The sequence below is a fragment of the Zootoca vivipara genome, chromosome 11 (assembly GCF_965207765.1).
Source record: "Zootoca vivipara chromosome 11, rZooViv2.hap1.1, whole genome shotgun sequence".
NCBI classification, from domain to species: domain Eukaryota; kingdom Metazoa; phylum Chordata; class Lepidosauria; order Squamata; family Lacertidae; genus Zootoca; species Zootoca vivipara.
Window position 1 is genome coordinate 36,909,424 of NC_142594.1, and position 72,089 is coordinate 36,981,512.

A 72,089-nucleotide genomic window follows, 5' to 3' on the forward strand; every position below is an offset into this window, starting at 1 on the left:
TAAGTAAGCCCTGTTGAATCCAATAGGACTGGCTTCGGAGTAGACATAGTTAGGATTGCGCTGTAAAGCGGCTTGGCGGTTGCCACTGACTAGGGAAAATCGCTATCTTTCATTTCAAGCCCGTCTAGAAGAATAATTTACCTTCCAGGGCTGCCCCGAGTACAAGCCATTTTTAAGGCACTGCTTTGTTTTTAAATGAAGACTAAGACACTTCCGAGGAGGAAGCCAAGAGGGGCTGAGGATCTCGTTGCAAGGAGTTGGGGGCAGAAACCCGCGCGCGAACCACTGAGCAGAGTGCGCAGCAAGGTCTCCAAACGCAGACGAGCCGGATTAGCGCAGTAAAGGCTTAAGGCACATCACTACAGTCTTTCATAATAAGATCACAAGTAACCCATTTTATGACCAGATTCTACCCAGTGCCTCCTTGCAAGCGGCACCCGCACACCCAGAGCGATGCCTGGGCAACTGCTTTCTATGCAGGAAGGTCCCTGGTTCAATTCCCAGCATCTCTGGGAGAGAGAGAGCTCCGTCTGGAGAGGCGCTGCCAGCCAAGGTAGGCAAGTGCTGAGCTAGATGGACCAAATGGTCTGACTCGGTATAAGGCGGATTCCCCCAGTTCCTATGTCCAAGCTCCTCCCATTGGCCTTAATGGCAAGCGCTGACTCGCACTTGCTTCAGACGCAACGATCAGGTGTACTTAGTGCAGAGTAAAGGATCGCAGCCAACCGCACCTCAGCAGGGAGAGACTTTCCTTTTGTAGATCCAAGCGGCAAGGACATCGCCTGGCGGCCTTTCCCAACGAGCTGGAGAAGCGCAGAGGGAGGGGGAGGAAAAGGGCTCAAGGAACGCTGCGTTAGGATCCCGTTGCGTCGGCTCTTCCGCGCGAGAGCCTAGCGCAAGGCGCCGCCGGCTGGCTTGCCCTCTAGTTCCGCGCCCGCCTGATGTCACAATGAGGCGCAGGCCGCGGCCTCCCTCCCGCCCCTTGATGGCGCCGGCTTCCGTTCGGTTGCCAAGGAGAAGGATACACACCGCGGCCCAAACTGAAAAGGCCCCGGGGGAAGACGGTGAAGCGCGGAGCCTAGGCTGCGGAGCCCGAGGGGCAGGTGGAGCTGCAGGAGCTGCTCGGGTTTCTGAGTGGAGAGGCGAAGCGGAGGAGCAAGACCCTCCTCAAGGCCGCAGGGGGATCCAGGGGGCGAGACACCACCTCACGGGGACGCTGCCGAGGCTCTGGGAAGTGGGTGACCAGCAAGAGCCATGAGTCAGAGGCAGGTCTTGCAAGGTATTTCTAAGGCTGGGTTTTGTGTACTGGGAGTTTCTGAGCTCTACAGTTTCAAGAAAAGAAAAAGAAAAGGGGGGGGGGGAGAAGCGCGCTCACGCAACAGAATCTGCTGTTTACCTGCGAGTAAACCTCATTGAATTAAATAAGACTATGAGTAGTCCCGGTGATGTGTACACAGGACAAAATTTAGAAAGCCTCCTAGGAGTATTTGCTACTGAACTCACTGGAGTTTACTTCTGAGTAGACCTATGCCAAGGATTGTTAAGTTTTTATATTTTATTCTACTGTAGTATGTACTGTTGTAATTTGGTTTCCAGCCCCCTCCCCCCATTCTGTAATCTGTAAGCCTCATTGAGTCATAAAGTCAACCTATAAAAGTTTATGGAAATAAACTTTATGCATAAGAATAAGTTTTGTTGAATTCAGTGGGGCAAACTCACAGGTGGCGCTGTGGGTTAAACCACAGAGCCTAGGGCTTGCTGATCAGAAGGTCGGTGGTTCGAATCCCTGCGACGGGGTGAGCTCCCGTTGCTCGGTCCCAGCTCCTGCCAACCTAGCAGTTCAAAAGCATGTCAAAGTGCAAGTAGATAAAAAGGGACCGCTACAGTGGGAAGGTAAACAGTGTTTCCGTGTGCTGCTCTGGTTCGCCAGAAGTGGCTTTGTCATGCTGGCCACATGACCTGGAAGCTGTACGCTGGCTCCCTCGGCCAATAAAGCGAGATGAGCGCGCAACCCCAGAGTTGGTCACGACTGGACCTAATGGTCAGGGGTCCCTTTACCTTTACCTTTAATTCACAGGTAAGTAGGGTTCGGAATACAGCCTTTGCTTTTTTTTCAGGACAGCTGGTGTCATTATTTTTTTCTTTGGTCTATAGACTCTATAAGGTGTCACAATACAGTACATTTCCTGCTTATCTGGGCCTGTATCTACCATAATGTGTGAAGGCTTGTGATAGGAAGCCCTCATTGAAATGCACTTATTCTGCCTTCTTCCTTCTTTGCAGTCTTTGAGCAGTATCAAAGAGCCCGAACGCAGTTTGTTCAGACTGTTGCAGAACTTGCTACTAGGCCACAAAATATCGAGACTCTCCAGAATGCAGGTAAACAAACAACAAAAAGTGCTTTAGAATAAAAAATTGCATAAACCCTTTTGTTTATCTTACCGTAGAACTGAGAGCAGTCTGATACTTTGAAGTCCCCTTCCTTTTTAGATAGCTTAAAGATGGTCCAATAAAATGAGCAGGTAAGACATATGTTTTGTCTATCCATTAAAGTCAGCTGAAATATTTGCTTCATATAGCCACACATTGCACCAAGGGAACTCCCCACATGTGTGACTATTTACAAGCTGTTTGCAAGGTATTTCAAGTAATGATAGACAGAGGAGGGGTGGGAACTGCAATTCACCACTCAGTGCTAAGTCTTCCTATTCTTGGCATTGCAGTTAGAAGAGGAGGGTATAAAACAGGTATTAATTGTACAATATTTAACAATTGCCAACTCAGGGTGCTGCTTGAAACAGCAGAGTAAACAAACTCTTTTCAGAATTCACAATGTTGCTTTTCTAAAATACAATTTTTCCCAGACAAGCAAATGTTATATCTGGAGAAGACATCACTGTGCACAAATAGAAGATTTTAATGTTGTTTTTTAATTAAATTAAATTTTATAATAACTTTAAAGCATATATATAGCCCAAAACTTGATTGCCAAAGTTTACATACATACACACATACATAACGTAATTTGTATGCTGTCTTTCCATAGTTCAAATCATGCTCTAGGTGAAACATGAAGAAGCATGCAGAATTACAGTAAAACAAAAGTAGCCATAAACAATAAGTAAAACAAAAAAATTTCACAATCAAATCGCACAATTTCAACATAAATAATAAAAAATCTAAAATAAGAATGCATTTTTAAAAATATCAATAGCAGCAACGGTTCCTGACCCTCATACCTCCTAAACAATACCCCAGCCCAAGAGTGTGTTCATCAGCCTCAGCTTTCGTAGCAGGAGTCACTTACTGCCCTCCCTCCCAGGCCAGATTACAGAAATGTTACTTACTTAGAGAGTGATCTATTTAAATTTTAATATTTTTAGTTTTAGACTGCAAGTCTAATCACAGTTACAAGAGACAAAGCACCATTGAAGGTAATAGGACTTGTTGTTTAGTCGTTTAGTCGTTTAGTCGTGTCCGACTCTTCGTGACCCCATGGACCAGAGCATGCCAGGCACTCCTGTCTTCCACTGCCTCCTGCAGTTTGGTGAAACTCATGTTCGTAGCTTCGAGAACACTTCCAAGTAAATATGCATAGGATTGTTCTGCTAGGCTACAGTTCCATGTCCCTGAACATAGTGGGGACAGGCTACTTCTGGGAAAAAACAACCCACATTCATACAATGGTGATGCTAAAACAATCCTAAGAACTTCACCAAATATAAAAATGCATGTTCTTCTAATTTAGGCGATCTGTAGTTTATAAATAGTGACATGATTTGTACTTGCGGCCGTGTGTGTGTGTGTGTGTGTGTGTGTGTGAGAGAGAGAGAAATCTCACGTGCTTGGTTTCTTCCATATTGACTATTCATGGCATACCGTAGTGCTCACAAACAGCAGCTGATGTTTATACCTGTAACTAGACTGTCAGACTGCAGATGGAGGAGGTACTGACATGATTGAATACTCCTCAATACAAAATAATAATAAAAATCCCTGCATATAGAAGATGTCTTACAAGAGCAATGCAAGAGCTCTTGGACCCATTCATGTTCATTATATGTTTGTCAATATTCAACTTAGAATCATAGAATAGAATCATAGAATCATAGAGTTGGAAGAGACCACAAGGGCCATCCAGTCCAACCCCCTGCCAAGCAGGAAACACCATCAAAGCATTCTTGACATATGGCTGTCAAGCCTCTGCTTAAAGACCTCCAAAGAAGGAGACTCCACCACACTCCTTGGTAGCAAATTCCACTGTCGAACAGCTCTTACTGTCAGGAAGTTCTTCCTAATGTTTAGGTGGAATCTTCTTTCTTGAAATTTGAATCCATTGCTCCGTGTCCGCTTCTCTGGAGCAGCAGAAAACAATCTTTCTCCCTCCTCCATATGACATCCTTTCATATATTTGAACATGGCTATCATATCACCCCTTAACCTTCTCTTCTCCAGGCTAAACATACCCAGCTCCCTAAGCCGTTCCTCATAAGGCGTCGTTTCCAGGCCTTTGACCATTTTGGTTGCCCTCTTCTGGACACGTTCCAGCTTGTCAGTATCAGTACTTATATCTGATTTTCAGCTTGTCAGCTTTTCAGTACTTATATCTGATTTTCATAAATTTAACCAGTTGAAGCCACTGATTCCTGAAATCCTTTCATCTTTTGTCTGCCATAAGTCAACCATACAAATTTTGTTAGTTGATGCATTTTTGCAACCTTTCAGGGATTTCTCCAACCAATCCTTCTCCTGTTCTCCTACTATCAACATTTACCCTTTTGTTAGCAAATTCCTACCCTAGTTCTTTCCCCCCCAATATCAGTAAGCTTACAAAAATTCTTAAGCTGGTAATATGTCTCTTCAATTTTGTAAGATGTATCTTTTCAAATTGAGCTTTTATCACAAAGTGCCCTGGGAAAAGGAAGAAGAAAGAAACACATTTTCATATCAATGGGCTTTGTGTTAAAATTATAGCATGTTAAGGTATGTTCTTAAGATGGGCTTTGAAGGTGACACACACCAAAAAAAATAGCTGTCACCTTTATAACCTAGTGTAAGAACCTATCTTAAAATGCTATAATTTTGTGCATTACACTCTTGTGGATCAGAGGTATCAGAAGAAGGCTGTAATGTGTGTAACCTTCATGGAGGATTTTTTAAAATAACATAATGAAGGTGTTTGCTTCAGTAACAGCAAATCATGATTTAAGGGTGCAATATCCTGTGTAGAAATACAATGAAAAAATGTTAAACTTGAAAAAACTGTTTCCCTAAAAAGAACGCTTGTGCCATCCCTGAAAATAGTGCTCACCATCACTGAAATTCTTCTAATTTCAGATCATAGCTTTCAATTGTTAATGAGAAATGATTCCAGTAATATTTATATTTAAGCCCCATACTTTTACATCTCAGGATCTCTCACTTGTGTGAGATTTTTCAAAAAAAATTTTTAAAAAATTAATCTGTAAGTCTGATTTAAATAACGATTGCAAGAGAGGAAACTCTTTTAAGAATTGCAGCCTGTGAAGTATGAAAATACAAGCTGGTTCTTAAATGCTGAAGGAAAAAGAGGGATATAAATAAACATTGTGTTAAACAATATGGTTGCTATGGCTGATGAAAAACATATAGTTCAAAAACTGGTGATGTATTTTAAGTTCACCTATAAAAAGTATCCTTTTCACTTTTTCAGTTATATTTCTCATACTTCTTGCAGCACCTCTGAGTATGTTGGCATCTCCTCATGTTGGAAGGGACCTGTATGTTGAAACAATGCAAAGAATTTTGATGACGCAGCCTGCACATTTACCACCCACCATGCTGAATGTAGCTCACACACTCTGTATACAGTGGTCTAGCTAGAGCTCAGTAAATCTTTTTGTTACTGTAGTCTGGATCTTCAAAAGCAGAGGGGGTTATCACTACACTACATGGCTAGTGAACTGAGCTTTCCATATGTCACAAGTTGTGCAGGTCTGATTTACAAACTGCAACTAAACAAACTGGGAATTCAGTTTTTACTCAGTACAGTTGCACTTTGGAAGTCGAATGCCTTGCGAATCGAACCTTTTGTCTCCTGAATGCCGCAAACCTGGAAGTGAGTGTTCCGGTTTGCGAACGTTCTTTGGAACCCAAACGTCCGTTGCGGCTTCTGCTGCTTCTAATTGTCTGCAGGAGCTTCCTGCAGCCAATCGGAAGCAGCGCCTTGGTTTCCAAACATTTTGGAAGTCGAACGGACTTCCAGAATGGATTCCATTTGACTTCTGAGGTACAAATGCAGTAATCAGGCGAAGCAGCACATTTTAGTGTCATATTTTTCAGTATTTCTTGGAATATAAGGCCCATGCATGGAATGGTGAACCATGCCAGTATTTCTACCAGTGTGTCAAGGAAAACAGATTCTGCCCTTCTGGTTTTGGGTGCTTAACACTCCTCATCACACCCCCATGCATAGCTCTTTCGAGTGCTGTTAATCTCTCTCTTCATCACTAAATTAACCTACAAAGAAATGACAAGCATCACAGCATACTTTTCCACTGTGATTATTCTTGACTAAATATTTGTTTTTGTTAAAAGTAGGATTTTCTTGTCCAAATCTTCTGGCTGTAATGAATTGGAACAGTGGTCATATTTTGACTAGAAACTCTTACAGCAGAAAATGAGCGTAGTTAATTATTTCCATAAAGGAATATGAAATTCAGTTTGAGAAACACTTGTCTAGCCTACAACAGAGAAATCTGTTTTGCTGCCTTTAAATAAAAACTAAGGCTATTTATATGGCACTGAAAAGGAAAAGAATTGTGATTATCTCCTTCTGCTATCAGCTTATCTATCACTAAGAGCTTTCCCTGCATACATACAACCAACGTAAGAGAATTAAGCTTGGGAGCCCAGGGTTTGCCCAATATATTTTGGTGCCTGAGGCAGGGGAGCTGCACCTTCACCCACATTTCCACCCACAACTCCATATACAGAAGGACTGGCAAATTGGCAATTGAATACTAATGAAATGCTAGTGATGGGAGGGTGTCTTCAGATGCACCTGAGGGCAGCAGCGGGTGCAGGGTTGGCCACGTGGCATGTAAAGCAACTGCCAATGCCTCGCTGCTACTACCTAAGGTTGCCTCCTTGCCTAGCCTAGTGGAAGGCATGCCCTGATTCTGCTGGTTGTGCAGATTGGCTTGCCTTCTGACAGTCATGAAGCCATTTCCTGTTCTGTCACCTGGAGCAGTATATAAGCTAAAACACACACCCTATATCAAAGTGGCTATATCAAAATGCCAGGTAAGCATTAAATCAGATAAGCATACCAGGCATTGGGAGAGGGAGGGGAGCCTGAGCACAGCATGGGGGTCATCCATGATTAATTTGGAACCAGAGCTTACCCCACAACAGAAGAAATCTGTGCTGTCTTACCAATACACACCTGAAGTGCATGGTTGTATAAGACCCAATTCTAATCTAATGTACAGTACTGGTTTTTCAGTAGAATTCGCTTTAGCATTAACAAGACGGAGTGCCATGCTCCTCTTCAGCATTTCAGCCTGCTAGCCATGCTCTCCTCAACGGCATTCCATTCCCCTCTTCACCCAGTTTTCTGTTCCCCACTGGGCCACTGAACATGTTCAGTCCTGATTGAACCAATTTTTGGGGCTTCTTAATTCTACAAACCCTAGATCAGGGGTCCCCAAACTACGGCCCGGGGGCCGGATGCCAATCCGGCCCGCGACGACCCCCGCTGCCCGCCGCCCACTCTTACGGCGCGCAGCGCGGCAGTGCTCTTCCAGGTTGGGAAAAAAGCGCTGAAAATCCTTTGTGCGCATGCGTATGGGCCTCTCCCGACCCGGAAGAGGTCATTTCTGGTGCACTTCCGGGTCGGGGGAGGCCCAAACGCATGCGCACAACGGATTTTCGGCGCTTTTTCCACCCTGGAAGCGCGCCGCCGCGCCAGTAAGCGCCCGCCCGCCAGCCCGCACAGGCACGCGCTCCCCCGTCCTCCGGCCCGCCACACGATCAGCGCAGTGGGAACCGGCCCAAACGCCGGTAAGTCTGGGGACCCCTGCCCTAGATGTTCCCCCAAGTCTGCTGATACATCCCTCTTGTGTGTGGATTTTGTTGCTTTGGCTACAGGAGGAATAAAACGTCATCATCATGTTCATCATTTTATTTGTATGCTGCCTTTCCATAGTTAAAACCATGCTCAAGATGGCTTACAGGATGACAAGATTTACATAATTACAAACACAACAAAAGCCATTAACATAAAATAAACCACATCAAAAAGTACACAATCAAATTGAAATCATTTCCGCATAAATCCTAATAATATCTAAAAATGAATATTATAAGTTAACAACAACAACAACAACAACAACCCCCAACAAAACAGCCTAAACAATACCACAAGAATTGTCTAGCAGCTTTTGTAGCTGGAGTCAGTCAGTCAGGTCAGAAAGGCAGGGAGCAGATCTTCCAGGGCTCACAGCCAAGATGGTCTCTGGCCTCTTCAACAGCCTCAGCTTTGACGAAGCCCCTTGGAACTTCATTATCAGAGGGAACAAGTAGGTCCACACAACAAAATGTTGTATTGTGTCCCTGGTGTGTGTGTGTGTGACCTGCCCCTTTGGCTGAGGGGATTGAAAACAAGCAAAAATTAATATCAAGAAAGAGTGTGCTCTAACTTGGGTCTTAAACCATCTGCAAAAAAAAGTTTTTGAACATTTTAAAAGTGTAACTAGTCTGCATCCATTCAGTACAGCTTAAGGTTGCGGCATGCAGTTGAGTGCTCGATTTGGCCTGGAGGGAGGGCAATGTAAGTAGAATGACCTTTGCTGAAACCTGAGAGATATGTGAGACTCTTGATGGGAAGTGCAAGTCAGCCTTAGCCTCATTTCTGCCCTGCAGTGTTCACAGTGGGCTACATTGCTGGGCTGCTGTAAGCTACTTTCAATGCAGCCCTTCTACCAGTGATAAGAGTAAAGCAGTGAGTTATACTGGAGAGTTGTTGTTTACTGCAATATGGGGAACAAAAGCAAGGGTTGTTACAATCTCTCAGCTTCAGTTCAACTCCCCATGAGCAGTAGCGGATCTAATATCACTGGGCAACACTGCAGGGTTGTTGTGAACCAGTCAGAGCCTAGTATGCAGTGTGAACTACTCATTGCTTGTCTGTCATAAGCCATTTTGGAAAATGGACTATGAATTGCATTTGCTTGGAATTTGTAGGGTTCTTTTAATATTCTGTACTAAATAAGAACTGTTAGAAAGAGTGGGAAGTCTTCTCTTTGCTGCTGCTGTGTGTGGCGTGGACACACTGGTGCCCAATCGTAGCTATATTAAAATATTGAATTTCTCCATCAATTACCATAGGCAGCTCTCATTTCCATCCCTGAGGACATGTAAAAATAGCTTCTCAGTGTGAGCCAGAAAATGACATATCCAGACAATGAGATTGGTCTGTCTAAGCTTTTTTATATCTGTTTTCTCCCTTTTTAGCTCTTCTTTCTTAGCATTTGGTTTCTGTTTGCCCCCAGCAAGCAGTACACATTTTGTCCCCACTGAGTGTGTATAGTCCCTCACTGGGTTGTTTCGGGATTCCCCTCCCTTAGGTTTCCCCCCATACTTTTTTTGTGCTTCTGAAAACCTTGGGGTTTTCCTGAGTCTGCTGGTTTTTCCCTTTCTTGGGCTTGTCACTGTTGTTTTGGTTTCAAAAGTGCAGACGCTCCCTGAAGACTGGAAGTAGGATATAAAATGGTGTGCTGATGTGTTCATTATCAAATAAAGGAATCCCAGCACAAGAGTACAACCAATCATTTGGTGTAGGGGCTGGAACATGACTATCCCCAGTGAGGAAGAGACCAGCATATTTATTCAGAGTGCAGCTGTTTTTAGAAAAGGTATAGGCACATCTTTTAAATCTGACCTTTTAATTTTTCTGTGATGTTGTTGTTCACTGTAATGCTTTTATTGACCTTGATCTGCCTACGCCACCTTGGTAATTTTCAAAAAGGCGGTGTAACAGTACTGAGAGCCAAGTGTGGTGTAGAGGTCAGAGTGTAGGACCTGGGAAACCAGGGTTCAAATCCCCCCCTTAGCCACCAAGCTCACTGGATGTCCTTGGGCCAGTCAGTGTTGCAGCCTAACCAGCCTCATAGTCTTCTTGTGGGGATCAATTGAGGAGGGGGAAAACCATGTAGGCTACTTTTAGCTCCTTGGAGAAGTAAAACAAAAAAAGTAAATGCAATAAATAAATAAATAAATAAATAAATAAATAAATAGGCGGTATTCAACTAAGTTTTACTCCAAGTAGTCCTGCTGAAATTAATGAATGTGACTATGTTAGGTCCATTAATCTCAGTGGGTCTACTCTGAGTAAAATTTACTGCCCATCGGTTTCGAAGCTGCACTGCACAGGCAATTAGATTCTCCGCTATGTTTCTTGGGATACTAATCTTGGATCCTGCTTTGGATTTGTTCTGCTCCTTCAGTAACAGTTGGCAGTTGTGATAACAGATATATGGTACTAACCGAGTTTAAAAATAGAATAGCCCAAGTTGCCTCCGGTTGCCTTGCACAGACAGGTCTCTGCACTTATACAGTAAATGCAAACATATGCAGAGATCCTCTCTATGTGGTTTGGGTTCCATGCTACAGAAGGAAGAGGTAGAGGAAGAGGAAGAGGAAGAGGAAGGGGGAAGACTGATTATCTGTATATTCCTCTATCAAACTACTGATCTAGACTACTTGCCCACCTATCCCTAGAGGTTTGGGCAGGCAGCTATACTAAAATGAAGATTCAAATCTGTAAATAAAATATGAATCATGCCACAATACAATATGGGAATTTTAATAACCCCAATGTTGATTTATGTCTCACCCCCCCCCCGCCCAGTGTTCAGGTTTGGTCTTTGCTAAGTTACCAGGGAAAGATCCTCAGCTGTGGCTTAATCCCTAGCACACTGTCATTTGTGGCAGAGCCACAGTGTATAAAAACCAATGCTTGAAAGGTGGGGGCGCTTTAGTGAAATCCATATTCCATCCAAGGGCGTACCCACCATTCGGCAAGTTAGGGCAGCTGCCCTACTCTAGAAGCAGGGCTGGTGGGCAGAGGCGGAGCACAGCCCGGCGGAGCGCGAGTTCGCCATTCCCGCCGCACCGCGCCGCACCCTCCCTCCAGCTCCCCGGCGCGCCCTCAGGCAAGGCCAAGCGCGGCGGGGAACCAGGGAGCGCGGCGCGGCGGGCGGGAACGCTGAACTCGCGCTCCGCTGGGCTGGGCTCCGCCTCCGCCCACCAGCCCTGCTTCTAGGGAGGGGCACAGCCCGGCGGAGCGCGAGTTCGCTGTTCCCGCCCACTTTGTGGCCCCTCCCCTTCCGTGCCTTGGCCCCTCCCCTTGCCCCCCCCTAGTTTTGATCCTGGGTACGCCCATGATTCCATCCCCTGTCCCTCCTCTCAATATTAGCTAAATCATACCCCACCTTCTAAAATGGTAGCTGGGGATCAATTTGGACCATTCCATTTGCATAGAGTTGTCAACACCTGAAGGAAAGGTAGTCTAGTTCCTTTGCTTTGTAGCGGTGAAAAGTCAGCAAGTCATTTCCCATCCTATTGTGGCAGTAAAAACAGGCATCCTTGCTGAATGTCTCTGTGTTGCACAGCTGGCAATGGCATACATGCAGCCTTCAAGGGAAGAGCTCCTCTTGGGGGGAGCATTATGTCGTATGTGGGAGAATGTGATGCCTTTAGTTTAGAAGCACTTTTGCCACCATATCCTCCTATGTAGATTTTTCCTTGTGTTCTCTTGGGAGTGCTACTCTTCAGTCCAATGAAAGGCTGCAGATGTTGGATGCTCAGGTCCCGACATATGGAGGTGGCGTGGGGGTGGGGAGAAGCACTTCTTCTGATGAAAATGCTGCTAAACTATTGGCAAGCAATTTGCCCATCAACTTTTTATTTCTGCCCTGCTGTGATTTATGTTCCGGGTCTGTTTCTGCGTTTAATATTTTCTTTCAGGCATTGCCTTTTAAGAATATCTATATCTATACCCTTGCTTTTTCATGCAAAACCATTTGCAGTCGTTTGCGGTCATCAACAGCTATCAGTCAGTCAATCACCCATTTCCACCACCCTTCTGAGTGATCCCCCCTCCCCATCCCCACCCCTCCCCACCCCTTCTCTACATAAGTGCCTGGAAACTTCCATTTCACTGTATCTGAAGAAGTGTGCATGCACACGAAAGCTCATACCAAAATAAAAACTTAGTTGGTCTTTAAGGTGCTACTGAAGGAATTTTTTTTATTTTACTTCGATCCAGACCAACACGGCTACCTACCTATATCCTTTTGGCAGTTTCAGATCTGGAGGTTTGGTCTCAATATGCATCATTATAGGCAGCTGGTGGCCAGGCCTTTTAAAATGGGGGTGGTGAAGTATCTCTTCTGAGCCAGTCAGCACTGATTGCAGGCACATTTCCAGCAGTGTATCCTTGCTTGCATTTAATCTCTCTGAAACTATCTCTATACTCTCTTCCCCCAATCAACCGTAGGGGAGATTTAGAGCCCCCTGTTTCTTAGAGTCCCGAAGTGCTACTAGGATTTTATCCTCCTCCTGAGAATACTGTATAAGATTACTCTCAGAATATAGAATACCCTTCCGCTTTGCATGCAGAAGGTGACAGTCAGTGTACATAATACTGAGCTAGATGGACCAGTGGTCTGATTCAGTACAGTGGTAACTTGGTTCTCGAACAGAACCCATTCCGGAAGTCTGTTTGACTTCCGAAACATTTGAAAACCAAGGCACGGCTTCCGATTGGTGCAGGCGCTCTGGAAACAATAGACGACAGCCGCATCGGACCTTCGGCGTCCAAAAAACATTCAAAAACTGGAACACTTACTTCCGGGTTTTCAGTGTTCGGGAGCCGAAATGTTCGAGTACCAAGGTGTTCGAGAACCAAGATTCCACTGTATAAGGCAGCTTCCTATGGATGGAGAGTTTTGTCTCCCCAGGACCATCCTAAGACATTTTGCAGCCTGAGGGAAAGGACTGCACAGGGATTTTGACAGGTGGGAGGGACAACTCAACTACCAGTACCCCTCAAAGTTGGCTCACAGGAGTGGGGCTCACAGTTAACAGGCTGTCCCACTGAGCCAAAAAGGTTCCTCACCCCTGCTGTGCTGCACCTGAAGGCAACAGATTACCTTAAGGCACACAAGTCAGGTTGTGTCTTGTGACAACAGCTCTGACCTGTTATCCTACAAAGGGGTTTAGACACTCCCACACTTTGCAGTTGCTCTCTTCTCCTCTGTCATGGAAACACTTCTCCCTGCCTTGTGGTTGGTTGGTCTGAATCCCTCCCACCCCCTGCTCAAAACCTCATCGTTCTATTTCTCCTCTTTGCCTTTCCCTCCATTAGTTAAGGTCTCACCTAAGACACAGCATTGGACAGGGCTGAGATTGCTTTTCCAAAATTTTCTCCTCTTGCCCCAATCTCCACCTGTACATCAGTGATGGCCTGCAGACCCCGAGGAGGGGGTGAAAAATTGCAAGAAGGAGGCAATGCCACCTTCTCTCTCTTACATGCCACCAAGCGCAACTCTTAGTTTGGGGTCCATCAGCTTTGAGGGGTACTGGGCAGGTTTTGGTTTTGCTATTGCATTCTCTGAGTGCATCTTCTTTTTTGGCATTGATACAAATGGCAGATATTTTCTGATGTGGGAAAAGGTAAAGGTGTGCTCATTCGACAACATTGTTCCTGTGTGTGCTAAATGGCGAGAACACATGAGAGTGAGGCTTGGCTCGGGAGGATTGCTAAGGATGCATTTTGGAAGTGGTTGCTGTGTTGCAGGGGAGAGGGGTGTGAGGATGTAGCTTCTTTCTCCATTCTTTTGTTTAGGTACTAATGATGTTATTTTATGGAGCTTATTGCATTTTGAATTTGTTTTCTATCTGTAAAGATTTTCTTTTGTAAGATAGCATTTTGTTTTCCTTTTAACTAGGCTGCTTTAAATGTATGTTGCTTACCTTCCTCTATCATGCCTTATTTTGATATTTTGGAAGTGATTTTAATAATAGCAATAGCAGTGGCAAAATAATAATAATAATAATAATAATAATAATAATAATAATAATAATAATAATAATAAATTTGTGATTATTTTTGAAATGCCTTTCTGGATCAGACTAAGGTCTGCTGAAGATGCTCAGTATTCTGCTTTCAGTGGTGGCCTGCCAAATGCTTACAAATTGGACATGAAGGTGGTTGTCATTTCCTGTTAGTGGTGGTATTCAGAAATATTCTGCTTTTGTAGATGGAGATTTTATTTAGCTAGTTGTTGATAGGCCCAGCCGCCAGGAGTTTTGTTTAATCCAGGGGTCAGCAAATTTTTTCAGCAGGGGGCCGGTCCACTGTCCCTAAGACCTTGTGGGGGGCTGGACTATATTTTGAAAAAAAAAGTATGAACAAATTCCTATGCCCCACAAATAACCCAGAGATGCATTTTAAAGAAAAGGATACATTCTACTCATGTAAAAACATGCTGATTCCCGGACCGTTCGCGGTCCGGATATAGAAGGCGATTGGGCCGCATCCGGCCCCCGGCCTTAGTTTGGGTCCCCTGGTTTAATCCTTTAAAAAGTCATTTAAGCCAACGGCCATCATCATATCTTTGGTGTATGTGTGTGTGTGAATTCCCTAAGTTTATTATGTGTAGTGTGAAGAAGCATTTTCTTTTTCCTGCTCTGAATCTACAGTAAATTGACTTCATTGGGTGACCTGAGTTCCTGTGTTATGACAGAGGGAGAAAGATTTCTCTCTCCATATTGTTCATAACTTCATAAACTGCTATCATGGCACTTGATTATGCACATAAACTCAAGCCTTAGTTCTTATTTGTTCTTTTCATTCAAGTGACTTATTTTTTCCTGCTCAGTAGGGTTTTTTTTTAATAAAAAGAAAATCAGAAGTACATGTCAGAAACTGTGGCTGAACACTACCACTGAGTAATTTTGGTATTCTCTCTGGATAGTTTCACTTATCTACAGAACATACTGCTTCAAAAAGCCTTGCATCACATAGGAGGCATATGCTAAATCTTTTACACAGGGACTGTGCCATTGTCTAGCTTTGACTCAGCACAAGTGCTATGAAGGCTACTGTAATTAAGTATATAAATAAACAAGACTCACTGAGGGTTGCTTATAATTGCTACCCGAAGGGAATAGAATATAGAGGTTGTTCCCCAGTTAAGTTGTTTCTCTTATATGTAGCACAATGTGGTGTTATTCCTTCAGGACATTCTGATGGGCTGATATGACACATACTTAAGTTTTGGACCGCACAATGGAATTTTTTTAATGGGTATTTGAATTTCTTCTTTGATGTACAGAATTAGACAACCTTTTAAAAATCATTTAGATATTTGGAACACTGTTATCACCACAGTGAGATGAGGTGAGTACTATTCTATTTTTAGGTTTCCTAAATTAACTAGGTCTGCACAACCAATTAAATTATTTTTATTGATCATATGCCCTTTAACTAATTAATTCATTTATCAGTTTGAATTAAACTTATTTGCACACCACACACCAACTTTTTGAGATAATGAAGGGAGTTGCATTTTTAAAAAATGCTCATTAAATTTTAAGATATTAGTTATTTTAAATTTTAAATTTTGTTTTTTTGAGACATGCACTGCTTCTGTTTAAAAAATATTCAGTGTAATGCTGAGATCTAGAAGCTTAACATTAAAAAAAACAAACCCAAAATCATGATGTTACAATAGGTCTCACATATCCTTGGAACATCTCCAGATAGTTCACAGTGACATCCTTTGTTTAGGGCTTAGTGCTCCCTATCTTAGTCCATTGACATGTTTTCTGTAAACAAGTCATTTTACATTGGTTTCCTGTAATTTATCATAAACTGCCAAGTAGCTCATGGCCCATAGTGGTTGGGTAAACTAGGTTATTTTAGGGTAGTGGCTGCAAGATAGCTAAGGTAAATTGGTGGGCTCATATTTAAGACAGATGAACTGCCCTTTGGAATCGGTAAAGGACAAATTTTCTCACCCTATTGTTTGTGGGTGGGTAAGATGGGAATTTAGACTTGCATGTGAGTACAACTGGAATGTCATACTTATTCCAGATTAATTACCACAATGCACAATGGTGCAGTCTTATGCATATCAGGTACATGTGTCCTTAGAACACATGCGATTTATTATTTTCTTAATATTTTACTGAATTTTTTACATTATTTTTTACATTATTTTGTATATTTTATTATGAACTGCCCTGAAAATGTTTTTTTTTTGATGGGTGGGATGGGAATGCTTTAAACAGATAATTTATTTGAGTAAGTACAGGCTTACTTTGCAAAAGACTAGAGCAAAAAAAGAAGGTGGAGGTCAATAAGACCAAAATTGCTGATTAAATGACATTGTTTTGAAAGGGCAGTACTTTCATTCTGGGAGCAATGTGGTTACTGCTTCCTTTTGACTCCATCCCATAATGCAGGCATCCCCAAACTGCGGCCCTCCAGATGTTTTGGCCTACAACTCCCATGATCCCTAGCTAACATGTCCAGTGGTCAGGGATGATGGGAATTGTAGTCCAAAACATCTGGAGGGCCGAAGTTTGGGGATGCCTGCCATAATGCTCTGCTGACGTTAGGACGTGAAATTCACATGGGGCATTGCTCCTTATTCCTAGACAAAAATGTAGTATTGGCATGGAAAGTCACCATGGTGCCAACTCTTCCCACATGCAAACATTTCTGCTCCAGTGTTCCTGGTACAGCATGGGAAGTGACCACAGAGAAAAAGCAGATAGCCTCCTCTTCTCATACAAGAACCAGTTGTAATCCTCTTGAGATAATGCAGATCTCCATTTTGAGATATCCATTTTTCTAATCCTCTTCTTTCCCCGCCCCCAATGATTTAAAACTAATTCTCTCTCCTTCCGAACGTTTTAAATCTTACACCTGTCATTCAAATGTTTGGGGGAGGGGAGGGTGAGCATCTTGCTGATTGACAATAGAGGTTGTCATTCAACAACAGATTCAGACAAGGGCTCTCTCAGAGGATAGAAGTCTACCCACTCAAGCTGATATTGCACAAAGCTGTTTGAAATTCCTACGTGGCAGCTCCCTATGCAGAGCCAGCTGGTTGTGTTCAGCAGGAGCCATGGGAAGTGGTGACCTTTATTAGGTGCCCCAAGAAATTTGCAGCTGTGTGCCAAAGAGTTGAGTTTTGCATGTGTCAGCAGCTGCACACCACCAGGTGCCCATGGGCAGGAAGTAGGCACAGGCAAATTTCAGACCGCTGTGGTGTACCCAGTGGAAACTGATTTTCGTGAGGTGATGTGTGGATTTCTTCAACTCTTTTTCCTAAGGCAAATAGTGTCAATGAAGGGAGGAGACGGCCCCATTATTGGGATTGCAGTAGTTCCAACACTGAAGGTGGTATTTGCTTTGGAGGAAACTTCCCCATGGGTGCCCTCCTTTCACTATGAGTAGTCGAAACCATATCTGAGATTAGGTTACGGGTCTCTGTGTCCCATAATGTGACTTTACAGGAAGAGATTAGATCTGGCGCATCTCTTTTTCTAGAAATGAATCACTGGCCAGTGAAAAACTACAAACAGACTGTTGTGTGTTTGTGCTGCAAAAGTGTTCTTCATATTGACTAAAAAGCTGACTTAAGCGGTTGGAAGTTTTGCTGGATTTGAAGAAAGTGGTATAGGTTGAGTTTGTTTGATTATTATTCAATTTACACTCCACACTTCATCCAGGGAGCTCAGGGTGGCACATGTTATTTCCCTTCCCTGGTTTTTCCTCATAACAGTTGTGTGACTAACTCAAGGTCCATCTGGTGAGCTTCATGACTGAGTGGGGATGTGAATCCTGGTCTCTGGTCTTAGTACAACACTCTAACCACTACACTACACAGTGGTCATAAGGATGCCTATGGGAAGTCTGCAAGAACATCATCAGATGGTCTCTTTTGCTTCACCAGCTGCATTTGTGGAATATCAACAAGCCACATTAGTAGAGTATTAATATTTCAGAAAATTAGTTTAATAATTTAGCAGTATAAAACTGTATAATAGTTTGTGATTACTGTGTCTTTGCATTTTTGTTTGCTTTTTTCACCATTCTATTCATGCTAACACACACTTTCCTCTAATATATGCATCATTGTAAATATTGTTTGGGGACATGCATCACAAATTCTGAGGAAATGTGGATTTCAAAGGATGGTTCTCATATTGTTTTGGTTCTCATGTTGCTTCAAGAAGGGCAAATTAGGTAGGTTGGCCTTTAAATGTGAACTGAATTGAATTTCTCCCCGATTCCTAATGGTGTTGCCCACTTTGGATGGGTAAAATGTGTACTCCAGGAATGGTTCTTAACACAGAGCTTAGGTTTACTTGCAGCATTCAGTGTGTTTTATTTTATTTTTCTCTTTTAAAAGTAGCATTTGATTCGTTTCTCTAATTACTGTGTGGACTTTCCCTCCTTTCTCATAACTCAGGTGTAATGGCTCTGCTGAGGCCGCTCCTATTGGATGTGGTTCCAAATATTCAACAGACAGCTGCTTTGGCTCTTGGGAGACTTGCCAATTATAATGATGACCTGGCAGAAGCTGTAGTTAAGGGAGATATTCTTCCGCAGCTCGTGTATTCATTGGCTGAGCAGAATGTAAGGAACTATTATTTTCTTAAAGAAGCCTTTTCTCACTGCCATATGGGGTTAAAATCTTCTGCCTTATATTTATGTATAATATATGTGCCTGTTTTATCTATATTTTATAGATTGTATGCATTATGTTTTTTAATGAAAAACTATTCTGTCTTAATTAGATATTTAATAAGACTCTGTAGATTCATGTTTTGTCATTGCCACAACATACATGCTTAGTGCATTGATCCCTCTTGATAGAAGGTGTCCATAATTGTAATTTAATGACCATTTTTAAAAAAAGGAAAAGGAAAAGATTTTATTCTTACTTCATTAGCTGAAGTATATTACTGGTAATTTTATTTCCTGAACTGTTTAATGAAGTGATGGCATGGAGAAGGCTGTTTTATAAATGAAATAATACACACCCAGTAATTAGCTATTTGTTAACAGTGGCTGAGTAAAATGCACGTAAGACTAAATTTTGTAGCATAAATGATACAACACATGAGAGTCTAGAAACCCTTAGCGGTGTAATATCAAATGTATTTGTGTTTGAATAGCAAAATACTTTTTAAAACTATTATATTTGCTGATGAATAGATTGTATTATATAGTCAAGTAGTTCAATCATTCTGATCTTCTTGAAATAGTGTACAACATGCATGGCATTTGTGACTTGCTGTAGGTCTTGCACCAGATTGCTGGGGTACATGCATCCTCCAGCTATTTCTTTTTTAAAAGACCAACTCAATGAAATTGACAGAAAAGGGACTTTAAGGACCTGTTACAATCTTTCCCAACCTTGCACCCTCCAGATCTTGTTGCACTTCAACTCACATTAGCCCCAGTTGGTATGGCCAATAATCAGGGATGATAGGAGTTGTAGTCTTAGGGTTTCCAGGTTGCAACCTGGTGTTGGATGCCAAGTCTTTTAAAATCACCAGCAAAGCATCAGGCAGGGCAGCTACGTCTAACCTGTACAGTCCTTGATTTTCTCATCATCTCCCTTTTGCTGCTTGCACAGCAATACACATAGAATCTTGCTTGTTCCTGCTCTCTTCTCCTTTAAACAAGGACCCTCCTTTGTTGGACAGGAGGGATGCCGGCTTGGAATCCAGAATTCCATATATAAACTGTGCTTTTTGGCTATACTTATTTTCCTATCAATGAACTAATAACTTCCTTTTGGAATCAAGAATACTCTAGAATGAATGAAGTACCGAACATGGTGTTTCTCACATTGCTGCAGTGTTTCAGCTAAATTTGTGTGCTGCTTTGGTGTTTATTGTCTGATCTTATGTTGTCTTCTGTTTTTCTGTAAAATCTTTTCCCTGCCAAAACTGCTCGGTTTTGCCCTGAGCTTTTCAAAATTTCTCACTAGTGAATCTTTTCTTCTGCTTGCTACTCAGATAAATGGTTCCTTAGGAAGATAGCTGGTGAGATTGAAAATCTCTATGGTAAACAGACACTGAAAAAAGGGGTGCACAGACTTTACATCAGTTCCAGCTACTTGGGCATTTCTTCATGGTTTGGCATAAAATGTGGCAGCGGAGAGGCAGCTATTAAAGTCTCAGCACTGATGTGAAATTTGGTTAGTTTTATTTTTTCTCCAATGCTAAAAGTTATCCCTGAGCTGGCTCCGAGTGTGTGAAGCATGTTGGTGCAGTGACATTAGTCCCTGGGTCTGTGACTCATTGTAATGTGTATTATTTCAGAAGTAGTTCATTTTGAATAATAATAATGGATGCAGTCCTTTGGGAGTTTAGCTGTGCAGGCACCAGTGAAATGAATGGGAAGTGCATAGATGGGCCTCCCTGCAGATTTTACCAACCAATATTAAAAAGCCTTTGAAACACAGCCTCCTGCTTAAAACACAATTATTTGAAAGTCATAATATGCATGCTCTGATGCACATACAAGTACTTGCTAATAATAATGCTGGCACTCTTAAATGTTGTCCTCTGAGCAGCCATCAACATTTTGCAATATTTTATAGCCAGTCTTTGTAGTATTGGTGTTTGGCCCGTAGCAGCTGCTGACAGGGTTTATTTTTTCCCTGTTTCAAGATCAAGGTCTATTCACACTGACCATTCTGACGGTATTTTCTCATTATTTTTAAAAATAGGAGTCTTGTTTAGATAGTATCTCTCTCATATGCAAGCCTTGCACAATTCTTTGCGACGTGTGCATGGACAGCAGCTAGGCAAATCATTTCAGGGCAGCGGCGGAGCTTCATGCTCCGCCACTGGGGGCAGAGAGCAGGCGTGCTGCCCCCAGTGACGTGGCACTAGTTGCACCACAACCTCAAAATCACACCCTCTCACTTTCCTGGTTCAGCCCTCACAATCTGTAAAGTGGGTTCCATCCTTTTAGTCATTCTCACCTCTTGTGTATGCATCTGTTGAAACAGGCCTGTGCAGAGAGGGGGATGTAGCTGGGTACACTTGCTCCAGGCTTTGGAGGGCTAAGCTGGACAGCTTCCCCCGCCAGGGATGAGCTGCCTTTTTGTTTGAGTTTATAACTTTATTCTAACAAGACTCCCACCTCGGGCCTCAGGCAAGCTCTGCATGGGCTTGAAATGGTGGAGCTTGTCCACCTTTTACCACACAGATTTCTAATACAGTCGTACCTCGGAAGTTGAACGAATCCGTTCCAGAAGTCCATTCGACTTCTGAAACAGAAGCTCCTGCAGCCAATCAGAGGCCACGGAAGCCCCGTTGGACATTTGGCTTCCAAAATAACGTTTGAAAACCGGAACACTCACTTCTGGTTTTGATCGTTCAGGAGCTGGAACGTTTGACCCCAAGGTGTTCGGGAGCCGAGGTACGACTCTATAGCAGGATGACAGGGGAAGTCAGCTGTGACTTTGCCCTGGTTCAGGCACAATACAACTGGCCCCAACCATTTTGTGCGATACGGAAATGGGCCCTCGCCTCCAGAGGCCTTGTGGTTCCCCCACAGTACTCATCATTTTAGACAACTGGTGGAAGGGAGGAGTCATACCCTCCAATGTGTTGCAGCGGGAAACTGGAACGCCCATCTTCTGGGGCTCACTCACTGCGTGAGCCACATAACCTGTTCGAGAGCACGACACCCCATCAAAATGTTCATTTTTGGGCACCATGCTCTTATGCAGGAGCACAGCCCCCCAAAATGGGATATCCAGTTGAGGGGCCTGGAAGAGCTTGTGTTCACTCCCCCAGCACATGAAATAACTGGAGTACCTGACTCCTGAGTATCTGTTTTCCTTTAAAAACACTGCCAGTGCTTTACTTCAAACCAGCAGTTTGTTCATACTTTTATTCCGAGTTATGGATGGGTCCTGAGAACGAACAGTCTGTTGGATAGTCCCTTCAAAGCACAGATGGGTTGCTGCTTGGGGCATATCGCTTGGTTGTAATGAAGTATACGGACATGACTGTGGCTTGTGGGTGGGGAGAGGGAAGTTCTGCTTGGCTTCTACACGGTAAACCACAATGTAGCATGCTGGGGGAAGCAGGGTTGCACTTTTAGCTTAAAGTCTCCTAACCTGCTAGGACGTTCAAGGACCAGTTTAGTCATCTGCTGCATATTGAATGTATCTCTAGAGACCTTGCAAGTGCATGCTGTAAAATTTCCTACATAGGAAGCTGCCTTCCCTCAAACTCAGTATTGTCTACCCTCCAGGATTTTAGACTGGAGATGCTGGGGGTTGAAATGGGGACCTTCTTACGGTACTCTGCCCCTGACCTATGGCCCTTTCCCAAATATACCCCCTTTGTATATATTCTCACAGTGAAAAATACACCAGAAAGCCCCTCATGCCCTGGTGTGATAGGAACAAATTGCTCAACTTGTATAAAATCATTTAGTGCAAAGTTTTTATGTCTTGCAAAACCTTTAAAAAGTCCTCAGATAATTGCATTGTATTCTCCTCTCCCTGGTGCTTCTGCAGCGTTTCTACAAGAAAGCAGCTGCGTTTGTATTGCGAGCAGTTGGAAAACATTCTCCCCAGCTAGCCCAGGCGATAGTTGACTGTGGAGCACTAGACACGTTGGTCATCTGCTTGGAGGATTTTGACCCTGGAGTAAAGGAAGCTGCGTCCTGGGCCCTTGGCTATATAGCGAGACACAATGCAGGTAACAGCATTCCTAACGTTTGAGAATGTTTTTGTGTGTGCTAACATTGTGACAACTGTCAGAGGGAACACAGAAAGCAGCATGGTCACAGCTCCTACGCAACATCCATTGTAGCTTCATGGGCTAGCATGTCTCAGATGCGATATTAGGAGATAAGAGCTATTGTAGCATAATGGATAAGAGAGTCCCCAGTTCAAATTTTAACTTAAAATTGAATACAGTCAAACCTCGGTTTGCGACCGCCTGCGTTTGTGACCGCTTCGGTTTCCGACCACTGCGGACCCGGAAGTGTTTACATCCAGGTTCCGTGTCGCTCGGATGCACAGAAGCGATCTGTGCAGCTGGCGCATGCACAGAAGCGCTCTATCGGCACTTCACGCACGTGCAGAAGCATGCATTGGGGAGCGACCGATTCGGGGAGTGACCGCCTCTGCGGAATGGATTGCGGTCGCAAACCGAGGTATGACTGTATGGGGGATATTAATACTGACCCACCTTACAGAATTGTTGGCAGGAAAATTGAGTTAATGCATGCAAAATGATATGAACACTCAAAAAAGTGCCATATAAATCAGGAGGGAGGGAAGAATTAAGGGAGGCAGTAATGAAACCACAAGCAGAGGAGTCCAGTGCTTTAAATGTATGGTGTGGATCTGCCCATAATCACAACTATTTTGTTATAGAGTTTCTAGTCTAGGCCATATTTATTTATGTATTTGCAATAATATTTATAAACTGCCAACTCTCAAATAATATTAGTGCTACCGTAGAATGTACAGCAGAGGTAGAGAAGTGGATCTGGTTTGTGGTCCAGATTCTAATCTTCCCCACTACATCCCCCTACAGGACAGTGGTCAACCACTTGTCAGTCACCTGACATCTGAATGATGACAGCACCTATGTGATTTGGGGGGCTTCCAAAGGCCCATGCAGTCACCCAATACAGATCCCTGGGGAGCTGCTGTTCCTCCTGCTTGTTCTCATTGCCTGTTCACCTGCCCTCTCCAAGCATGCAGAGACAAGAGTGAGGAGGTGAGGCAGCAACATCCCCTATCCTGTGCTTTCCCTCTGGGGTGGTTGTGTGGATTGGACTTAGAGGGAGAGGGCATGTCAATTGGCAGTGGGTCTGGAAGCAAGTGGGAAGTGGACCTACCCAGAAAGGTGTCCCAAGGATCCCCCTCCCAAGCCTAGAACTAGCACTTTGTAGAACAATATGCTAATAGCTAGCATATATATATATATATATATATATATATATATATATATATATATATATATACACACACACACACACACACACACACACACACACACACACACAAGCTGTGCTCCCTGTTTCCTCTCTGCCAACTTCCTTTTAAGTAGGTTTAGAAACCAGAAACAACCAAGTGATTTTTTAAAAAAGTGTAGAATTCTCCTTACATCCTTGGCCATATTTTTCAAATCTTCCACTAAATTATCAGAACTAATTTGTTTTCCAAATCACAGGAAGCTTGCATGACAAAGCTCCTGAATAAACTGGAGGGAAAATAATGACTTACGAAAAAGAAAAAAGAGAGCAAGATTTATTTAGGAAAAACCAGACATATAGGAAAATAAAGGAAATGTTGAATAGATTTCTAACATGTACACTATCCTAGTTTAGACGGTAAAAGACTAGAAGACAGGGGAAAATACTTGTTACAAAGAGTTCGTAAATTACAAGTGCATGCTTCTAGAGAGCTATGCCTCTTCTCCTCTCATGAAGCAATTGTAGATTCAGACACGCAGAGAACTTGTGTCCATGGAAACAGTAATACATAGCAAACAAAATGGACCACACAGCCGATCAGGAAATCCTCTCTCTCATATGGGATCACAGTCTTCGATTCTGAATGACATCAGACCTAGTGGGGCTGAGCCAAACCACAAACCACTTTTTTGAAGTGCTCCAATTAACAGTGGACAATCGATACGCAGATGGTTGCAGGTAAGAATTAGAAAGCGAACTGAAATCTGATCAGTGCAATCAGTGGCACTGGAATCCTAGTGGGCAGTAAGGCATACCTTGGGGTTTAAAGGAAGACCTTTACAATGGGTATTAAGGGGTTTCCAGATGCATCTTGACCATCTTAGTATGTACTTCCCAATCTTCTGAACTAATGTTGATTTCAGCATGCAAGACGGAAATCCAAGATGGCCACAGTTTTGCTGATACTGTACAGTAAAACCAGGGGAACCTGCAACAAAATGTTGCAGTGTGTTCCTGGTGCGCCTCATCAGCCAGCCTGGAACAGTGGTCTCATTCTTAGCTGTGGGGGAGCAGGGAGATTTTCAGGAGGGGAATAGGAGAATAGGGTACTGTACATTTCCCTCCTTTCCACCATATTGAGGTCTTCCCTATTGTGCTATATAGCATTGGAGGGATCAGGTTTGCAGGGTTCACTGCAAGCTCCAGACCTGAGCATTACATAGCAGTGGGTGGAGTTCTAGAGAAAATTCATATGTGTTTCAAGGAGGGGAGATTTTTAACCTCCCAGCACACCTCATACTAAGCCTAATCCACTCCTCCAAGATTTTTACTATAAATCCTTAAGAGCTTGAACATGCAGGTCTCCCTCCCTCCACCTCCAGATTACATGTTTTTCCTTCACTGACACATAAACATTTTATACATCCTGGAAGCTTGTAGATCCTAATCAGACAATGTTTGTTTTAAATTTTAACTTACACATTTATATACTTCTACAAAGCCAGGTTTTTTTTTAATATATAAAAAATTGCTGCCTTACTCTTGCATGACCCCATTTCGCTTTCTTACAGGCATTTGACCTCTTAAGTTCACTTCTTACGGGGAATGATACAATCTGATTTATAATATATATATTTCCCTCGTATCACCTCACATAGGTCTTCCATCTACTTCTTTTATTTAAACTTAACATTATTTGTTCAGAACCCTTCTGTGCCTTTCCCCTGAACTAGAATTAATTCCCATAGCCTAATTCCTTTTTTAAAGTCCTCCCCACCCACCCCCACCCCACCCCCTTCTTCATCTAGGTTGTGGGTGTTGGAGTGAAATAGTGTTGTTCCTGGAGAGTGATAAACAATACAAAATAATCTATATAGTATTCATTTTCTGAGAGAGGGAAAATAAGCTTTTATACATAAACATGCATGGTCCTAAACTTATGACAGAGCTCTTCAAACCTGAAAATGTAAACAAGAATATTTTCAATATTCTGTATTAAGATGGGATCATATTCATTATATTTTATCTACAAGCTGGCTTGACACACGGGGAAAAGAGGGAAGTCACAAGTCAGACATCTCTTCAGATAACCTTATAGTATTTAACAGCAACATACCAAAAGAGCAACAATTCAAGCAAAAGCCTATTACCCGGTAATTAAATACACTGGCCTATTAGCTTAAGATCCTTTCTAGATTTTTGTTTGGATTGTTCAGTTTCGTTGTTGTATAGGTATCATATTTAAGTTCCAAACCTACTACTTCTCTTATTCATTGTAAAATGTAGTTTCTAAGAAGTGGGGGAAAATATTTCAGTAGAATGTTTTGTTTTATTTATGAACTTTCTTACCATCATCCAGTCCATTGGGATGAAATTTCACTGTTACATCTTAGGACCAGACTATGATAGGTTGTTCAGAATGTTGCATTTTTCAGTAAGTTATGCTATAAAAACAAACAGACAAATATGCATCTATTGCAACATCAGGCAATAGAAAAATATTTTGAGTTTTATGATGAATACAAAATTACTACACAGCACATGCATTTGTTACAATTATAGTCAAGTATGTTGTAAATAAAATGCAGGCTTCGTACTGAAAAACCTATGTATTTGACCTTAAATACGATCCTGAATATAGTGCAGTAGACTTTCGTACTTCAGCCCATAAGAGCAGCATCTATGGTCAACTAAATTTAACAGCAAATTAAGAATACTATTTTTGTGCCATTATAGGTGCAAAATGCAATACCATCAGTCATTGGCTCAGATTGTAGCCAATGACTGTTACTATATGAATAATACAAAATCAAATAAGAACATCCAAGAGTAAATTTAAAAACTTTCAGGACTGCAGATTATCAAACCTTTAAATTATAAAATTCATCAATTTATTTAGATTTAGCTATGTCAAACCCTGTTTCTAATGTGGAGGACTGGAGCATTTTGGCTGAAGGGTGCTCTTTAGTAACTATCTATATAATAATAAAATATATAAATTATGCCATGAGCAAGCACATCAGTGGAGAATCCAAGTTTGTGGTTATAACACAGTGATTGGGAAAGTTCCACTGAAGGCTTTGATTGATGGACTGTAAATGCAAAATCAAAGTTGAATCCTAGAATTACAACAGCTATTTGTTGCCATGGCAGTGTAAGGCAGGTTAAATGTTAAAGATAAGAGAGTATGTGCATAACAAGGAGAGGACCTAACAAAACCTTATTTAAGAACCTATAATAGCCCATTTGAAATTAATGGGGTTTGTGTTCATTTTTCATCATCTCCAAAAATAGCCCTTGTTCTATTCCATGCATTTGCTATCCCGCAATTTTCTACTTCAGTACTGAAGCTAATGATAAATATGTGGAGGGAGGGTAATGAATTTCTGCTATAACAGTATGCTGACTATATCAGTTAATTGTGGGTTCTTGGGTTAAGAAGCAAGCAACTGGCCATGGCAGCTTAATGCAACTGTCTGTTGCAGTGATTTAATGTAGGGAAAGACGGTTATTGGTAGTTTACTGATGAGGAATGCGCTGTTAAAGAAAGAAAGAAAGAAAGAAAGAAAGAAAGAAAGAAAGAAAGAAAGAAAGAAAGAAAGCGTTTTGATGTCCCAAATTAGCAAGCCAGATTTTGCAGTGGAATATACTATTATATATAGATTTCTTCTTTTTTAAATTTTTTTTGAGTTCATTTATTTAGGCATGTTATTTTTTTGCTTCGTATACGAATGGGGATTTATGCCATCTAAATTAGCTTTGTGGGAGAGGGGGACACGTTTTGGCATTTTGGCTTTTCTTTATTGTTAGCTGTGCAGAAACTGCTTGCCTATTGATCAGTGCCCCAACAGTCAGGGCTTAAACAGCTGACATCTGCTTACTCTTGTTACACACACACACACACACACACACACACACACACACACACACACACGGTAAGGAAACCATTTCAGCCTAATCTACCTCAAATGTGTACATGTAAATGGGGGTCCATCTATTGACCTGTATTCTTTTCAGCCAAGGATTGGTCCACATGGTTTATGAAACTAGGAGGGCTGATTTGAAATGCAGATGTCAAGGCACTGAAGTACACCCTCCCCTCTCCCCCTCCTGCTGTATCTGTCAGGGTGAAAAATGGCTTGCACAAGGGTCAGTCACCCATACTCGCTTAATTACTTTCATTGGACCAACAGAACTGTCACAGGCTGTGGTGGATGCTGGAGCAATTCCTCTTTTAGTCCTCTGTATCCAGGAGCCAGAGATTGCTTTGAGAAGGATTGCTGCTTCCGCGCTCAGTGATGTTTCAAAGCATTCTCCGGAGTTAGCACAGACGGTTGTGGATGCGGGGGCAATTGCTCACTTGGCTCAGATGATCCTCAACCCCGATGCCAAACTAAAGGTACTTTTCAAACTATTCCCCCCCCCCCACGACATGGAACCCATTTTCAGCTGTGATGGCGTGTTGAGAAAAAAACGTATTAATCTCAATGTTGGTTTCTAAAGGACTCTTATCCCAAAAGACACATTGCTAACTTGACTATTGGTAACAAAGTAGAGATCCGGCTGCTTTTAATGTGACTTCTGTATACATAGTGGAAATAACTGGTGGGAAAGGAGTGAACCCGCTCACCTTTAAATGTTGAGATTATTTGGTTTCTAATCAGCAGTACCTATTCAGATATCTGTGATAATTATCCCAAGGGCTAGTCCAAGGTATAGTGGTATTTTCTTTACATTTGAAACCTTCTTAACATTGATTCAATAGGTCTAATATGTAGTCTGAAGTGTTGTAATGGTGTTCTTAAAATGGTAATTCTGCATTCTTAAGCACATGCATTTGGTCATACTTTCATTTCTTTTAGTGGTACTTGGTTCCTACTAAATCAGCTGAGAAACTTGGTACAGGACTGTAGGTTTCTCATAATATATATGTTTTCTTTTTACTGTTTAATTTCATAGCTATTTTCTACAGAAAATCATGACATAATAAACTGGATAGTTATTTAAAGGACCTCAACTTCTTTTGTCTTTTTAAAAATGTGGTATTTTATGCCAATTAACAGCAAATGGCATTTTCCACATGCATGTTTAATTTAAAAAGTTTTTTTTAAAAAATATTGTTATTCCAGATATTAAAATTTAAATGATAACAGCTGATGAAAAATTGTGGGGTCTGTACTTCGTAACTTAAAAGAAAAAAGCAGTTACTTCATGTGTAATGCTTTTAAATGAGACCAATAAACTGCATGTCTTCTGTTTTGAATTTCTTGTAGTATGAGTGCATTTTCTTCCACTCTGATTCCATATTTTATTTACTCAAAACTAGCCCCTCTGAACTCAATAAGACTTTCTTTAAGGAAATGTGGTTTATTTGAGAATTGTATTTTGTTTGTTTGTTGCTGTTACACAGGAGGCCTGTGAGTTTTGTAAAAGTTGTGGGTGGTTTCATTCTTTCACAGCATGAGAGGAAGTTTTATTTCTTTTTATTGTTCTATATATGTGTGTGTGCCTCTGTAAAGTGTTTGCCAAATAAGCCAGTTATAAAACAATCCTTCCTATTTACCAGCGTCAGGTGCTCTCAGCTCTCAGCCAGATAGCAAAGCATTCTGTGGATCTGGCAGAAATGGTGGTTGAAGCAGAAATTTTCCCTGTTGTACTCACATGCCTGAAGGACTCGGATGAATATGTCAAGAAAAATGCTGCAACTCTAATTAGAGAGATAGCAAGGCATACGCCTGAGGTAAAACCTTGAGAATGCAAATACAAGGTCATGTTATTAATGTGTATACTTTAAATAAATGTTAAAAATTCCCAGTATTATTCTGTCATTAGGCAAAGTGAAAAGCTCTGTGGAATTTCCATTGGTGGGAAAAAAAGAGAGGAAATGTTTGTTGCTGTTATTGAATGTGTTTGGAATACAAATAGGGAAATGGGCAAAATAGGCTTTCCTTGCTTGTGGGTTTCATTATGGAGAGTATTCTTAACGTTTAGGACACAAAGGAGAGTGTAGGGAAGGCAATTATGAAGTGCGTTTTTTCCTTAAACCACCATTCAGCACACAGATAAGTGCTGTTAAGATCCCTCAAATCAATAGATTTATGCTTGTTTCAGGGTGCGTTGAATTGTGGCCCCTCAGTTTTTGTGACGTGGCCCCTTCAGGATGTCCGATCAGTGTGAAATCCATTTTTAAATATGCTGCCCTAGCAAGATATTAATACTTATATTACCTTTAAAATCCTTATTGTATGCTGATGTGAAAACCTCTGAATTCTACATCATGTTTTTAAGCAGATCTGAGTTAGGCTCAGTGCATGGACTATGGAGTAAAGTAAAAATAAACTGATTCATCTACCTCCATTGAAGTAAATACAGTGAATCACATACTGCATAATTGTCTCACACAGATTCCCTCTGAAACAAATGTGGGGATCCACATGTCAGGTTTGGGACATTACCCCTTACATTTCTTCTGCAAACGTTGCGGAACCTCAATACCCCAAATGCTCCAAAACTTGACTTAAACCCCCCCCCCCCCCAGTGTTCAAATATTATCAACTAGGCTGAGAAGGTTATAAAGAAGCAGAGTGTGGGGGGGGGAGGGCGCTCCCCCCTCTTGTGGCTCGTGAACATTTAGAGCACACTAGGGTCTCATTATTGAGAGCTTTTTATTAATTTAAGCCACAAAACCCCACGTCGAAATCCGATATTCTCATTATTTCAGGTGCTCTGGGGCTTTAGGGAAAAACCCCCAGATGCCACAGGGATAATGTGAGAGGTGCTGCTTTCCGCAGCTCTGGTGCTGCTGGGGGTGGGGGGAGGAGGAAGGATTTGGGGAATCCTTGCTGTAGTCAAAACTTCCTTTGTGCCACAGGAGCACAATCTCCACAGGAGTCCTCGCTCTGCTTCTCAAAGCTCATGCATTTGAAGCAGAGGATTGGGAGGGGGAGGGGCTGGCTGGGTTGCAGGCAGGAGCAGCCTCTGTAGATGAATCTGGTATTGCGCTCCAGCGCTGAGGATTTATTTCTCACCAGGCCTTTTCTCGGATGTAGGATTTGATCTTGAGAGAGTCCTGTTGATACTTGTTCTTCAAAGGACAGCGTACTACATATACACAGTTAGTTTTCCGAAGCGATTCAGCGAACAAAATTGGCATCAAATGATGAAGCCAAATTGAAACAACGCACAGTATTAGTTTCACTGTTTTGCTTTCATTTGTCAGGCTGGCTGGTCTTGTTAAAAATTAAAGCAGCGCACAGCCCCTTGTATGACTTTAAATGCTAGCCGGAGAGGCGGCTATTAAATATTGGAAAGCAGATTTTATTTGTCTTCAACTGAGTTGCTCGAGTAAAAAGCCCTTGCCTTGAAATAGGAAAGAATAAATGACTTTATTTATTTATCTGAGGGATTTATAACCCTCCCTGCCATAAAAATTACGAGGGCAGTTACAAAATTTAGAAACGCGGCAAAATAAATTGAAAATGTACAAGTTTTAAAATATACTAAAACTGTAAAAAAAAGCAGGAGCGGTATGAAACCCATAAGCCCCACCAATATAAACAGACGAAACTGAAGTAAAATAAAAATTTAAAAGTCTTTGCCTGGTGCCCAAATGACATCCATATACATGTTGGCAAATAGGTCTGGTGTCAGCCCCCAGCATGGTGAGGCAAATGCCAGGTCCACTGCTGCTGACATCAGCGTCCATATGTATCTGTGTGTGTGTGTGTGTGTGTGTGTGTGTGTGTGTGTGTGTGTGTGTATATATATATATATATATATATATATATATATATAAGCACAGCACCTTGCAAAAGAACCACGAGGCGAGGAAGCTGTAGCCACCATATTAATACCCCCAGAATCCCTCCACCTTCTGAGTGGGGCCCAGATCTGGGGAAATTTCTGAGGAAATTAAGTTGGTGGTGGCTGCAGATGCCTCACTTGATGTTTCTCTGTTGCTCACACGTACCGTCAGGTACGTTCGCAGGTGCCCAACCTTAGCAGTACTACGGGGACCACTCTGGGGACCACTGCCCAGAACCCCTACAAACCTGGCACCCTTCTGGAGGTGAGCCTTCCTGGGGACAGCATTCTGTAATCAGAGCATCTCCAATGTAAAGACCCTTTCCCCATTAGCCATCCACAAAACAGGATGGGCAGGGTACCCCAGAAAAGGGTCTCTGATGAGGCTCTCATTTTAGATAGACAGACATATGTGGAGATAGGTGTTTTTTTAAATGTCTCTTTGAAGGATTCTTCACTGTGATAAGAGTATAGACTTCAGTGGAACTTTAAATAAATTTGTGCAGGCTAAGCTTCCATGAATATCATGGGTATAGCTACCTAACCCCCCCCCCAAAAAAAATCAAGTAAGCAATTAAAAATACTTAACTGACCAAATCTGTCACAGATAACTCAATTCTGCCCAGCCCCCATATAGCCAGCCCCTTCTAAAATAAATCCTGGCTACACCCATGATGAATATAATTTCTCAGCGGTGAAACATGTTCACTAACTGCTACAGTATTCTGCTTTTAGAGACTGTTTCGAAAAAAGAGAACACAGTTGCTGGGGACGCATTGCATCACTGATCCAAAAGCTCTGATGGCTTTTGGTTTGCTTTGCAAGCACACTTCAAGGTGCTGATTTTAACCTATATAAGGTCTTGGATTAAACAGTTCCAGACAGCTATGTCTATAGTTTCCTCTCCTAGTTTGGTTATAATTTAAGTTAGAAGGCGAATGCATGCTTGGAGATCTGGGTTCAAGCTCCCAGATGGCTGTGAAATTCACATATGTGGCTTTTGGCCTCATTGCCTAACCTACCTGGTAGGATTGTTGTAAATACAAAATTGAGAAACTCTGTGGATGTCATGTTGAGCTCCTTAGAGAAAAGGCAGGGTGGCAATGTGATAAATTAAATCTGGCAATTCTGTCTGTGTGGTGAAAGCATATTCTTGATGGCCTCTTTCCAATTACCTCCTCTTGGATACATGCCAAAGCCAGAGAATGAATATTTTCTGGAAGTATTTGGGGTGCGGGCAAGATCCTATTTAGGCTAATTTAAAGGTCAAGATTACTATTGAGTGAGTTCTCTCTTGGTGGGGGATGAAAATCAAAAACTAAAAATGCTAAATGAGTATCGTATCAGGTTTAAATAATCTTCATCCAGTTTTCTTAGGACTCCAGTGGTGACTCAACACACCTTCGCTTACCAGGGTTCTTGGGAAAGTTCACCCTTTAAAAAGGAAGCAAGGCTCTGAATGCTGAACCAAGAGCATTCATTCTGTGCTCAGAATGTTCAGCTTTTCATTCATTTGCCCATGATAAATTTGACTTAATCCTTCCCATCCCCAATTGGCCATGTCTTTTTGAAAAAAAATAGAGTAATTTGGAAAGAAGTTGTGGCAAGAAAGAGATGACACTAAAGAGCAGGTCAGTGGGAGAAAGAATAGGATCCTCAGGATCCTATCCCCACACAAGCTTTTTCCATAGCTCTGCTTTAATTCCACAGACAATTTAATTTTCAAACTTTGCTTGATAAGACACAGTGCACATGTAGACACCCAGGAATGTGAACAGGCCTGCATTTATTGTATAGGCATAGTCCTAAATGTTTGAATGTGCTTAATCCCACTGAAATAAATTTAGGCTTGCCTTACTCTTTATTAGGAAGTATATCAAGCACTTCCATAGCTCAGTGGTAGAGCAACTCCTGACGTGTCCAGATAGGGCTGGGGAAGATTCCTGTCCGAAACCCTGGAGAAGTGCTGCCAGTCACTGTAGATAGCACAGACATAGATGAACCAATATTCATATAGGTCGTCGCTTATGCACATATCTTGAACAGAAGGGGTATTTATACGCCTGTGGGTGACAGTGGTTTACACCCTACGCCATAACTCCTTATGTGTTGCATATGTAACGATGTATTTACATATACACCCCTATGGTGTGTGTGCAGCACTGCTCTTCCACTAAAGCAAATAGGAAAGTCTTTGTGGACCAAAACCTCTGAATCCACGAGAAAAATCAAATCTAGCTGCTCACTTACAAATCAATACATCCCAATGCTTACTAGTAAGCTCGTCTTCAGCTGCACCCTAAGATTTCTGTGGAGCAAAATGGGTTTGCCCTGGTTGCTAGGGCCAGAAGAACAGGAATGATGAACCTATTCCACTCCTGATATTGTGAATTCAGCCCTATGGCCAATAGTCAGGGATGATGGGAGTTATAGTTCAGTAACACTTGGAGGGCCACGGTTTCTCCATCCCTTTAGTGGAAGACTGCATTGTATTATACTTTGCTACTTTTAATACATCTGTAAGCATCTGTTTAGCATATAATGTGGCTGATTAACCACTAGGGGCTTCTTCAGCTCAATTATATCCGTATGAATAGAATGGCTCATTTTTTATAAAAAATTTTTGGGGTGTGCATCATCAATAGGGATGGAGTCACTTGGCCATAGAGTGCTTGCACTGTTTGACAGTTACTTGAAATCCTTTCTGATTTATCTGTTTTCAGCTTTCACAACTCATAGTGAATGCAGGGGGAGTTGCTGCTGTCATTGACTGTGTTGGTTGCTGCAAAGGAAATGTTAGACTTCCTGGTATCATGATGCTGGGCTATGTGGCAGCTCATTCAGAGAACCTGGCCATGGCAGTGATCATTTCAAAGGTTAGTTCTTGCTGGTTGCTATAATCATAATGAGATTCTGAGAAGGTGATGCAGATGCACATGGCTGTGCAGGCTAGGTGTCACAACAATGTGTTCATCAGACTGGTGACGATGCTGAAGACAAAGAATGCAAGTTTGTTTTTCATAAACGTTTTGATCCCCTGATAGCCATGAGGTTCACTGGGTGTCTTTGGGCTAGTCACTATCTCTTAGGTAGCCCATGTGCACTTTTTGGAGTCCCTTGAAGGATAGGTGGGATATGAATGGCTTGCATCCAGTGGTGGCTTTATCTTGGTGGAAAATGCTTCCTTTCAGTTAAGGTGGAACGCCCAATTTTAGCCTATCACTCCATTTCCACTTAAGTTCCACCTGAAAAGCTGCTTCTGAAGAATCATGGACCCTCCAGAACAGTATGGAGTTTGTTACAGAGGATTATGTTGGATAGGTGAGGTTGGCAAAAATCTGGATTGTACAATTGGAAGCCCTATCTGCTAAGGCAAAGCCGCCATAGGATGCAACCCAATGTAAACAAACAAACAAAACAAACATAAATCTCATGTACCCTCATGACACAATGGGAAAAGCAACTGAATACAGTGGTGCCTCGCTAGACGAATGCCTTGTAAGACGAATTTTTCGCTTAACGAAGAGATTTTTCTAGCGGAGGTTGCCTCGCAAGACGAATTCGTTTTACAAAAAATTCGTCTAGCGAATCGCGGTTTCCCATAGGAATGCATTGAAATTCAATTAATGCGTTCCTATGGGCAAAAATAAAATAAATTTCAATGCATTCCTATGGGATTCGCTAGACGAATTTTACGTTATACGAATTGACCCGTGGAACAAATTAAATTCGTCTAGCGAGGCACCATATAGGCTAGCTACTGATTCAAACATCTTGGATATTTTTCATGAACTGTAGGACAGGGATGAAAATAACATTTCACACTTCAACTGGAATTCTTCTTTCATTATGTAATCTAAACACAATTAGATACCAGCCTTGCTGGTTTCAATGGCTCTTGCTTCCAGAAGAATGAACTTTGTATCCCACTTATAATCTATTCATAAAAATTCTAAGTTGTATTTAAAAGATTATGTGTAAAATCTTTAGAAAAAAGGTGTTTGTTTAATCCCAATGTAGAAAGAATATTTTTAGCACAATTCTGCCAGAGTTAAACATTTCTAAATCCTGTTTATTTCAAAGGGAGAGTTATGCACATATTTAATTCTCCCTCTCGCTCTCCCCCCATGTGTATTTGAGAAAAAGAGAGAGAGAGTGTGTGTCCATGTGAAATCAGTGTCTACATATGGCTGGATTGTGCCTTTGTTTATTTAATAACCCATTTTTTATAAAAAATACCATAGAGATAATGATGTTCAGAGTTATTTGGGGAGCATTAAAGAAATCAGAAAGAAATTCAGTGTTAAAAATGTCATTGAAATATGATAACTACCGGTATGTCTACTTAAAGGTAGGGTGTTTTTGTTTCTAAAGCAAAAAAAAATCACTTGAATGTATTAATTTGTGTTCCATAAACAGAGTTATGCTCTTACTCATTGTGCCTGGAATGCAATGGAATAGCAGAGCCTTGGGTTTTGTTTTTTGTTTTTAAGAAAGGTTATGGATTAGTTTGCTAGCACAGTCTTGCATTTTCATGAGATGCTAATTGAGTTGTTTTTCCAAATGGTAGAAACAAAATTGGCAAATGGCTTCTTAGAATAAATATTTGATGTCTCACTTTAAATTTCTTCAAAATAAGAATTTATAAAACAAACATGTACCTGCTTTGCTCCTGCTGTGGTACATTTAAAGTGTGTGTGGTGGTGGTGAGGAATTTAATGCTGCAAAAAAATGAAACACATTTATGCTCTATATTCCATCATGAAATGTCTTGCAGTTTTGAACCCTTGTGAATGCTCTTCTATTTTGGTTTTCCTGAATTGCTTTATTTGAAATGACCAGACTGCTAAGCAAGCTTTTGTGTCTGAGATGAGGGTTGCTAGATAACCTGACAGTGAGGAAGGAAATGTAATATTTCACTGCATTGTGAGCAATATAGTTACTGATGCTATTGTGTCTCCCTCTCCCTTAAAAAATGTATCAAATGGTTCCTGGTGGATAGTAGACTGTATTGATGTTGTTGTTTTTTAAAAAAACAACCCCAAAGTGTTCTAATTATAAAATTGTCAGGACTAAAAGGCAATCTGACTGATGAAAGTTCCAATATACATCTGTAAGGGTCAATGCTCACATTAATAATAACTTGTTAGTTGCGTTTAACTGCATTGTGTGGAGCAAATGAAGGAAAGCAAGTAAAAAGGACCTAAATATCTAAACGATTCCTGCTTGGAGTGGTGGAAGAAAGAACCCTGCTCCCTCCAAGCATTATGGCTGTCCCCCATCCATTCATTTATGAGAGGCTTGTGTGGCAGCCTCGTGCAAGTCTTACTGAAATGAACGGAGGGGGCACAGAGGCAGTGCTTGGTTGCTTTCCAGGAAACCTGGGAAAGAAACCTGAAACCCTGGAATTTCAGTGCCTGATAAAAGCGCCAGCTTTGCTTTCTGCTTTCTGCCTGAACTGTGGCACCTGCTCTCTGAATCCTTTGGAAAAGCAATAAACGTGTCAGCTCTAACAGCCCTTATCTCTGAGAAATTTGCAGATTTAATATTCTTCTGATGCTTAAATATGTAGCATTCAGGAGTAATCCTTGCAGACGGTGCAAGTGACAGAGTCTTCATAGGTGCTATGAGTTGAGAATGTATAAATAAGGGAAAGGGAGAAGCTTTTTATTCTATCCCCTCCCTCCCTAGCAATCCTTGCAAGGTTCTCCACACACAGCCTGGATTTATAGTGTTTTGTGCTTTTGATTAATACCACAGGGGGTTCCACAGCTGGCAGTGTGCTTGTCAGAAGAGCCAGAAGATCATATTAAGGCAGCAGCTGCCTGGTCTTTGGGACAGATTGGGAGACACACTCCGGAACATGCCCGTGCTGTTGCAGTAGCAAATGTCTTGCCTGTACTGCTTTCGCTGTATATGTCACCTGAAAGTTCAGAAGATCTTCAAGTCAAAGTAAGTAGATTTGCCTGACAAATCTAGAAAACAAATAACGTTAGATTATGGGCTAGCAACCAGTTTGGTGCTAAGGTAGTAGATTTCCGGGAATGGGTGGCAATTTGCTTACCCTGCCTGGGAATATATAGTAAGCCAAATGGCTGCTGCTAAATTGCATAGATCCGTTAGCACAATTTATCATTTTATCAAACTACAATTGGTGGATGTGCCAGGCTGTTTTAAAGGTACAATATTCTCATTTAGAGACCTTCTGCTTCAACCATACCATCCCCATAGGCTGTGATTCAAGCTACATATGTGAAAGCAAGTATCACTATGAAATAGGAACCTGCTGTAGTTACAGCAAGTCAGTTTATTTGCTCATCTGGCCCAGTATTGTCTGTTGTGTTTGGCAGCTTCTCCCTAAGGTCTTAGGCAAGCATCACCCACTACCTTATCCTTTTAACTAGGGATGCTGGAGTCAGGTGCTCTTCTACTGAGTTGCAGTCCCACCCACTCAGTGGGACATGGCCAATTTATACATTAGTGCAGCACTGGAAGAGCCATTTTCCCATGGCTGCTTCCCATGCAACTTTAGTATCAATGGGCCACATAACGTACTGTAGTTTCTTTTGATGTGAGCATCTCCTAGACCTCCAAAGGTGGTGTTTGCATGTAAAGGAAACACATTGTTTGGTTCAGCCATCTTGTTCCTCCGTTGGTGTGCACTATATATGCCTTAGAATGAGGTGGTAAGAGTCCTGAGGTGTTAGAGTAGATTACCACTTTAGACTATGTGAAAACAAAACTCCTTGCAGATGGAAAACTAGTCTACCAGGAAGAAAACTTCAGCTGTGCTTGCTTTCTGCTTGAAAGTGATTTGTTTTAAATTTCAGAAAATGGTATTTCAGAGAACATTCAGAAATGTCATTTCCCCCCACCTGTAATCTGAAATGGTACAGTCCATTCTGTTCCATCAGGATTCCACCACCTTCCTTCTGCTTTACGCAGTGGCCAGGACATTGCCAGAGAAGCACAGGGTGAAGCTATATGGAAGTGGCTCCCCCCAGTGTTTCAGTAGCATATCAATTGGGCCTTACCTCCAAGGAAAAAATATAGTTAAGATCAGAGCGTTCGTATTTACTGTTTCTGCTGTACAGGATATGACATAATATTGTCTGAGTCATGGAAAGTTTGGGGGCCTCTCTAGGTTTTTGCTTCCTTTTGAGGATAGCAGCTGGAGTGTAAAGTGTAAATCAACTTACTTAGAAGTGAGCAGGCTGGGGAGTGACACATGGAAAGTAACAAAGAGCGTAAGTTGCACTCTCACGTAGGAAACATTTGGAGCCACACAAGCAAGAGTCCACCAATCTGTTCTCCTCCTCTCTCCTGTTTCTCTCTTCTGGCTCTGCCTTTCTTAAGCTCCATTTGCTACTGTAGGTTTGTGCACACATACCTTCCCAGATGGTCAGCCATCCAAGGAGCTACAAATCATGCCTCTCTGAAACCAGGAGTCATAATTCATTCCAAGCACAGGAGAACCATGAGGGGAAATCTCTTATTACAGCAAGGGCTTCCTGAATTTTCTTGGCCTTTTCCACAGCTGGGGCTATGGCATGGGATAAACCTGTGCAAAGCACAGCTTCTAGCTGCTTTTTGAGGTAGCTGCCTGTCAGTTGTGGTAGCTGATTATTTCTATTCATTTTATTTCAGCTTTTTATATACTACGTAATCATTGAAGTTTCTAAGCTGTGTATATAAAATGGCAAAAACCTTACAGTGACTAGAATAAATTGAAATTAATTAGAAAAAGATGAAACTGCCTTAAAATGCCTGCTGGAATAGAAAGGTCTGTGTCAAGCATCTCAGCTGGGAGGGAGTTCCACAAAATCAGCCCCATAATACTGAATGCATGCTTTCTAGTTATCACAAGCCATGCATCTGAACCATGGGGGACCACTAACAAGAGCCTTCACTGATGATCTCAGTGATTGGGCAGGAATATAAGGAACAAGGTGTTCCTTAAGGCTTAAGGTACCTGAGACCCAAGTTGTTAAGACCCTTGTAAATTAATATGGGACCCTTGAACTTGGCCTGGTAACATATGGGCAGCTAGTATTAGCTGAACCATGGGGTACCACTAACAAGAGCCTTCACTGATGATCTCAGTGATTGGGCAGGGATATAAGGAACCAGGTGTTCCTTAAGGTACCCGAGACCCAAGTTGTTAAGACCCTTGTAAATTAATATGGGACCCTTGAACTTGGTAACATGGGCAGCTAGTGTTAGCTTTTATGCTCTGGAATTAGCTGTTAGTAGTAGTCTCCTCACCAGCAGCCTATCCACAGCATTTTGCACTAGCAGGAGCTCCCAGACCATGTCCCAAGGATAGCCCTACATAGAGTTCATTGCAATAATCAAGTCTTGAGGTTGCATGACTCACTGTGCCCAGGTCATCACTGTTGGCAGCATTCACAGCTGCAGGGGGCAGTGGAGGAGGAGGAGGGTGGTGTCAGTGCTACCTGCCCATGCTGACTGCTGGAATCTGTACAGATCAGGGAGGTCTGAGTTTCTTGGTGACCAAGTAAGCATCATATCATCCACAGGGTAGAGGGGACTAGCCCAGGCCTTGATGCATTTACATGCTTAGGTAATTTGAAAGTTCTCCGCACCCTGATCCATATGTAAGCTGGTTTACAAGCTGTGATGCTGCGCTGCACTGTGCAAAAGCACATGAGACTGGATGCTAGTCTGATTAATGCAAGGGAAGTCATTTGGCCCTGCAACGCTGGGCGTTGGCCATGCCTCTTTCCTGCACCAGGTTGGTGTCAGCTATTGGCACTGCTGCATCAGCACTGGGGCAAGTGTTTCTCAGCTTAAAAAAGAAGAAGATATATGCCGGTATTTATAACATGTCAGCTCCCATACCAAGGATCTGAGTCCTCTCCCCGCATCCCTACTTTATCACTGGAAAAGGCTCTCCTCTACCTGCTGCGTTCTATGTTTGTTTACTTTGTCGTAGGCTGTCTTATAAATAAGACAAGGATGTGTTTGCTTAAAGAAAAACATAACTCTATTACAATATGCCAGAAGTTCAAAATATGTGTCAGCAGCTGCAGTATGTGAAATGGCAGGCTGTGCCCAGCACAGTGCCTTTCCGTTTGTGAAAGGTGTGAATGCATTTCACGCATCTCAGCATCGAGGCCATGGCACACTGGGAGAGGACATCAACCCCCAACCACCCCACCCCAGTACTGCAATCCTGATGAATAAAACCCTCCTCTGAAGCTACTATTCCACCTGGGAGGATGAAGTTGCCACTGGTGTCAACGGCAGCTTTGGAAATTGCCTTATGGCGGTTCAGACCCTCTCTCCCTCTGGCCCAGTATTGCTTATTCTGACTAAAAGCAGTCTTCAGGGATCAAGCAGAAAACTTCCCCACCACCTTCTACATGACCCTTTTACCTAAAACACTCATTATTTAATCTGTACCCTTCTGTATGCCAAGTATGAGCTATGGACCCACCCCTCTTGTGCTGACCTGCGTTGCCAACTTTTGATTTCAGAAATGCTGGTTTCAGTGTATGGGTGGAGACTGGTAGAATCTGATAGGCGCTAGAGATGCATCCAGCCACCGCTTTCAGAAATTCTAAGTTTCCACAGATCCTTGGGAAGGAGCCAAACCCTGTAGAATGACGTCTCCAGAAACTCATGCTTTTAAGTCTAAAACAGCAACAAGGACTAGAAAACAGGAGGTATTCCTGATAATTTGCAGGAATTTGAGCGTATACAGAGGTCTACTGCAAAAGGCAGAGAGGGGGTACAGAAAGAGGGGTTAGGTAGGTGGGTCTATCCTGATAACATTGGTGCAAGCTTCCCTGAGAAATTGGTGCAGCAAGGCTGGGAGAGGCACATGGGAGCTGAGTGATGTCACTCGGTCTCAGTGTTGCATATGATGCTGCTTGAACTGTTGTGGCATAAAGGATATATGAACAAATGGAATTGCCTTACATTGAGCAACACCATTAGTCTATCTAGTGCAGGACTTTCTACTCTGACCAGTAGCGGCTACCTAGGGATTGGTCTCTGTGGTACAACATGTCAGTGCATCTGGCTGTTAACCAGAAGGTTGGTGGTTTGAACCCACCCAGGGACGGCTGTGGACAGGATTCCTGCATTGCAGAGCATTGGACTAGATGACCCTTGGGGTCCCTTCCAACTCTACAATTCTGTGATTCTATTATGCCATAGCTACCAAGTTTTCCCTTTTCTCGCGAGGAAGCCTATTCAGCATAAGGGAAAATCCCTTAAAAAAAGGGATAACTTGGCAGCTATGTATTATGCCCTCCCACCAAAAGTCAAAGAGAATAACAATTACCAGACCTTTAGAAGGCATCTCAAGGCAGCCCTGTTTAGGGAAGCTTTTAATGTTTGATGGATTTCTGTATTTTAGTGTTTTGTTGGAGGCCGCCCAGAGTGGCTGGGGGAACCCGGCCAGATGGGCGGGGTATAAATAATAAATTATTATTATTATTATTATTATTATTATTATTATTATTGAACCCCGAACCTTATATTTGTGTGTGTGTGTGCTCTATTACCGCCGACCTACAGCACTCCCCCAGACATCTAAAATTATGGTTTGGATTAGCTGCCCATTTCCTTGATGTCCTTGATGTATTTGAATTCATGCCTCTCATTTCAAATACAGCGTTCTCATTTAATTGAATGGTGAATGTTAGTTAACCACACAAAGGGCTTAAACAACCAGCCGTGGTGTGTCTGCCTTTAAAACTCCTTGAATGGGAAGCTGGATACAAGCTGTTAGTCATTGTAGCATTTTAATCTACAGTAAGGGACCGTGGTGGCTCAGTTGGTAGAGCATCTGCTGCGCAGGCAGAAGGTCCCAGGTTCAATCCCCGACGTCGCCAGGAAGGGGTGGAGGAAAAACTTCTTATCTAAGGGACCCAGGTGGCGCTGTGGTTAAACCACTGAGCCTAGGGCTTGCTGATCCGAAGGTCGGCGGTTCGAATCCCTGTGATGGGGTGAGCTCCCGTTGCTTGGTCCCAGCTCCTGCCAACCTAGCAGTTCGAAAGCACGTCAAAATGCAAGTAGATAAATAGGAACCGCTACAGCGGGAAGGTAAACGGCGTTTCCATGTGCTGCTCTGGTTTGCCAGAAGCGGCTTTGTCATGCTGGCCACATGACCTGGAAGCTATACGCCGGCTCCCTCGGCCAATAATGCGAGATGAGCGCGCAACCCCAGAGTCGGTCACGACTGGACCTAATGGTCAGGGGTCCCTTTACCTTTACCTAATCTACAGTACTTGCAACGTTGGTACAGAGGGATAGAACATCATGTCATTATCTAATTACATTTGAGGTTAGTAGAGCCTCAGGTAGTCACAAGGGAGAGACAGGTATCCCTGCAGGATACAGAAGATCCATTTTGGACCACAAGAAATGCATACTGAATGTGTAGAGTTGCAGGAGACAAAGTACATGTTAGGTCAACTGCTCAACCTTTTTGCTGACTCCAGACCACTTGAAAATTGCTAGGGGTCTCAGCAGACCACTTGATAGATTTTTTTTCACTGAAACCATTGTCAAAAGCAGCAGCAAATTATGAAAATCACAGGTGCCAGGCTGCTGAGACTGGCCCCTTCAATTTGCAGATTTCTAGGAAGGAAATGCACCATCACTGCATTATGAAAATTGTAGGTCTTAGATCAGAGCCTTATTAGTCTGTCCAATAATTCCGTCTTAGATGAAAACAGCCTTGATCATCAGAACAAAAACAAATTGTGCTGGGTTAAGCACAAGTATTTTTCATTTGTTTTCTAACCCTTTCCATGGATCACCTGAATAGAGCTTGCAGACTACCAGTGATCCATGGACCAGACTTTGAGAATTTCAGAATTAGGTCATATCTGCATCAGACAACTTTTACAATATTAGAGCTTCAATATGGTCTTCAATGTCTGTATACTAATGCACAGAGCATGGGAAATAAACAAGATGAACTTGAGCTCTTGGTACAGCAAACTAAATACGACATAATAGGCATCACTGAAACCTGGTGGGATGAGTCTCATGATTGGAATGTAGTAATAGAGGGATACAATCTATTTCAGAGAAATAGACCAAACAGGAAAGGAGGAGGAGTAGTGTTATATGTCAGGGATGTGTATACCTGTGAAGAGATCCAGGATTTAAAACTTCAAAGCCAAGTTGAGTGTATCTGGGTCAAAATTAAGGGAGAGAAAAATAACAGTGATCTCATTGTGGGAGTTTACTATAGATCCCCAAGCCAAACTGAGGACACAGATGATGCCTTCCTGGAACTGATGGCCAAGCATTCAAAAGGAAGTGAGATAGTAGTAATGGGGGATTTCAACTATCCTGATATTTGTTGGATGTCAAACTCAGCCAAGAGCATAAGGTTGAACAGATTCCTCACTGGCCTTGCAGACAATTTCATTGTCCAGAAAGTGGGAGAAGCAACAAGAGGATCAGCCATTTTAGATCTGGTCCTAACCAATAGTGATGGACCTGGTTAGTGAGGTAGAAGTCGCAGGATCATTAGGTGGGAGTGACCATGCTCTTCTGGAGTTTATTATATAGCGGAAAGGAGCAACCAAGCATACTAAGACTCAAATCCTAGACTTTAAGGGAGTTCATGATGGTTGGGAGTTTGTTAAAAGGGAGATACTAAAAGCACAACTTCAGGCAATACCAATGAGACGGAAACATGGAAGGTGCCTAAAGAAGCCAGGGTGGCTATCTAAAGAACTTTTAACTGAGTTAAGATTTAAAAGGGATATGTACCAAAAATGGAAAAAGGGGGAAATCACCAGAGAGGAATTCAAACAAATAGCCAGCACGTGTAGAGACAAAGTCAGAAAAGCTAAAGCACAGAATGAACTCAGGCTTGCTAGAGAGGTTAAAAGCAACAAAAAGGGCTTTTATGGGTATGTCCGTAGCAAAAGGAAGAACAAGGAAGCAGTGGGGTCACTTAGGGGAGAAGATGGTGAAATGTGAACAGGGGACAGAGAAAGGGCAGAACTCAATACCTTCTTTGCCTCAGTCTTCTCCAAAAAATAAAACATTGCCCGACCTGAAGAATATGGAGCAGATGATTCAGCAGGGGAAACACAGCCCAGAATAAGTAAGGAGGTAATACAAGAATACTTGGCTAATTTAGATGTATTCAAGTCTCCAGGGCCAGATGAACTACATCCAAGAGTATTAAAAGAACTGGCAGAGGTGATTTCAGAACCACTGGCAATAATCTTTGAGAATTCCTGGAGAACAGGCGAAGTCCCAGCAGACTGGAGGAGGGCAAATGTTGTCCCTATTTTCAAAAAGGGGGAAAGAGAGGACCCAAACAATTACCACCCAGTCAGCCTGACATCAATACCAGGAAAGATTCTAGAGCAGATCATTAAGCAAACGGTCTGTGAGCACCTAGAAAGGAATGCTGTGATCACTAAAAGTCAGCATGGGTTTCTGAAAAGTAAGTAATGTCAGACTAATTTGATCTCATTTTTTGACAGAATTACAAGCCTGGTAGATGAAGGGAATGCTATAGATATAGCCTATCTTGATATTCTTGTGAAGAATATCTTGATATTCTTGTGAAGAAGCTGGTAAAATGCGGGCTAGACAATGCTACCATTCAGTGGATTTGTAACTGGCTGACTGACCGAACCCAAAGGGTGCTCATCAATGGCTCCTCTTCATCCTGGAGAGTAGTGACTAGTGGGGTGCCACAGGGTTCTGTCTTGGGCCCAGTCTTATTCAACATATTTATCAATGACTTAGATGATGGGCTTGAGGGCATCCTGAGCAAGTTTGCAGATGACACCAAATTGGGAGGGGTGGCTAATACCCCAGAGGACAGAATCACACTTCAGAATGACCTTAACAGATTAGACAACTGGGCCAAAGCAAACAAGATGAATTTAACAAGGAGAAATGTAAGGTACTAAAAAGTGAAATGCAAAAAAAGTGAAATGCACAAATACAGGATGGGAGACACCTGGCTTGAGAGCAGTACATGTGAAAAGGATCTAGGAGTCCTGGTAGACCACAAACTTGACATGAGGCAACAGTGTGATGCAGCAGCTAAAAAAGCCAATGCAGTTCTGGGCTGCATCAATAGGAGTATAGCGTCTAGATCAAGGGAAGTAATAGTACCACTGTATTCTGCTCTGGTCAGACCTCACCTGGAGTACTGTGTCCAGTTCTGGGCACCACAGTTCAAGAAGGATGCTGACAAGCTGGAACGTGTCCAGAGGAGGGCAACCAAAATGGTCAAAGGCCTGGAAACGATGCCTTATGAGGAACAGCTTAGGGAGCTGGGTATGTTTAGCCTGGAGAAGAGAAGGTTAAGGGGTGATATGATAGCCATATTCAAATATATAAAAGGATGTCATATAGAGGAGGGTGAAAGTTGTTTTCTGCTGCTCCAGAGAGGCGGACACGGAGCAATGGATTCAAACTACAAGAAAGAAGATTCCACCTAAACATTAGGAAGAACTTCCTGACAGTAAGAGCTGTTCGGCAGTGGAATTTGCTGCCAAGAAGTGTGGTGGAGTCTTCTTCTTTGGAGGTCTTTAAGCAGAGGCTTGACAGCCATATGTCAAGAATGCTTTGATGGTGTTTCCTGCTTGGCAGGGGGTTGGACTGGATGGCCCTTGTAGTCTCTTCCAACTCTATGATTCTATGATTCTATGAATACCAATGTAGTCCTTGCCTCATGCCATGCCGAGTCAAGATCCATTTGAATAAACCTGTAGGCTGTACGTTACACTTAATGGTACCTGTTTTACACAACATGTTTTACACATCATGGCCTTTCATTTCAGTTGCTGCCTTGACTTCTTCCTCCATTTCCATTGGGGCTGCAATACTTAACACCCACAATCTGACACCAGTTGAAAGATACACATGTTTAAATCTCATTGATTTTATTGGGATATAACAGAAAACAGAACAGTTCACTAGGTTGTGGCTTTTTTTTTAAAAAAAAAGTGTGCATCTGCTTATTTATAAATTTACTGCCTTCCAAAATAAATCAGACTTGATGCACAAGAAACATTTTCAATATTCCTGGATCTAGAAAGGATACTTAAAGTTTATGCATTATAGAACTAACAAAAGGCTGGTTTTTTCCCCAAGCAGACTTGGTAACTTCTTGATGGTGATTGTCAGCCAATGCCTTACTGAAAATGTTTTGTGTTTTGATAGACTAAGAAAGCTTTAAAGAACATCCTGCAGAAGTGCACTCACCTGCCAGCACTCGAACCCTTATTGCATGATGCTCCTCCAAACATCCTGAAGCACATAGTTGGCCAGTTCAGTAAGGTAAATGAGCATTTGCTTACACTTCTTAAAGGCTGCATACATGGCCAACATTTCTAAAACCAATCTCGATAGCTTGATGAGCACATTAGCACTCTCAGGGCCGAGGGCAGCTGTTGCACACAGAAAACGACAACAGTGGCATAGGTTGGTCTTAACACTTGGGGAATAAATGCCATTCTGTGCTGCTGCTTTCTGTGTTGGGATGCTTCTTACAGCTGCTTTTGGTCTTGTTCTTGTGCATCTGTACAGGCAGCTGTACCTGAATCCAGTTCTGGAGTGTTTTGTTGAGGACCCTTGAAATCTCTTGCTGGGAATAGCCAAGAGTGCAGCAGGAAAAAGGCTTTGCTCTGTGGATCAAGCCAAGGGAAGAAGGGAAAATACTCTTGCTATATATGCTGGCCTGTCTAATCCATAGGCTTCATACTGCCTGCCAGGTGCAAGGGGCAATGCTTGCATGAACCTGTCCTCTCAGGCCCATGCTCACATAACCAGTAGTGTAGTGGCAAATTCAGAAGTACAGAGCCCCTTCATAGTCTCATCCATGGCCTCTCACAGCTCCACCTGCTCCCTTCTAAGATTGTGCAGTAATCTTATAAAATAATAACTAGGGATGTATTCTGACTCCCCACCTTTCACTCTGATTGGCTCCAGTCAGCACAAAGAAAGGGAAGATTTTTCAGTGGCTAAAAAGCTCCCCTTTCATGCCAATAGGACGCTAGAGACAGGGACCCTGCTGCAGAACTAGTTATGGGTCTTCGACCCCCTGCAACCCCAGACCACTGCATCTCTGTGCATAACTCCTGAGTCTAGGTTCTGGTTGTTCAGTTCTTCAGTCCAAGCCCTGGAGTCCATGACAACCAATGTCCCCTCTTCTTTAACATGCTTTTTAACATGACACTCCATGGTTTTATGCCTCAAATGGAATGAATAGTCAATGTTTTTCTAGAATAAACTGAAGCTAGGAAATGCAGGAAACAAGAAATCCAGCCACAATATATTTTGTTAGTTGTCTCTGCAAACCTCAAGCCAATAAATGTATAAGAAAAGGGGCTCCCTTCATCAGTTTTTGGAACTCTAATAGAATTCAGCCCTATATATCTTCCTGCAATAAACTGCCTGCTTATATTAATAATGCAGTAACTTTTCAGGGCTATTGTTCAAAAACATATTGTCTATTATGGTATACCCTTCCTATTTTTATTATTACTAAAAATGTAAAAGAAAGAAATCAAGCTACTTTTCTTTGTTCTTCTTGTAGTTTTTAAAGAAATGAGGGCAAGATTTCCACTTGAGACTGCTTAACCCAAATAGAGCTCTGAACGCTTATCCGCACTTCCTCTTGTCCTTTTCCCCAGGGAAAAACCGCTCTTTAGTGCTCAATCGGAGCAAATGGCAATTGGGGTTTCCCCTGGATTGACATGTGTTCTAATCTATTGCTAAAGAGTGGGCTTTCCCTTGGAAAGGAGTGGGGCAAAGGGAAAACTACTCAGACCTATGCTTTCTCGCCACAGCACACAAGTGGAAGTATAGATGAACCCTGAGTCTCGCAAAAAATTTTTTTTTGGGGGGGGGCAGTGGGAATTACTTGAGAATTTAAATAGAGGCAATCCCTTTGGCTCCAGCAGCTACAATTGTTTGTGGCATGATCTCTTGAATTGGACAGGCCTGATTTCTTCATATGAAAAAATTCCACACTCAGTGGAAAGCCTGCACTAGAAACAGCACACTTATTAGAGACCAGTGGAGGCCTGTTTTGTAGTTTACCATATCACTCTTGTTTTAAGGGCCACCCTTTATTTTGAGAGCTGCCCCCTCCCGACCCCCATGTAGTCCCTTGCTCTTTGCTATGTGGCAAGGATGCTTTTTCGGGGGAAGCAGGGCCGAAAGAACTCTTGGCATACATTCCTTGCCACATCCCATTCTATGTTGCAGATTACCCTTAATAGCCTCAGCTGAATCTGTCTCTCTGTTGAGTGGTACACGTTGGTGTCAAAACTCAGTGGATCTTAAAGTATTAGAAATAATCACAAAGGTGAAGGTGAAATAAAGGATAACCTTTGTGCTTTAAAGATTTTATTAGGAGGGTTACGGCATGAATCATATCAAGAGGAAAAGCTAGCATAAATGCATGCTAAGCAGAACAAAACAGTTTGAGTTTAGAGACGCTTATACTGAAATGATGGGTTGTATTGCTGCTAAGGACATTAAGATCCTGATGTGGGCTTTCTTTCCAGAGCAGCCTTCTCCAATCCAATGCTTCCAGATGTTGTTTGGACTCCGACTCCCATCAGTACCAGCCAACATGGTCAACCGCCAGAGATAGGAATTTTAGAGTACTGAAAAACATCTGGACAGCACTAGGTTGGAGAAGGCTAGTCTAGAGAATGTCACGTTTAAAAAACAAAATATTTTGCACCTTCTTCCTGCTATTAATGGGCACATAGGATAAGGATTGTGGAACAGGAAGCAGAAGAGGCATTTGTAATTCAGATGTGCATGCTGACCACTGTAGGTTTTGCAGTCGTGTTACGAATCAATTTGAGCAAAAACTGCTTTAAGCCTCCTGCTTGTTAATGAAAGTGCTCTGAGCACTGTGAGTCTGCAGTTCTTCTTCACTCTCTGGGCACAGTCCAGTGGTATGTTTTTCTGCACAAGTGCCTTTGCTATTGTTCCCTTTCCCTCCTCCATTTTGTCTCAGTGAGGCTTGCAGAGGAGAACGTTCTGTTAGATCATGCTCTTGGTGTCCCTGAAATTTGTTTTTAATAATAAAACTTCACAGGAGATAATAAGCTTTGCAAAGAAATGCTGAATTTCTTACAGTTATATGCTTCATTTTAAATAGGTTCTGCCCCATGATTCCAAAGCACGGCGCCTTTTTGTAACGAGTGGAGGCCTTAAAAAGGTTCAGGAGATAAAAGCAGAGGCTGGGTCACTTCTTCAAGAGTATATCTACACAATTAACAATTGTTATCCAGAGGAAATAGTCAGGTAAGGGTGGGAAACGATGCTGCAGTTTCATTTATGTTGTCCTCAAAGCAGTATCAAAATGTAAGAGATTTATAAATATAATTTCAGTTCCTATGTGACTTTCTCTTTCAGTCTGACATTGGGTTAGGGGCACAGCAAAGTAACTGGACTCCTTCATTTGTATTCGGTTATGTGTATTTATTTACTTGGTTTTTTTTAAAAGGGACTCTAGCCAAGATCCAAAATAACAATAACAATGTACAAATATTCTATACACCTAAAAGTGCCATTCCACATATGACAGTGAAGGGAGTTCCCAAAGCAATTAGTGATGTGGTCTGCGTTGGGAAGGGCTGCTCAAATGGGGAAAAGGGTTTTAACAAAATCAACTCTGACCCAATATTCAGGATGCATGTTCACAAAGTAGGCAGTAACACTACTTTCTGTACAATGTGCATCCACCACACCACACCACGGATAGCCAATACCAGCAGAGAGAGGGTAGCTTTTGACACTAATGAAAATGTGAGGAATGGGCTCCAGTTGCAAATCCACTCAGAGCAGACGGAATAGCCCTCCAGGATTTTTGATTTGCTAGGCTACGGATAGCATGTCGTGTCTGGCTGTCAGTATGATTTTATCCTGTCCACACACAAAAATTAAAATTGAGAGGAGTAGGATGTAAGGGACATGGCTGTAGCCCGTTCCTCTTAGTTTCTGGACTTCGTAACCTCCAAATTTCCTGCCTGTCTGAGTCATAAGCTCCTAAAGTGGAATGGACCCATAGTGTTCCCATAGTCCTTCTTCCAGGAAGGCCTAATTGAATGGGCTCCCAATCAGCTGTGTGCTAACAAAGAGGGAAGAAGTTGGCCATCCCTATGCCAGGCCATTGCTCCTTCCAGAGTGTTAAGATGCCATGCGATTGCACTCCCTCTGCTGGTCATCTGCCTTTCCATAGCATGCTGTAACTCAGTCCTGTTGGAGCTGGAAAAGTTTTACCTGCAAACTGAATAAAATTAAATGATCTGGAATTTCCCCATAAGAGAAAATTCCTTTGATGGTTCAGTGTCTTAAACTTCTGTTACCAAACCGGAGCACATCATTAAGTGGATGTCACAGAGATTTTATTATGCTAGCCTGGTAGGCAGATGTGCTAGAGGTATGTGTGGCCCTCCAGATGTTGCTGAACTGCAACTCGGAACATCCCTAACCATTGGCCAAGCTGGCTGGGGGTGATGGGAGTCCAGGAACATCTGGAGGGTCATAGGTTTCCCCACCCTTGTGCTAGAGCAACGTGCCAGTCTATTTGAATCTGGTGTTCAAGATTTAAGATGTACAATATTAACTGGCGGGGGGAGGTTAAGCACATAGTCTGAGCCAGGGGTCAGCAAACTTTTTCAGCAGGGGGCTGGTCCACTGTCCCTCAGACCTTGTGGGGAGCTGGACTATATTTTTTTTGGGGGGGGGGAATGAATGAATTCCTATGCCCCACAAATAACCAAGAGATGCATTTTAAAGAAAAGCACACATTCTACTCATGTAAAAACACGCTGATTCCCAGACCGTCTGCTGGCCAGATTGAGAAGGCGATTGGGCCAGATCCAGGCCTTAGTTTGCCTACCCATGGTCTGAGCCAATCAGTTTTAGTCTGAAGTAATCCTGTTAGTTTCAGTGGGATTTACTCCCAAGAAAGTGTGCATAGAATTATAGTTTCATTGAGAGAACACCATCAATTGGCTAGCAGAAAGAGGGAAATTATGCAAGCTCTCTGTTTACATAGCACTCAGACATTGTTAATGTATTAGTGTTCTCTGTTACTCAAAGGTTTGCATACTCCCACACCAACAGATGTTGGTCCACTGAAATATCATCTTGTTTATTTTATATTTCTACTTGCTTGCAGTTTCACCTAGAGAAGTTAAGGGTATTGTTCATTTTTGCATTCATAAATTATTTACTCTTCGTCTAGAAAAGGCAACAGTAGTGCCATTTGAAACATTAAGAAACTAGTTTCTGCCCTGTTACTTGCTTTGCAGTTTCTTACTGTCTGTTGATTTTTGCTTTGTCTTAAATGCCACACACTGCTTTTAAATCTGACCTTTGTGCTGGGATCTAAGGGAAGCTGGGACACATTTTTATACTTTGATTGCATGCCCAAGAGGGAATTGTTAGACAGCAGTAAATTCCTCCAAGTAAAATCTTTAAGGGATCCAAACAACATTAAGCGAATTCTCCAGAGGGAAGCCTTTGGATGCTTGTGTTTTTCTTTGTCATCTCTAAGCAAAGCAGTAATAGAGCAGAGGGTACAATTTCAAGTTTCAGTGAGAATGGAGGAGAGCAAGATTCACAGCAAGGGTCAAAGGCCTCCTTTTTGGATAGAAAGACTGAATGACAAATATTGTTTTAAAAATGGTGTGAATACTATGTATGCCTCATAATTACCTCAGAGATATTGTAAACTGCCCTGTGATTCTTGGATGGAGGGCAGTATAGTCTTCTTCTTATTTATTATTAGTGATGATCCTGAAGACTCACATCTGTCCTCATCAAATGGTGAAGGGGAATGTGTAATTCTTTTTCTTGACATATTATACCAGGACAAGCAGAGTTGAGGCAGTGGAGGGAGGGATTCAGACACACAGTGACCACCTTAAAATGTCTTTAGAACTAATCAACCCCTGCACAGGCCCAAACATATGGTTCCATTTCCTAGGCAGTAACATCAAATTGCAAATGACTAAGACCATAATACACAGCACAGAAGATGTGGAAGGTGAAAAAAACAACATAGGCTGCAATCCTAAAAGTTGTTAGGATTGTGTTGCTAATTATCTTGAACTCTTGAACTCAGTGGGACTTACTTCTGAGTAGACGTGTATAGACTTGTCTTGTTAATATCTGGTGGACACCTAATCCGTTCTGCAATATAAGGTTACAAGGTTTGAGCAATGGTGGACCTATTTTGGGGGGGCCCTGAAGCTTGAACTGTTATGGGGGGGGGTGGCCTTCACATCCAGCAACAAGGTTTTTACTTCAGAAAAAATGTGGGTAACGAGGGGGGCATGATAGCAGTATGTGAAATGATATATGATGTGGAGAAACAGGATAGAGAGATGTTTCTCGCGCTCTTGCACAGGCATCCCCAAACTTCGGCCCTCCAGATGTTTTGGACTACAATTCCCATCATCCCTGACCACTGGTCCTGTTAGGTAGGGATCATGGGAGTTGTAGGCCAAAACATCTGGAGGGCCGCAGTTTGGGGATGTCTGCTGCTCTTGCATAATACTTAAAGCCAGAGTCATCCAATGAAACTGAGTGGTGGGAGCTTTAAGGCAGAGAAAAGAAAGTCCTTGTTGACATACCACATGGAGTCCACCTCTCTCACCCTATGTTTAGAGGAATTCCCTCCTAAGATGGTTCTTCCCATTTACAGTTTTTATAAGTAGTTGTTTTGATTTTTTAAAAATAATAATTTGTGGGCCAATATATTGGGGGCACCCATTTTTTAATTTAAAATGTTCTAGCTGATAGAGCCCTAATAGTTGCATAATTGCTTAAGATGAAATCCCAACTCTTTGATTTATTCCTCATAAACATGCTGGCATGTATCATGTGTCATCTTTGGCCATGACCCAGCACAGAGTGAAATGCACTTAATCCCACTGATTTCTTTCAGCAGGTTTAAGTATGCTTAATTTTCTGTTCAATGGTAGTTTGGTATTTAGCATGATGAGTTTTTAATCAAGGCACCCTTGTTTCTCTTTCAGATATTATTCCCCTGGATATTCTGAAGCACTTCTGGAAAGGGTAGAAAATTATCAGCCAGTTCTATAAACCCTTCATCATTTGTGATAGAACATTCCCCACCCACCCCTATTTCCAATATGTGTTTTTGAGTGGCAAATGACTGTATTTCTAGTCTGGGAGATACTAACTTTCTATATTCTTCTGTTCCCAATCAATTATGATAACAGGAAGACATACCCTTTCCATCTTTAATCTACACTTGGTTTTCTGGAAACCTTACCTAAGAATAAAGACTTTTACGCACATGTGTTAAGAGGCCTGCATTTCTCAGAGTTATTGAGGACCTGAAGGGGCCAGCGCTCTTCCCGGATAGACCTGTGGTCTTCAGAGCAATTTGTCCAATCAGGTCCTTAAGACAAAGAATAGAATGAGAGGATTACAGCCTCATCCAATAAGCACTGGACCCAGCAGTGCCTCTGTTCATTTCAGCAGAGAGGTGCAGATTGAGATTACCAAATCCAAGTAGGAATTGTCTTCAAATGAACAAACAAGTGGCAAACTATTTCCTCACCCCACTTCTTCACTGACCCCTGTACCACCTCCACATAAGCTCTCTTTCCATGGCACCTTGAAGAACCAAGGTACAGCTGGTAAATTGATGGGTATTTCCCCCCCCCCCCCGAAGATACAGGTTTTGTCTCTGTTAACATTTAGGAGTGGATTTCAAAAGAACTGTGATTTGGGTAACAAAATGCTTGAAAGGAAAGGTGGTGAGTGATTAAAGGGAAACTGAAAATAAGCATGGCATTGAATTTTACTTGAAATTTTATTAACTCTGGAAAGATAGAATGCTTAAAAAAATATTTAAAAGCTGCACCTTGGCAACTTTCCACATGCTCAAAACGATAGCACTAGATACTAACAAATAAAACTACATACTAAGTCAAACAGAAATGTGTATGACAATTTCCTTCAGCCAACATGCAGTTTTTTTCTTTTGTGTCTGTCTTGTTTGCCTAACATTCATAACAGGTAAAAGTTAAAAGGTGTTTGGAAGAGGGAATGTTACTGCATAAAAGCTACAAAGCTAACATAACAAACACCCTTAAATTATTGTCTGTCTTCTGGGCTAGTGCAGACTACAACAGTTGGGTCAGTTAGCCTCAAGCATTGCTTAAGACTTGTATTACTTCTGAAAGACGTTTGGGCTTCCGTCAATGCTCAGTGATAAGGTGGTGTCATGAGGAAGTGAATCACCCACCACCAACTGCTTTTTTATTATGTTTGTCACTGACCTCACCCTTAAATAGCTCATGACCAATTTTGATTGTCTCCTCCACCAACCTCCTTCTTCCTTTTGGGTTCCAGCAATTGCACTCCATTCTATAAAATCTTGGTAAGCTGGTATGACCTGGAAGGCTGGGCTTTTGGGGAAAAGGTGGGAACTCTTAATTCACTCCAGAAAGTGTTGTTGTTTTTTAATGCCACCTTCTTCAGCATTTTCTTTCTTTGGTCCCCTCCTCAGGATGCCTTTCTTACATAATTTGAAGGAGATAACTAGACCAAACCATACACCACCAGTAGCAATCCTGTGCCTCAGCTAGTTCAGGGTACTTGAGCCTGAGTAAGACTAGCCATCCTGTTGGAGGGGGCCAAAGAAATGAATACGATCAGCACATGAGTTGGTCAACTCTCATCATCCTTGATCATCAGCTGTGCTGGATGGTTCACATTTTAATGTGATTGCCATTGAAATAACTGGTACTTAATGCCTTTTTGTACAACCAGCTGGGCATGAGATAGTGGGGAAAGGCTTGCCTATACAGACACTTACATGCCCATAAAGAACTGGTTGTGTGCATTTGCTGCCACAGGCAGATTTGAAATGTGTCTAGTTGTGATGGCACATGGAAGCCAGCTCTCGCATATTAGATTAGATTGGTTCATTTGTAAAATAACACTATGAAAGTAATACAGAGTAGTATCAATAGAGTTAACTCAGACCTAAATAAACTGCAACATAAACTTAAAATGCTGAATTTCCCTGGCAGTTCACAACAAATCCCTTTAAAAAGGAAAAAATAATAATCCTCTTTTAGCAAATGTTAGAATGAAATAGTAAAGCAGCTCTTGTGTAGGACTATGGATGCACACATCCTGCCTGTCAAATTTATATGCAAATAAGACAGGAATTTAGATCATAATATATCGCTTAACATTCTCATCAAGAAGCTAATGCACCTTTTAAAATAATGCAAAATACTTCCAGCCAATAATTTCTTTAATCAGTACAAAGATTCATGTGTCTAGTATCTGGTGTATGTGTTTTTTTAAAAAAAAGAATTTTAATTGGCTCCAAAGCTTATGGCAGTTGTACAGCTTTTTATTTGGCTTCCACATTTTGAAAGCATTCTCAAAAAAATCCAGCAGGAATCCAAGTGACACTGCCAGTGTTCACTCTATTGTATAAAAATCAATAGTTCCTTGTTTCCCCCCCTTTCGTTTTAAACAATACATAAATAATATTGGCATTGGCAAAAAGAAGCCACATGCTTCAGCCAGCCCTATAATTTGGGTTAGTGTGAATACCAATTAGACTATTACTGTTGCACAGTATTTGGGCATGTTTAACAAAAGATTAAATTAAGGGATATATAAGGAACAGAAAACATGTTTCAGAGAAGAGCGTAAACCTGATTCTTTGTGCTGACTGATGATTCGGAGCCTCCTTGTGTCACCCTAGCCTAGCCTTATTTTAAATTGGCATATCTTGCCAGCTCTTTCTGGTTCTTAGCCAGTTTGGTCAGTAGAAAGGACCAGAGAGTGACATGGCAAAGATTTGTTATAGCCCAGGATGGACATTTATCATCCCTCCACCTGCCTCCCAACATGTTGACCTAACTGACCATGATAGCATCCTCACTGTTGTTTCAACATGCTGAAATCTGGAATTTAGAAAGGTCAAACCCAGTCCCAGTGCCAATGTAACAACAACAACAACAACAAAGAGAGGTAAAGGTAAAGGACCCCTGGCAGTTAAGTCCAGTTGCATACGACTCTGCGGTTGCAGCACTCATCTCGCTTTACAGGCCGAGGGAGCCGGTGTTTGTCCGCAGACACTTTTTCTGGGTCATGTGGCCAGCATGACTAAGCCGCTTCTGGTGCAACAGAATACCGGAACCAGAGCAGCGCACAGAGACACCATTTATCTTCCCGCCTGAGCAGTACTTATTTATCTACTTGCAGTTTTTGGCGTGCTTTCAAACTGCTAGGTTGGCAGGGGCTGGGACCGAGCAACGGGAGCTCACCCCGTCATGGGGATTCGAACTGCCGACCTTCTTTCGGCAAGCCCAAGAGGCTAGACCACAGCACCACCACTATATGTCAATAACTTGTTTCATCAAAGCGGCTTGCTCTATAACATAAAAAAATCACAATGCTTGTTGATTTTCAGCACTGAATTTTTTGTGTGTTTTTGTTTATTGCATGTTTGTTTATTGTTTTTGCATCTTTTTCAGGGAAAAGTATGCAAGGGCAAACTATGACACCTATTAAGCTAAATTTAAACCCTTACATGACTTGGGACCCAAATATCAGTTGGACTGCTGTAATGGACTGGCTGGATGCAGCTGAGTGGTGGGAGGCAGCAGCTGGAGAACCCCCAAGGAAACAAGGCTGAGAGCCAGAGGATTGGTGGTGGGACAATGAGGGAGGGAGCCGACTGGGAGGAGGAGGTGCCAGCAGCTGAAGAGGTAACAAGGTTTAGTGAGCAGGAAGAGGCTGTGGCAGAAAGCAATCCAGAGGTGGAAGCGGAGGCCAGAGAGGAGGTGGGCCAAGGGGCAGAATGGAGGCAGGCTCAAGAATCCAGAGAGTCTCCCCCCTTCTGTTGTGGTGGCCAGGTCCCCTACCCCCAGTCTAGAACACAGAGAAATGAAAAGAGCAGAGCAGAGATTGGCTGTGCACAGACGCAGCTTGGGAAGAGCAGGAGCCTTAGTGAGTGGTGGGAAGGTGCGGACCTTTCAGCCCTCACAACTGCCTTATTGGAGCAAGACCTGCTGGGATCACTAGACCTGCACTGTTCTGTTTTCTTTGAATAAAAAGTTAACTGCAATTACACCATGTTTTTCTATTGCTGACATACGCTTGACTCCTGCTCCTGACAATGCGCCCATCCACAGAGATTGTTCTCAGAAGTCCTTTCTTCAGCTGCCCCTGCTGTCTGCAGTATGGCAGGTGGTGACTGGAGACTGCCCTTCTTCAACAGTTGTTGAATTGCCCTATAACAAACCAGAATGAATGTTCAATAGATAGCCAATGCCATCTAACTTCTCACAAACTTTGTGCAAACAAGTCAGGATGAATTCTGAACAAACTGGAAGCAACCTTTGTTTAAAACTCCATGGAACTGCGGTAGTTGTTGTTTCAGTAAACATATTTCTATAGTGGGGAATTTGTGCATGGGGGTGGCCTGTTTTCACCCTATGGATTTCAGAAAAGCTGTGAAATAATTAGGAATGTGGGGGATAAATATGTAAATTGGACATTGTCTCGTCAGTGAGGCCAAAGACTGCTGGACAGAAAGCAATCTGGTGAATTGCACTGCTAAATAGTACCTACGACCAGACACTTCTAATTAGTTCACAGGTTTTTAAAAGGCAGATTCATTGGTAAGGCAACTTTTGTATGTAATAACATAATGCTGCATAATTGTTTTGCTGGATTATGCTCTCCCCAAAGCCACATCCTAACAAATTTAAATTCCTGTGGACTTGATAGCGTTGAGTCTTTTGTAATTTTGAAAGATGGAATAGCTAAGGATGTTCCTATCCTCACAGCACCTGTGTTGTATTTTTATTTAAACCTTAAAAAAATGTATTGCAAAACAGCTTGAATCAGTTTGAGTTGAGCAGGCTAAAATCCTTCAGCCACTATTGGCTTGCACAGTGATGTTTACGCTAACCACACAAGAGAAAACCTCAAATTCCCCTTCCACATCTCTTTAGCTGTACAAATACAGCTGAGTTGTCAGCAGGAATGTCAACATTCTGGAATACTTACACTGCAATCACCTGTATTATTCATGGACAAGTAAAATGCAGATTGCAACGAATGTCACAACATACTGCTTTTATTATATAGTACTATGTTTGCTGCTTCAGCACAACCATTTAGTACACCATTACTGGATGTCAATAAGTATATTTCCTTCCTTTTTGTTTGATGCTCCTTTCCATTAGACTTGGGGCCACCTACACATTAAGTTAAACACATACTTAGTTTAAAGCATATGTAGACAATTTAATTTTATAAAATGCATCTGCAGAGGCACCCAATCCAGCCAGGACCATGAAGACAAAAGGTGACGCAAACCAATAAAAGTATGCAGATCTACTAAAGAGGAATATATTACAGAGTAACTGGATGAGCTCTTTGCACAACTTTTGAGTAAAGGATATGCAATGCAGTAGTTAAATTGCTCATGAGCGAAATCAACCATTGTTTGCAGCACATCTTTGTTTCTTCAACAGCAGCAATTAAAATATAAAATGGACAATACATCCCTGACTATTTTACAGTAAAAGTTGGTAACCTGACTGTTTAAACATGGTTTGGACATGCTATTTTTTAAATACAAAAGACAAGATTTCTATGCTGAAACAGAACAGAATATAAAAGCTCAGTGGCAAAGTTGTTGCTTCTCCCCACATAAAATATTTTGGACTCTGAGACTGGCCCAAATTGTGTAAGCCCCCAGCTGCTACAATCACAGAATTTATTTAGCTTATTCTTCCCTCACATTGACCCTGTTTTTTATCCCCTGCCGTTAGTAGTTATTCTGGCTTCATTTCTCCCTTTATTTATCATTTTGCTATATCATACTTGATTTTGGTTTAGAAGAATTGCTGTGAGATTCACATTAGGCAAGGATTAAGTAAAGGTGGAGACTGTAATATTGTAAACCGTAGTGCTGTTAGGATAGGACTTTGAGGTCTACAGTCCCACTCAGCCAAAGCAGCAGGAGTGTCTACAAATGCAGAGCGAGCATAGCACACTGAACTAAGAGAAGTACAGTGGTACCTCTAGTTATGAACTTAATTTGTTCCGGAGGTCCGTTCTTAACCTAAAACTGTTCTTAACTAGAGGCGTGCTTTCGCTAATGGGGCCTCTTGCTGCTGCGCCAGCGGCACACGATTTCCGTTCTAATCCTGGGGCAAAGTTCTCAACTTTAGGTAACTCTTCCAGGTTAACGGCGTTTGCAACCTGAAGTGTTTGTAACCTAGGCATTTGTAACCCGAGGTACCACTGTAATACATATTGCCCTCTAGTTCACAGTCTAAGGGCAGATCCACACCATGTAATTAAAGCACATCTGACACACATTTGCAGCACGGGACTTCCTCCAAAGAATACTGGGAACTAAAGCTTCTCCTTACAGAGCTACAATTCCTAGCACCCTTAACAGACTATTGAGGGACCCTCAGACTGGCCATGTCAGGATAAATAAGAAAATCGGGTTAAATGTCATTTGTGAATGCAGCCTTAATTTTTGTCCTTAAATTGCTTGCCTCACCCGAGACAGTAAATATCACAGCAGCTGAACCTAGCATAGTCAAAGCATAGTCATACCTATCATTTTGCATGATAAAGTTGCAGCTTAGCTGAGCGCACTTTGTCCCAAAGGGCAGGATGTTTTTGGTAACATGTGAGAGACATACCTTGAGTAAGCTGTGCTGACCTGTCTGAGAAGTCAAACATAAAACCTGTCATCAACTACACAATGAAAAACAATTAAAAAAGAGAGATCCTTCAAGTCCACTTGAGACTTAAAGGGTGCAGAAGGGAACAAAATAATTACGTTTTTTCAACTGGATGAATCCATTTCAGAGTGAGGGAAAATACAGTGCACTCATATAATACATATCACTAAACCAGGAGCAAATGAAAACATGCTACTAATCGAACATCAAGAACATGGCACTCAAAATACTATAAACCTACAATTTATATTTGATGTGTATTTTCTGATAATATTACACTGAATAAGGTTTATCCATTTTATCATAAATATGTCCTACCCATCATTTACCTGGGAGAAGGACCCCATCTGCACTGTACATTTAAACAGCATTGCACCACATTAATCAACCTCTGCTTTCTCCAAAGAATCCAGGGTGCTGTGGGTTTTTTTTTTAAGGATGCTATTCCCTCCACTGGGGGCGCGGGTGGCGCTGTGGTCTAAACCACTGAGCCTCTTGGGCTTGCTGCTCAGAAAATCAGTGGTTCGAATCCCCGCAACAGGGTGAACTGCCATTGCTCAGTCCCAGCTCCTGCCAACCTAGCAGTTCGAAAGCACGCCAAGCAGTGCAAGAAGATAAATAGGTACGACTCCGGTGGGAATGTAAACGGTGTTTCCATGCGCTGCTCTGGTTTTGGTACCAGAAGTGGCTTAGTCATGCTGGCCACATGACCCAGAAAAACTGTCTGTGGTCAAACGCCGGCTCCCTCAGCCTGTAAAGTGAGATGAGTGCCGCAACCCCAGAGTGGTCTGCGACTGGACTTAACTGTCAGGGGTCCTTTACCTTTTATCTTTATTCCCTCCACAGAGTTACAATTCTCAGAGTGGTTTAACAATTGATCCCTCTTCCCGGGGAATTCTGGGTATTGTAGTTGCGTGAGGGGAACAGGAGTCTCCTAACAACTCTCTTCACACTTCTTTGGGGGAAAGCCATGACTGTGGTATGATACTGTTCTAGATGGATGGCAGAAACTGCCAATTTTGGTTTATTTCTGCTACTCATTCTTTCCATCCTTAAGTTAAATTGGCACATGTTTTGCCTTAAAAAAAAAATCATCACAACAATTTCTCAGCATTTAAGTGCATGTTTCTCCCTTATACGTAATTTTACCCTAGACAAATTTTAAAAGCATATTTGGCAAATGTTTAAGTTTTGCATTTTAATGCACACATTCCCCTAATATGTACATGTTTAACAACTTTTGGGTTGAATAACTGCATCACAAGATTCAGAGAAGTGTGAGTTTCAGAGAACAGCTGCTTTTCAGTTCACATGTTGCTTTGAGAAGTGCAGATTAGAATTTCCCCCACTGTATTCACTATTTATTTAAATGTAAAAGACTTTTTTTTCTTGTTTGCAAAAGATGCCAGAACAACAGGGGGAAGAGATATGCTCTGCTGTGTTGCATGTCAGAGTGAAAGTCTGCATATTTATTTTTCTTGCAACTCTATTCTGGCCACCAGATTGCTTGATGTTTGCTGTACACAAAGAGCAGAACATGTGCTTCTCATCTGTGTGACCATCTTGGGAAAGGCCAATGAAATTATAAATATCTCCCACTGTACTGCTCTCACTTTTCAAAGCAAGGAGAGCCTGCAGAGAGATTGCATTTCAAACTGAAACACACTTTTAAAAGAATCGAGAAAAACACAAGCTGCTCTGCCCTTGCTTGTTTGTTTGCCTGCACTGAGAGAAGTGGAAGGAGCCAGGAAGGAGGCAACACACCGACCTGGATGAACAATAGCTCACAACCTGATTAACTATGCTTCCACAACCCCCAGCATTGTAACATGCTTATCCTCATACTGCCAAGGGACCCCAAACACCATCACACCATTGCCAAAGGCACCAGTGGTGGCTGGTGAGACCAGTAGGGCGGAAGGCAAGGAGGCCACTTAGTGGGTGGTGCCAGAGCCAATGACAGGTGCATACAACTACTTACACTTTTGTCCTCCACAACCACTTTGGTTGAGTTGTATAGGGGCTAAGGAAGATGACGCTGACAGCCAGTGCTACCCCCTGGACTGGTTGGAGGTAAGAAGGCAGGTAGGTGTGGACTGCCTGAAGGCAGAATGAGGTTGGGCGTGGGTGCCCCATTTGCCCTAATGAAGCCGCCTTCACTGGCTGCTAACAGCCTGCCCTCCACTGATTTAAAACCCAAGAGAAGGTGTTTGGCTAAAGGAATGCTGGGGAAACACAAATGTCTCATGCAGCAGCCCTGTTCAGGCATTCGCTTCATAAGTTCTCAAGATGTTCAGGATAGTATGCACCAGTAGTGGGAAGAGGGGGGGGGGGAAACCACCAGCGATTCCAGCAATTCCCACCTGCCCCATCTAGGCTACCCTCTCTATCTCCAGTCTCAGGCACTTCCCTCTCCCATTGCTCTCACTACAGCTGCATCCTCCACTTGTATCACTACTGCTTCATTCCCAGCAGCTTGAAAAGGGCTGAAGTCGAGTTGCAGGCCTCAGCTCATTACGTAGGCCCAAAGTGGACAAAGTAGGAGAAGTCTTCCCTCTGGTTCTCCCTGCCACAACAGTGCAGTGTGATGCTGCCACCCAAGCTAGGTTGTAGAAGTGTTACACCTAGCCTAGTCTGCCCAACAACAAGGCAGGCCAGAGGCAGGTATGTTATTGTCAGGATTCTGGCTGGCTCCCCCATTTCTCAGCAGTGTGGTGGCACAAACAGGCTTCTACCCGATGCTGGGAACTGCCCTGAGTATTTGAAATGTTCACTCCTGAACCAGTGTAGCAGATAATGTGCTAATGTTCACTAATTCCTAGACAACCTGCTACAGATGAGAAATTATACTAATTAAGTATTATCTTTTGTTGTTGCCTTTTTCATTTAATAAGATTCTAGGAATATCTATATATTTATAGATATATCTCACTTTTTTTACTGGCTAGCAGGGTAGCCCTATGCCCTACTTTAAGGAGGGGGAGTCCTTAGTATGATGTTCTCCTCCTCTATAGTCTGTAACTATAGGTATTAAGCAAAATAAGATGGGTGGGGTATAAATAATAGATATTATTATTATTATTATTATTATTATTATTATTATTTTATATATGTTATTCCCAGGGATCTCTCATAAAAGGGTGAGGCAATTCAACAGATAAAACTTCATTAATACCCGAATACAGTGGTACCTCGGGTTACAAACACTTCAGGTTACAAATGCTTCAGGTTACAGACTCCGCTAACCCAGAAATAGTACCTCGGGTTAAGAACTTTGCTTCAGGATGAGAACAGAAATTGTGCTCCGATGGCGCGGCGGCAGCAGGAGGCCCCATTAGCTAAAGTGGTGCCTCAGGTTAAGAACAGTTTCAGGTTAAGAACGGACCTCCAGAACAAATTAAGTCCTTAACCAGGGTACCACTGTACTAGTAGCTTCAAATGCTGTGGGAACGCCAACAGTATGAACAAACAAGGGTCACTAAGGGTTCCTTATAATTGCTACCCAAAGGGAAAGAGATTTGCAGAGGTTGTTCCCAAGGCAAGTAGGTTCTTATACCATAATGGGAGTAATTTGAGCAGGAAATTCTGCTGAGTTTGATGAACCAACATAAGACATGACACACAATTGTGTTTTGGAACACAAAATGGAATTGGTTTATGAGTATTTGCATTGCTTCATTAACATGCTTGCCTATTAATGTACTCAACAATATGGCATTAAACCTCCTTTTCAAAAGCATTTATATTTTTAGAACCCTGTTAGCACCACAAAGTGACAGGCTGTGAGTACTATTCTCTTTTTATGTAGACACTTTGGAGATAATAAAGGAAGTTGCAAAAATATTTTGAAAATGTTTAATAGTAACTAAGTTACTATGATAAAACATGGCTTTTGTTTTCTGGAGGAATGAAAGGCTTCTGTTTTCAAAATAATCAGTGTAATACTGAGGTCAAGAAGCTTAGTCTTTTAAAGAAAAATAACATTTAATAATTATGTTTACAATAGGAAAAAAAACTTATTTGCAAAACTTAGTCACCAGTCTTACTGCTGCATTCTGTATACTTGGCAACTACTATTTTAAAACAAGGACAGCCTATAATATTCCATCAGTTAAATAATTGGCTGAAATATTTCAAATCCAGGTTTTGTTTCAACTCCTTCAGCTGACACAATTGTGGAGTTTTACTTGATTAAGTCAGTGGCTTATTAATGGCCAACGTATGGCTTTTGGTTCAAAAACCTACATGGCAGCCTACAGGAAATTAAAATACCTACAATATAAAACAGACAATACGTCAATTTAAAAAACCACACATCAAGCCTACAAAACAGAGGCCAGCTTATTGTATATTATTAATTACTGTTATGTATAAAGGATTTGATTTAACGTTCCTGTGAGCAGAACTCCACTCATGAGATGCCTCTGCACTAGAAAGGATATGTGTGGAGAAAAGACAACTTTGACATATCTCCTGCCCATCCCCACAGCTCATTGCCAGCCATTAAAAGCTGCTTTTGAAAAAAAAGAATCCGAACATTTGTAGTTTAAAAAAGTAATGGCTTTTTATCCTTAAACTACGGGGCATGCACTGACTGTAACCAAATAAGTATAACGGCAGGTGCAAATGGCACTGAGAGTGCAATTGTGTATAGCCACCATTATAGAATCATGAGCATAAATAATCATAAATGAGCAATAAAAGTAATCTCTAGAGGGGCTCTTATTCAGACTGGGTGTTACATTAAAACAGGCACACAAAAAGGGGGCAATGTATGGTAGATTAGCAGCAGTTTGGCCTAGTATAACTTCAGACAGGTAGAAAACATAATTAAAAGAAAAGCTTTTTATCACGGCTCACGTGTTTGTATGGATGGGATGAGACTGAGCAGGTGGAAGCTTATGTTACATGTTTGTACTGGGCTGGAGGGCGGCGGAAATTATGCTTGGGTCCTGCTACTAGCATGCAGAACCTGGAAGGTTACCTAGGGAGGAACGTAGATCTCCGGTGAGAAAAGGTTCCCTGGCCCTACTTTAGACATACGGTGGTACCTTGGTTCTCAAATGCCTTGGTACTCAAATGGCAAAAACTCAAAAGTAAGAGCTCTGGTTTTCGAACGTTTTTCAGAAGCCGAACAGCCAATGTGGCTGTCGGCTATTTTTTCTGGGGCACCTGCACCAATCAAAAGCTGCGCCTTGGTTTTCGAACATTACGGAAGTCAAATGGACTTCTGGAACAGATTAAGTTTGGCGCTTTTGTTTTTGCTATTTTGAGTTTTTGTTTTTGAGGCCTTTTTTGTTAATTTGCTTTTGTGACTGCGTGGAACCCAGTTCAGCTACTGATTGATTGATTGTGTGACTGTGGAAATGGATAAAAGCCCCCCATCCAAACAATGACTACCATCAGTGCATGTAAGATTTTTAAAAAATTTTTTTTTTATCATCTACAATACTGTCTTATTTTATATAGTACAGTACATTGATATTTGCTTTCATTTTATGGATGAATGGTCTCATTAGATACTAAAATTCCTGTTAAATTGCTGTTTTAGGGGTTGTTTTTAAAAGTGTGGAGCAGATTAATCTGTTTTGCATTACTTTCTAAGGGAAAGAGCACCTTGGTATTGGAACGCTTTGGTTTTTGAATGGACTTCCAGAATGGATTCAGTTTGAGAACCAAGGTACCACTGTATACAGGCTAAGCCACCTCTTCCAAATCAGCTGTATTTGTGCCTAACTGTACTTCTCTCTTGCCAGGATTAAGTTCCAGTTTAAGTTTCCCCAAAGGTGCCATATAAAGAGAGCCGGGCGTAACCAGTGCTCCTCGCTTTTCCAGAACACAAGATTGCTCCTCCACATGACAACCACCAACATCTCCAGTTATTATGAGGTATTAAAAACAGTCTCATTTAAAACTGCCCAATATGCAATCCAATGAAGAAGGGACTCATATCTGTAACAGTTGTGTAGTTGATTGGTTCACTCCATTATTATGCCTCTGCATGACTAAAAGAACAGCACTTGCAAAGTTTTTGCCAGGGATGACTTTTATTTATATAAAAACTTGAGCTGCCTTGCGTATCTTGCTCTGGGGTCCTAGCAATAAGGAGGACACACAGCCAGTATTGCTGGATATGCAACGAAAACTCAGAGGTAATGCGAGCTGGCAGCAAAGTAACCCATAGCTACCCGCCAAACGCTGAGCAATATTCTTATTAATCTTTTCATGCTTTGCTGTGGGCCCCTTCAAGGGGTGTCTGGTTTCACAGTGTGGCAGAGCAGTGGGAGCCGATAAGCTGCACACTTTTCTCCCAGAGCCACTGCAGAAAAGAAATGCGAAAGGCCGCTGAATCGTGTTACTGGATGGCTTTGCAGAACGGGACTGAGGAACATTGTTCCTTCGAGCTCCAAGCTCTCTCCATTAGCAGGCTGTATAGAAATAGATATTTGCAAGAGCAGCCAAGCACACTCTTCATTTTTTAAAGGAGAGAAGGCAGGCTTCCAATCGTGCCTGGCTCACTGCTTACTTTAATGCAGCTTTGATCTCTGCTCCTCTGATGTAATCTACTGCAATCAGCAGGGGGAACTTGGATAGTTAGCCATGCTAGAAGCAAATCTACACAGCAAACCTGATTTTTTAAAAATTAATTCCCTTTTCCTAGAGAAGTCAATGGTGTTCTCATAGTGCTAACCTCACTTCCAAATATCTTGTTTATTGAGCATTTATCCTGATTTGTTTGTCCAGAGGTTATACAGCTTCCCATCATCAATGGAATGTTTTACCATACTTTCTATATTCTATATTATAACTACCCTTATGGAAGTTGTTACTATCACGAGTAGTTGCCAAACCATTTTTTAAAAAATGTACTGGGTTTTTAAACATGGATCAAACTGGGCCCGGGCCTGTCCTAGAGGGGCAAATCGAAGAGGAAAAGTGAAAACACCTGTTTCTGTTTTTGAAACCATGACTGAACTGTAGTTTGCTCACAGTGAACAGGTCATGCAAGGGCTTCACCATGGACCAGACAAGAGCCTCATCATTCATTTTGGGATACCTCAAAACTCTGTTTTTGCACACATGCTAACAGCCTCACATTTGCCCATGGGCAAGCAAACTATATTCCAAATGGGGTGAGGGTGGGGAGACACATGTAGCCACACATTTATTAGGTGTGGGCATCATCCTTCAGTGTTCGATTGCCAGCATGGCAGGAGGGATCAGACATGAGGAACCACTAACTGCTGACAAATATAAAGTGATCACCACTGAAGTGTTTGCTTTCTGGGGCTTCCCCCACCCACCCAAAGCACCCTGCCTTTTCGTTAACTTCTGCATCTGACTGGGATTAATGTGAAAAAGCAATACCAACCTGTCAACTGTGAAATACAAGCAAGCCTGAAAATTAAAATATGCAAATCTAAAATGATATGCAAATCTACAGGCTTAGGAACACAAAAGGGCAGAGGAGGCTGCGCGATGGCTGAAAAGCTATGGCAGGAGAGAAAGAGTCGCTCACCACGTTATTCCCGGCAGCGTAGAATCAAGTTACGTTGAACAGATTTCAGAATATATATTCCTACCACACACTATTTGATTTTACTAATGAATTCAGGAATTCAGTCCTAATATGATTCACCCTGGTATTCAGGAGAGGTTTATTAGTTCTTAGAATGCTTTATGCGATGACAGCCATTTGTCATTAAAACTGCCAGCTTTTGTGATAACGGGAATATTGGAATCGTAATGAAAATGCTGGCGTGGTTTGGTGCTTCTGCTACAGGGAAGGCATTTTCCACACAAACACACACACACGATCCCCGTCATCCCATATCGGTCTGTGTGTGATCACACCACACACACACACACACACACACACACACACACCCTGCTCCCCATTCATGCATTTGCAGTGGTACAAAAAAATGGTATACCAGAAAGAATATTAGAAAAAGCGCCTGTCAGGCCCACACACAGGCACGGAGCACATACATGCAATATTTTCTCTCTCTCTCTGGGCATTGCCTCTCCACACTTGTGACAACCCTGAAGGAATGTCAGCGACAGCCAATTAAACAAGCAGCTGTCACCCGAGGTGCAGATCAAGTCTAAGGTTGTGAAAACAGTAATAGGAAAAGAGTGTCCCCAATGAGGGCAAAAGCAGCTTATCATAGTTCAGGCAGTTCCCTTGGAGACTGAAGTGTCTTTCAGTCTTACGCACAGTCTGTCACACAGAAGTATCTGAGCAAAGATGGACTCTCCTTGAAACAAGTGAACGGAAAACAATAATTAAAACCCAGCCTGCCGGATGCTGCTTTCTAAAATCCCAACTGGGATAGAAAAGAAGAGACAAGTTCCTCCTTGAAATTTGAGGAGTGCAATGCATGAATGGGTCCACAATCTTCACCGGAGGTTGATGGCTACCACCCTATAAGCTCAGAAGCCTCGAAACCTTCCAGGAGTTTGTTTAGATTACAACATCCTGACAGGGGAAAATGTATTGTGCAGGGGTTTCGTTAAAAGCCTCAGAGCCCTTCCCTTTGAGGTCACAGCTTTAAATTCAGCCTGGGTCTTAAGGCAAGGTCACATATACATGGCCATATTTTCGAGAGTAATTATAGCACTGTCGATGCTCCACCAGTGTTATTAGCGGCTGTCAAAAAGAGGTCAGGCGTGTTTACAGGAGCAGGAGTTATTAGCAGTAGTAGCTGCTGTGCATGGAAAGTGTCTCTTCCATCCGAGCTCTGGGTAAAGGAACACCATTCTCCAGCCCCACATGCGTAAGGAGGGCTGCCATCTCACTGTGTAAACTTAAAACATTCTGACAGCTTTATCCACAGTATGGTCTGGTGAGGTAGTACTTATGTTTAAGCTGACTAGGGTGCCCAGGTGTCCTGCTTTACGGACGACAGATGTCTAGTTGAAGGGCTGCTAGAAGGCAGACCTCTGCCCGAAAGTGTCCTTCATCTGAAAGACTGTGTGGCTAAATGTTTCCTGTTAAAGAGCCCTAAGAAGGGAGACTGAACGCCCTGAAGTTGCCCATCAGCTGTGAGCACCAGTCACAATCTTCCTCCCCACTATAGTTGTTTCTAAATTTACAGCTATACCTATAAATGCAAATCTGTGCCCCCCTTTTGTCCTTTTTATTATAGGACAATACGCTGTGCAATACGCTGGGATAACTTACACATACAAGCAGGGCTTTTTTCAGCCAGAACTCGCTGGAACTCGGTTCTGGCACCTCCCAGCTGGGCCCCATTTGCCATTATAAGAGAAAACGGGAGGCGTTCATGGCAGCAGTGGAAGAAGCCGCTTGGGTGCCTGGGGTGGCGTGCCCAGGGGCAGGGTGAGCCGCCCATAGGGGCGGGGTGCACTGCAGGGCCTCCAGAGTCTGCCTGCCTCCTCCCACTTAGCCACCCTACAGCTGGGGGCAGGGGGGGCAGCGGGCGGACCGTTTGGGCAGCACGGACAAGCCACCGTGTCTCTCCCAGGAGAGACACATGGCTTGGGCATGTTGCAGGCCCTGCAGTGAGTGCCACCCGGCATTTTGTCACCCCCCCTCACTGGTAACACCCGGGGTGCACCGTACATTCCTTCCTGCACCCCTGGTTCATGGTGAGTTCTGGCACCTCTTTTTCTAGAAAAATAGCACTGCGTACAAGTACAAATCTACTCTGAGTTATCACAGGCTAGGGATTCTGGAATCTGGCCAGCAGAGACACAGTGAGGCAATCTCAAAAGCAGCATATTTGTATTCATATTTTATGAGTGAGAAAGCTAATAAACAAATATTTAAAAAAATACTTTTGTTAAACTACTGGGAGTCAGAAGACCATGCTGATTTACTGCAAGGCACCCAGAGATCTGCCAGCTTTGTTAACGTATGACTACTTCATTCATTTCCTCTGCTTTGCCTTGCAATAACCTGCAAGTCCCAATCAATGCTTGACACAGTGACAATTTACTACTGGTTGTTTTTTTTTGGTATTTTTAAAAGGGGAAAGCTTTTGCGAGTTATTTCACCCCAGCATGTCTCTATGCAACTCAAGGGATCAAGACAAGGCACCCTTCTAATTTAATTAAATATCCAGGAGCTTCTTCCATGATCACTGTGTAAGACTGAAATACTGTACACTACTAACAGAGCAGTCCTCAGTCAGAAACTCACTCATTTTAATTTAGAAGCTCGTATGCCACATTGTGAACACTGGCTAGGCTGAAGTAAGTTGTTTAATTTAAGGATATAGGAATCCTATATCCATTGGTCTGTCTAGTTCTGGCAGTAGCTCCCCAAGGTTTCAGAGGGAAATCATTCCCAGTCCTGCCTGGACATGCCATGGATTGCAACTAAAACCTCTGCATGCAAAAGGGCAAGTTCTGCCACTGAACTATGGCTAGGGATGAGCAAATCTGTCCATTTCAGTTCATCTCAGTTCTCATTTTTCCAATCTTAAATTCAGTGCTCCAGCTTGATACACACACACACACTCCTCATGGAAAGTCATCCTTTTAATGACTTTCCCCTATTTCATATGCAATATCGCCCAATTTACATTTTTACAAAAGCTATTTTCTCTAATATAATCCTTTTTTGGTATGTTATTTTCACTAACATATGTGTTTATATGCACACTCCACCTTAGTAAATGCATATCTGTTACAAATTAACTTGTAAAGTTGGCTTGAAGTGTGAATGTTGAAGGGTGGCTATGCTTTGGTTCCCATAGCTTTTCAGACAGTGTGAATTTGCAAACTAAAATCAGATTTCTAACCCTATCCCTTCCTAATTGTATTAACTGCTGGAAAGCTTACATCACTAATTTATATACAACCACCAGTGTAAACTGGCATTGTACAAAGCCTTGTACGGACAGAAGAACTTCCTTGGGAGGTGGGAATCTCCCCCCCCCCCAAGTATCTTTCAGCTAAGCTGGAAACAGGCCCTTTCATGAGTGCTAGCAGAAGGGCACCTCTGAATTTTATTTGACAAGATTTGTGCATACCTTAATTGAAAGGAACCTCTAAGCTGTTTGCATAAGACAATATAAAATATTCATTAAAATGTGATAAAACGTTTAAAGCAAATTGAAGTAATGCCCCCTTCAAAATATAAATGAAACTAGAAGTTTTAAAACAGATACACATAACAAAACTGCATGTAAAAATTAGGCGTCTGAGTAGGTGTGACTGAACCAAAATGCTGTTAGCAGGCACCAAAAACTACACAGCAAAATGTGTTTGCCTACTATTAATATGCAGGTTTCTGCAGAGAACAGGCACTGCCCACAACGAAAGATCTAACCATATAGTTTTGCAGTGCGGCCCTCACAGACCAAATCAATTCCCCCAAATAAAGAAAGGAATTAGTTTTGTTTAGCTAAACTTTTTTTTTTAAATCAACCTTGGCTGCTAACAGTCAGACCAGGGTTTGTTTGTTTATTTATTTAAACCATTGTTAGCCCCCCTCCCCCAAGTTCTTC

At 42.2% G+C, this 72,089-nt stretch overlaps 1 protein-coding gene across 2 annotated transcripts; it reads left to right on the forward strand.

The window, feature by feature from the left end:
- The first annotated feature begins 676 nt into the window (after positions 1-676).
- Positions 677-54,805, forward strand: SPAG6 (sperm associated antigen 6). 2 transcript variants are annotated; one of them, XM_035130051.3, is made up of 11 exons: positions 677-1,279; positions 2,284-2,379; positions 18,534-18,700; positions 22,617-22,800; positions 28,225-28,430; positions 29,598-29,771; positions 34,558-34,710; positions 37,595-37,786; positions 47,021-47,137; positions 49,980-50,125; positions 53,872-54,805. In XM_035130051.3, exons 1-11 carry the CDS (start codon positions 1,255-1,257, stop codon positions 53,936-53,938), a joined length of 1,527 nt encoding a protein of 508 aa, XP_034985942.1. In that variant the 5' UTR covers positions 677-1,254; the 3' UTR covers positions 53,939-54,805. The 2 variants fall into 2 exon arrangements, with proteins under 2 accessions (XP_034985942.1, XP_088510050.1); XM_088653924.1 differs by having other exon boundaries at positions 947-1,265.
- Positions 54,806-72,089: the final 17,284 nt, after the last annotated feature.

Excerpts from the sequence above, each read along its gene's own strand:
- SPAG6 (XM_035130051.3), top strand. The coding sequence starts at position 1,255 with ATGAGTCAGAGGCAGGTCTTGCAAG. Across the intron at positions 1,280-2,283 it reads TCAGAGGCAGGTCTTGCAAG|TCTTTGAGCAGTATCAAAGA; the intron begins GTATTTCTAAGG and ends CCTTCTTTGCAG. Across the intron at positions 2,380-18,533 it reads CGAGACTCTCCAGAATGCAG|GTGTAATGGCTCTGCTGAGG; the intron begins GTAAACAAACAA and ends CTCATAACTCAG.